The following is a 72,089-nucleotide window of genomic DNA, read 5'->3' as shown; positions in this document are numbered from 1 at the left end:
TAAGTTTGTTTAAAATATTACGAAAGTCAACGTTTGAACCGAATCGGTTTATCCGTTCGATAGTTAAAGTAGGCTCCAGCCAGACAGACAGTCGGACGGACATTGCTCAATCGACTCCAAATTGTCTGAAACACATTTCGTCCAAACATACTTGGGGTCTAAAACCATTATTTCGATGAGGCACAGTTTGCCCGTATAAAAGTGTATATACCCTCGTTAACATAAATGCTGAGAAATTGTTTTCGGGGCCCCTACAATACAAGTTTTTTCAGAGAAAATGGCCCGAAAGCTGTAAGCAACACCTAGGGCCATTATGTGTAGTGGCTGGTGGGCACGACAACTTTCGAACCAGATACTGCGTTGGGCCAAACATTGTTTATGGCAGATGGTGATTTTCGGTATACTCCTTCTGGTATTTCCCCCCACAATTCAAGAATTGTAACTACAGTGGTATGTGCGATTTTTCTTAAACGGAGCAACAGATTTTTTCCAAACTTTGGTTTTAGTAATATTTTGTCCAAACTTAGTTTTAGCTGGAAAATGGGTACATCCCAACAAACCTTCAAAATAGATGTTTAATGCAGTTTAAGGTCGGTATTCTTTGTGTGTGTATATTTTTTTCTTGAAAAAAAAACTGGAAATTATACTGTGACGCACTGAAATGACTTGTGGGCGCAATATCTTTTAAAAGGAATGACTCCCAAAATAAGATATACTTTCAAAATGAACTATGTCGGTCCGGTAAATTTGATCAGTTACCTCCTCCGTAACATTTGTGATCACTGATAAAATCCATATTTTGTTGGTGAGTTCATACGTCCGAAAATGGCTACACAATTCTAAAAATCACCTAATACATAGCTTTGGGTTAAAGGATTTTGGTTGTGTAGCCGCTATTCTGTCCATAGATTAAAGTTTCAGTTCACACAGGCTCAGGGTATATTCCTATCCTAAATTCCTAAATTTGAAATAATATGCAATAAATAAAATATAAACATTGACCTCAATCTCAATAATCTTGATTTTAATAACATTCGAAAGATGGAACAAAACATAAAAATGCGACAGAAAAATCCTTTTTTGTACAATAGACATTTACTAATTTGTAAAAGTATTGGGAGTAATATGCTACAAACGTTCAATAAATACAAGAAACGTATTGTTCTGAACTCAGTAACACTTACAGTCACCCCAAAATTACGATTAAACGCTTAAACAACACCTTAAAACTTAACAACAACTATGCAGAAAATTGCTCAAAAAGTCTGAAGTGTTCATTATTTTTATACTTTCAAATATTTTGGACAATAAGTATAGCATATGTAGTTAAAAAATTCTCTGTAATACTTCCTCTAAATACTTTACATATTTCTTGAAAAATTTAAAACAGTTTAAATTTTTACTCAAAAATTAAAAAAATGTGTAACATAAGCTAATATCCTATGGGAATGAAAATAATTTCGGGGGGGCCGGGCCCCCCCCCCTGGCTACGTCGGTGCCCTACGTCGACATAGCAATACATTTATAAGTCTCCCTCTTCATTAAAATCTAAATTTCAATTTTCTGACCACTGTGCATGTTTGATTGTTGAGGGTGTATTTATTAAACACAAGGCAAACGTAATGTATGATAACAAAAAAAAAAAAAAAAACGAAACAAATAAATAATAATAATTCTATGCCTTACTCAATAAAGCCGTAATACAGTGCATTAAAATTCTCGGCATGCTCCATACCAGTCAGTATAGGTTGCTTGAATTTGGATGATAAAAACGGTGATTATATAAATTTTACCTTAGCCGAAATTAAAGCGAAATTAAAAAGAAAACGATGCTATGAAAAATTTGCATAGCTCGCTACGGTACCTAAATGTTTCTTCTCAAACATTGATGGTAATACAAAATGAAAACTTTTGTGAAAAAGATAACGAATGTTTCGGAAATTTTACAATTCAGATTAGAATGGATACAAAGAATATTATTAATCTTAAATAAGTTCTTGTCAAAATATTACAGCAATATAAAATCAAGAGCATTCTCACCTCATATTCCCGCAATCTTAAATAGTTTCACGCCTAAATATTACCTTTTCAATGATATGCCTATTTGCGAACACAAACATTAAAATAGGCTCGGCCGCTGTATTTTTATTATAATTTGTTGTTATTATTTTTATTATTATTTATGAAAAACTGCGCAATTGATTAAATAACCACACAAGAGTACTAACAGAGATAAAGTTTGCGGTCTCTGTGGTTTAAACTTAATTATATATGCAACAGAAACATCAACGACAACACCAACTGTCGCAACTGAACATTGACAAAGACAAAAACAACAACAACGCTAGAATAGCATTTAATATATTTGTGCATGTTCTTTATGATCTTAATTAATTGTAATCTTCTTCTTCTTTGAACGAAATTGTTTATTTTTAATTTTTCAAAAACAATTATTCCAGGTAATTTTGCAGAAAACTGTGATAAAATCTTATGAAGTACAGAAAAATGAGTTTATACTAAAAGCTATTCCTTTTGAATATTTGGCTAACAGCTGCCGAAATTAATCGAGATATCATATCATATAAGAAGTATACCAAATCATGGACCTATACTGACGCGGGGAGGTTTATTATGCAATAAGAACTCCTGGTACCGCATTACAGCAAATTCTGTTGAACAATGTATTGATAACTGTAATATACTTCAAGTCAGAATGATTCTTTACATGGGAACCCGACGAAATGTTTTACCTAGGATTGCAAAAGTTTTGTTAGAGTATTTCTGGGCCACCAGGACCCATTGATAAAAAATACAGTTCGATGTATTACTTAGTATTAGTATTTTAGTCACACCTTTCCATGTAAGTGCCACCAATATGCAGCCCTATCCCTATTTAGTATCATCTAGTGCTTTTCTTACACATAAGCGTAGTTCTAGTTCCACATGTTGTTAGCGTAATCCTCTGTAATCTTAATCCAAATCCACTCCAACTATAATCTTAATTTCCAATTTCCGGATTCCAGATCTATGCGCTCACCCAACTACAAAATTTAGTACTCGTTTGTACACAAAGGCACGATTCCGAAATTACCTCCATATCTCAACCCTTCACTCCCAGCAAAATTTGAAGGAAGGGGTTCCATGCGCATTTCATGCATATTGTACCCTCAACCCTTAGGCTAACAATAAAAATGTACCTCATCGAAATAATGGTCTTACACTTCACATATCGCTCATGTACTCAAAGAGTGGCATAACTCAAAAAATTTGATTGAGTTAGCAATTTCTACGACTTGTTCTTTATATTGTGTCAAATTTTCATGCTGATATCCCTAAAACTCAACGAGTTACAGGTATTTACTACGAGCTTCGCATAATTCAACACAACAGTTTTTGAGCTTATGAAACACTAAAACAATTCAAATCATGTTTGATCTTGCACAGAAATTTAGCACTGATATCTGGCTAGCTGTTTGCATAATATGGTTCAAGAAGTTATTTTAGTTATTGTGTAATAATCTTTCTAAGTTGGGAAGTCCAATTCCAATAGCGAACTTAAAACGCGTTTTTCTCGAAACTTCCTTTTTTGAAATTTGTCACTCTTTGAGTAAATGAGCGATATGTTTTGACTAAATCTGCTTCGAACAATTTGGAGTCGATTTAGCCCTTCTGGCTCGAGTGCATGATAACTTTCGAACAATCGTACACAAAATGTTTAACCTTCATGATTTTTCGTCAAGGTGGTCAGGGCGGATTGACGGAAGGCCACTCCTCCACCATATGGAGGGTATAATTAAATTTGTCATTCTGTTTGTAACATATCGAAATATTCGTTGGAGACCCTATAAAGTATATATATTATTGATAAGCATACAATTCTATGTCGATTTGACCATGTCCGTCTGTCCGTCCGTCCGTCCGTCCGTCTGACCGTCCGTCTGTCTGTTGAAATCAAGATACAGCTCGCAATTTTAAAGATAGAGAGTCAAAATTTGGTACAGAAGTTTTTATTACTTGCAGGATGGTTGGTATTGAAAATAGGATATATCGGTCCACGTTTTGATATAGCCCCCATAGAACGGTACTTCCCGATTTTCGGTATTTTGAAGGTTTTAGCTTCATTATCCTACCAAAATTGCTGAAATTTGGTACGTAGTCTTCTTTAGGGGTATAAAACTTTCCCCTAGGATTTTGTCGGTATCGGTCCACACCTTCATATAGCCCCCATAGAACGGTACCTCCCGATTTTCGGTATTTTGAAGGTTTTAGCTTCATTATCACACCGAAATGGCTGAAATTTGGTACTTATTCTACGTTGGTGGTATAAAACTTTCCCCCAGAACTTGGTATCGGTCCATGCCTTCATATAGCCCCTATAGAACGGTACCTCCCGATTTTCGGTATTTTGAACGTTGTGGTCTCAATATTCCACCGAAATGGCTGAAATTTGGTATTTAGACTTCGTCGTGGGTACTCAAATAGCCCCCATGGAAAGGTACCTCCCGATTTTTCGTATTTTGAAGGTTGTGTCTTCAATATTCCACCAAAATGGCTGAAATTTGGTATTTAGTCTTCAATGTGATATAAAACTGTTCGCCAGAAATATGTCTGTACAGGTCCACGCTTTCATATTGCCTCATTTCTGACTAGAATTCGTCTTTATAGGTCCACGTTTCGATATAGCCCCCATTCCGTCTGAAATTTGTCGGTATAGATCGACGTTTTGAAATAGCCCCCATAGAATGGTGCCTCACATTGTTTTACCGAAATTGCTGAAATTTAGTATTAAGTCTTCTTCATACACGAAAGGAAACTAATTATTCCATTTTACTTCAATACAACTTGTGGTGGAGGGTATAATAAGTTCGGCCCGGCCGAACTTAACACCGTTCTTACTTGTTTTTCTTTTTGTTACTAAAGTACCAATACCACTATTTTAAGTGGAGAAGTATTTTAACCACTGAGAAGCCCAAACACTTAATAATTTAGAAAGCTAAAAACTTGAAACTTCCTGATATCGTGCGGTACCGTTATATGGTGACCATAGCAGAACTTGGGCCTATAATAACAATTTTTTGATGGAGAAGTTCTTAACTACTAGGAACTACATTTAAATACCAAATGACATCCAATTTTGCCCGAAAATGTAGATAAAGCTTAAAAAAGAAATCAGTGGTGCCGTTACATGGGGTCATACAGAAACGTGGACATGTGTCCGTGATTAATGGTGAAAACGTTTTTTAACCACTTTGAACCCAAATGACATCCAAATATTTTAAATCGGCCGGTACTCTTTATTGGGATCTATTCCAAAACGTGGACCTGTGCCCACAACTTTTGGCGGTGACGATCACTAAGAAACCAAAATACTAAATTACAGTCAATTTAAACCGAAAATCTATATAAAAACTTAAAATAACTGAAACCGGGCGGTACCGGTATATGGAGGCTGTGCCAATATGGGGACCTATGACCACAGAAATCGGGTGGAAGCGTTACATGGGGCTATTCCAAAACATGTACCTATGTCCGCAATTTTTGGTAGATACGTTTTTGATCACTATGAAACCAACCTAGCCAACTCTCTCTGAAAACGTCAAAATATCAGAAATAAGGCTGTAACGTTATATGGGGGCTATTCCAAAACAAGGACCGATGTAGTCCATCTTTAAAATTAAAATTCCTGCAAACAAAAATGCTTCTTTCAAAATAAATTAGTGTCATATCTAAATTGTTGTTGGATACTAGAGGGATTACCATAGACGGACTGACAGACGTGCATAGATTGACTAATAATTGTACCCTGATGAAGAATATATTTACTTTCTCTCTATGCGTTACAAACGGAAAAACAAACAAAATATACCTTCCATACTATGTGGGAGGATATATTTTATTAAAAAATAATGTTGTTAAATTTAGCATTTTTAATTTTAATGTTTTTAGCTTAAAATACCGCCCTACATCTATGCACTATGTGTAGTATATTGACTTGATTCATCACAAGAGCGGTTGGAGTATTTCCTTGTCCTTAAATTTTGCATGTAATACAATATTTTATAACAAATATTTTTTACCATTATTACGCATAAAATAAACACTGACAAAAATGATTAACTTTTTATTTTCAGTTTTGTACCCCCTTTGGTCATTTTTAGGTAAGGAACACAAAATAAAAACAAGTGAGCAAAGGCTATAGTCGGGATGGGGCCGACCATGTGATACCCTACACCACTACCCCTTTGCATAAGCTTTTCACTGCAAAACATTTCTTTTAGGGAATATAATCCGACTACCACCAAAAATAATATGCCTCTTTCTCTCTGGGACCCCCATAAGCAACCAAAATTTCGTGACTATCCGATCAAAATTACGACCTGTAGCTTGAATGCAAAAATGGAAGAATTCGATGCATTATCGACTATTGTGGTATCTCCCTTGTTTGATCACCTTCGCCAACCTGCTTTACACCAATGTAAAGGTAATATTTTCTTCTTCCATTTACAGGCTTTGCCGTTGGAATACCACTACTAGAAGCCGATATATTCACAAAGAATAAAACTTTGAATTTGTCTCCAAATGAGTTTATCCCCATTCCGACCCCTAAATATTATCCGACTATCACCAAAATCAATAGGCTTCTTCCTCTGTGGGGCCCCCATCTACCCCCAAAATTTCGTCACCATCCGATCAAAATTCCAACTTGTAGGCTGATTACAAAAAATGGAAAAATTGGGTTTATTACTGAATTTTGCAATATCTCGGTTTGCTCACTTACGCCAACATAATTTGCATCAATATAAACGAGATCTTTTCTTCTTCCATTGACGGGTATTCCTGTTGGAATAATCCAACCAGAAGCGGAGATATTCGCATAAGAAAAAAACGTTGTCTTTCCTGCACATAAGCTTTTCGCTTATTCCGACTCCTGAATATTATCCGACCATCACCAAACTAAATAGGCTTCTTCCTCTGTGGGACCCGCATCCACTCTCAAAAAAGTCGTGACGATCCGATAAAAATTGCGACCTGTAGCGTGACTACAAGCAAATCAGAAAATGGGATGCATTACCGACTATTGCGATATCTCTGTTGTTTGAGCAGCTATGACAACCTACTTTACATCGTTGTAAAGGTGATAATTTCTACTTTCCTTGCCAGGTTTTGCTTTTGATATACCTCTTAAAAAACAGATATATTGGATTTGAAATAAAACGTAGACCTTTTCTCTAAATAAGTTTTTGCCCATTCCGACCCCTGAATATTATCCGACCATCATTAAATTCAGTAGGCTTCTTCCTCTGTGGGACTCCCATTAACCCCCAAAATTTCGTAACGATCCGATTAAAATTGCGACCTGTAGCGTGATTACAAAAAAATCGGAAAATGGGATGCATTATCGACTATTGCCATATCTGTGCTATTTGACTACCTACGACAACCTACTTTACATCGTTGTAAAGGTGATATTTTCTACTTTCCTTGCTAGGTTTTGCTTTAGATATACCTCTAAAAGAAACAGAGATATTGGTTTTGAAATAAAATGTTGACCTTTCTCCAAATAAGTGTTTGCCCATTCCGACCCCTAAATATTATCCGATCATCACCAAAATCAATAGGCTTCTTCATCTGTGAGACCCCCATTAACCCTCAAATTTTCGTGACGATCCGATCAAAATTGCGACCTGTAGCGTGATTTCCAAAAAAATAGAAAAATGGGATGTATTACCGACTATTGCGATATCTCCGTTAGTTGGTCACCTACGCCGACCTAGTTTGCATCATTGTAAAGACGGGATCTTCTACTTTCATAGTCAGGCTTTGCTTTTGGAAAACTTTCAACCAAAGCTGTGATATTTGTCAATATAATTAAAATCGCAAAAATGAAAATTGGGGTTTTATTTGTTACTATTGTGATATCTTCGTTGTTTGATCACCTACGAGCACCTACTTTACATTATTAGAAAGGTGATATTTTCTACTTTAATTGTCAGGTTTTGCTCTTGGTATACCCCATATAGAAGCTGAGATATTCGCTTTGGAAAAAACGTTGTCTTTTTATCTACCTAAGTTTTTTGCCCTTTCCGACCCCTAAAGATTATCCGACCATCACCAAAATCAATAGGCTTCTTCCCCTCCGGGACCCCCATCAACATGCAAAATTTCGTGACGATCCGATCAAAATTGCGACTTGTGGCGTGATTACAAGGTTTAGATGGACAGACGGACAGACGGACGGACGGACACACATAGCCAGATCGACTCAGCTCGTCGAGACATTCATTTTGGTATATATAAGTATGGGTCTACGACCATTATTTCGATGCGTTACAAACTTTTTGGCCAAAACCAACTTATAATACCCTCCCCACATAGTGGTGTAGGGTATAATAAATCCAATTTTTATAATCTCCAGCAATGAGCATACAAGACACCTGTGTGGAAAACTTGTTTGAGATGTTGTTTAATTCAATGCTGTTCTAATGTGATATTATCAGAATCAAATTTTAAAGAAAAAAGGTCACGGCATTTAAATTTCAATTTTTGTAAAATACCTAAAAAGACAAAACAAAACAACTGTGATAGAAACCCGTATACAATTCCAACATAAAAAATATCTGAAAGGTAAAACAATTAAATTCGAAACCTTCCTTCAATAACTGAAGGAATACATTTTTCTTTTAAAAATCGTAAATAAAGGGAAAAACAAAAACGGGCAACCCAATTTACCTATTTTGTAATTCTTTGTTTTACTGGCGGCTACACATCCAATATCCTTGTTGTTATTGCCTTTTTTTTGGTAATAACAAAAACCCGACCTTCATCATCTATGAAAGACGATTTTGTCGACAGGATTCAACCAACACACATATTTATGGTATCTTTTATTTTGTAGTGTAAGGTGCACGTAAATTTGTGTGCCTATGTAATGTTGTACATGTTTGTGTTTGCCTTGGTTTTTTTCCATGTTGCATTGTTACACGTGTGCTGAGTGCGTGTCTGACTAAACGCACGTAAGCCATTTACGGAGATTTCCACCAGGATTGGAAATCTACTTTAGCCAGTATATCAGCCTACATGACCTGACAAATGTTGAGGTATTGAGCAAACAAATGACTCAAAGAATACAGCATCTGGAAAATAAGTTAAGACAGCAAAATTTAAAATATAGAAAAAACTTTAAAACTAGAAAGGTAAAAAATAGCTAAACTAATTTAATAGTACACAAGAAGACGATATTCTCCATCTATGTACTTAGAGTGGTCCGTAGATTTTTTGCAGTATCGTTGCCTAGCCTACATTCTTAAGTACTAATGCTTCTAATTCATATAATTACTTTTATAATGTGTAGGTGATACCTAGGATTGAGCATACTACTTACATATATAATTAATTTGCATTCTACAAACATTTGTACTATAAACCAAAATAAGGAAATGTTTCCGTCCCTCTCTGTTTGTTGCTTTACTTTCCCAATTCAGAACATCGTTTTTTCGATCTCGAATTGCACTTGTTTACTAGAACTAGACCATCTACTTCTGCGTGCATCGACAATGCTATCGTTGTATATCGATACGTTTAACTATACGTTGTATAGCCGATACAGTTCGTGGTTCCGTAAATCTTTCGACATTTTTTCCCTCAAACACATCAAGCACCGCCTTATCTGCTTGCGAAAGTACCCAGGATTTGGAATCATACATTAACACGAGTGACGATGGTCTTGAAGCAACATTAAATGAAAGAAGCTTACACCGGAAAGTTTTTGCAGATTCTGAAAGTACAATGTTGATAGATGAGAAAAAATTAAAAAACAAAAACATCTCGACCAAAGTTCACATTTTTAGGGTTTTTTAGGTTTTTACGATTTTGATTGGAAACCGAAAATCCTATCGAAATAGGATTAGAGAAAGTATTGTAGATATGAAAATTTTCTACAATATTGACATTTATGATATTTTTGTAGGTTTTACCATATTTGAGATTTAGAAGTTCAAGTTGGGACAATGCGCTGACTGTATCGCTCCTTATAAAACAATGTTATGTACGGTGCGCCATAACTAACTTAAACAAGTAAAAAAGCGTTAAGTTTGGCCGGGCCGAACTTTTCATACCCTCCACCATAAAATATTCTGAACTAAAATGGAATAATTAGTTTTCATTCCTGTCCCCAACTTTAAGTGGGTACGTTAAAATGTCAGATAATGTACATAAAATGCTTCATTCGGGAGGCCCTTTTTTATTATGCCTATATCTAACTATGTATTTTGACAATTTTTGGTGGGCTAGAAATTGGGAGGTACCGTTATATAGGGGTTATAATAAAACATGGACCTATGTTGACAGTTTTTGATGGGAGCCTTTAATGTCAAATAACTCCTAATTCGGTTAAAAATTGTAGCTAGAATCCTCAAAATACCGATAATCGGTACATAACGTGGGAACTTTAAATGTCATTAACAGCTAGTTCGGAGGTATGTGGGCTATACGAAAATATGAACTTAAATGACCAATTTTTGTTGGCTTTTAAATTTCAAATTACGGAAAGTTCGTCCAAAAAATACAGCTAAGGCACGGAAAATCGGTAGGTTTGTTTTGGGGCTATACCAAAACATGGACCTACGTTCGAATATATTTTTTTTGGTCACTAAGAACCCTAAATATCAAATTATAGCTAATTCGGTCTAGAAATGTCAATTTAAACGTAAAAATATCTGAAATCTGGCGGGACTTTCATCATCATCTTTTTATTTACAACTTACGCTATTTGCTGTGTTTGTGGCGGTGCCGAGCTAGACGCAACTTTTAACAGTTGGTTCGAGATCTGTGGACACATTTCCCCTCGATACCATAAACTTTCTTGTCGTCGTTTATTGCCAGACCCCCTTTAGCAGATTCTCTTTCGATTCTTTTAATGGTACTGATCTACAATCTTTTTAAAGGTTACTGATTGACCCATGATGTCAATGTCGTCGGCATAAGCAATAACGGGCGACTTTTGGTGTTTACTGTGATTTTTTTAACGCTTGCATCTCGTATAACATTTTCCAGCAGAATGTTGAATAGGTCACACAAAATGCTGTCTCGTTGTCCGAAACCTCTTGTGGTACTAAACTATTCAGAGAGTTTATTTCATATTTCATCTGAGGACCGGGTTAATGTCGTCTTACCAAGCCGAATGAGTATTAGGGGCTGTCGATTGCTGCTTTTAATCGAAAAAAATTTGGTAAGTGTCGATCTTCACTTCTTGAGTCTTTTCCAGGATTTGCGGCAAGGTAAATATTTGGTCAATTGTGGATTTGTCAGGTTTAAAGTCGCGTTGGTATGACCCATTTAATTCGTTGACCATAGGCCTTAGTTTAAACATAGTCTTTAGGAATTTATATTAAAAATCTTAAAAATTGCTTTGATTTTGAAACGGATTAGCAATTATTGCACCAGCATTAGTGGTTATTAGGGCGTACATAAAAAGAGGCCCCACTAAATAACACCCAAAATTTAAATTGGAAATAGGCCCAAACTTTTGGGGCCTCTTTTGGGACCTTTTTTAATTCAGCTGTTGGGGCCAGTTTGTCTTTACAACAAGTAAATCGAACATTTGAAAATTAAATTGGGGTGTAAATAATATTGGGGTCTATTGCATTTTTCATTGAGGCCCTTTTGCACTTGTTTTGGCCCCAAATGCAATCCAGTGTTTAACAGAAAATATAAATTGGGGTGACTTTTCAAAAGTTATTATGAAGAAAACGAACCAAAATTAGGTTGTAATTTCATAAATTTTATTAAGAACAAAGAAACGGTTCCCAGACATAACTACCAAAATTCGTTGGCAGTTATGTCCGTTAAAAAACAAGAACATAACTCACAACGATTTTTTTAATGTCAAAGTTATTTTTTTTTTTGCTTTTCAAATTTTTCATTATTTTCTATTGATTAGTTAGAATATAAGCGGTATTGTACATTTGGGAAGGCTAAGTTTCAAACAATACCGAAGTCTCCACAATATCTTCCAAATTTCATAAAAGTATTTAAAAATGAAATTATATCTGAATTTATCAGTAGCAGTTCGGAGAAATTTTACTAGACTACGGTATTCGATGAAGACATCTAATATATAAAAGGCAATGTGTGTATGTTAGTATGTTTGTTTGTTTGTATGTTTGTATGTTTGTATGTTTGTATGTTCCGAATAGACTCAAAAACGGCTGAATAGATTTTCTTGAAAATTTCAGATAATGTACTGGGAACACCGGTGGTGAAAATAGGCTATATATTTTTTGAATGGTCGTCGCGGAAATGAAATATCGCGGTCATCCCAAATTATTCAAAAATGTATTATTTCAGATAATATACCTAATTTTAGTAAGCGTGACTACAAAACCGCTATAACACTGGCTTCAATATGTGGGATAACGCGGTCAACGCCATAGTTTGGAATAAATCCCGATAACATGAGATGTCACTATATAGAAATTCCGAAAAATCGATTGGGAAATCTTATGAAATTTTGTATGTGGAGTTTTTAGGTCTGAGAATAGGTCGTAATCTATTTTTTTATCCCGCTAAGTGTAGTGACCGGTGGTCCTCCCCACAAATTGTTTGAGAAAACCGCGAAATTCAAGATACTTTTTAATATATTGTTTACAAATTGTTTGCATTGCTATGGTAATTACTGTCTTGACCCTGAATGGTCGTTGTGGAAGTGAAATATTGCGTTCATCCCAAAATTTTCAAAAATGTATTATTTCAATTAATTAGAACGGTCGTAAGCTGTTTTTTACTGCTAAGAATAGTGACCGGTGGTCCTCCACACAATATTTTTAAGAAAATCAGAAATCTTTGATATTTTTGAACGTATTGTTTACAGATTGTTTTCCCTGAATGATCGCGGTCATCACAAAGTTTTCAAAAATGTATTATTTCAATTAATATACATAATTTTAGTAAGCGTGACACAAAAATGATATGAACACTAGCTTAAACAAGTGGGATAGCGCGGTCGTGAGCTATTTTAATATGGCTAAAAGTAGTGACCGGAGGTTTTCCTTCAATTTTTTTTAAAGTCCATGATATTTTTGAACGTATTGTTTACAGATTGTTTGCAATACTACTGTAATTACCGTCTTGACCATGAATGGTCTTCGCGGAAGTGAAATATCGCGGTCATCACAAAATGTTCAAACATTTATTATTTCAGATAATATACATAATTTTGCGTACCTAAAAAATGCTATAAACGCTGAACACTAAACAATAAGTGGGATAGCGCGATCAACTCCACATTTTGGAATACAGTAAAATCCCGATAACTTGAGATGTCACTATCCAGAGGTTAAATCCACCAAAAATAGCGAAAATCAGGCGCCACCCTTCTATGGGAGCTATATCAAAACGAGGACGTATACTGAAAATTCTCTGCAAGACTGTTTACGACCCCCAAAAGTGACTATATCTCCAAACTATCGAAAATCGGGAGGTACTGCTTTATGGGAGCTATATCAAAACGTGATCCTATAACTGTTGCATACCGAGCGCAAATAAAAAGGCGTGTCTTTCGGTCGATACGAATATTTATGCTCTCCTCTTAAAATTACATTAAAACCAAATTTTAGCCATTTCTGTGTGATAATGATGTTAAATCCTCAAAAATAGCGAAAATCAGCCGGTACCGTTCTATGGGAGCTATATCAAAACGTGGACCTATACTGACAATTCTCTGCAGTAATAATTACGACCCCAACCGAGACCAACAATCCAATATATAGCAATGTTAACTGACGTGCACCGATCATTATATGTGGGTCACAAAGTACTTTAAACTTACAATTTATGGTGAAGGGTATAATAAAAGAGATTTTATATCTTAAATTTGGGGGATACCATTATATGGAATTTATGTCAGAACATTGATTTATATTATGAAGTTTCTAGAGGGATGCCTAATTATGGCTGTATCAATGCTGGATAGATAACTAAAGTTAACACGGAGAACCCAAACAACGGGCCAGCAACGCGGACCGGGTCAGCTAGTTTCGTATATAGAGTACATTAATTATATAAATTGAAATTTCGGGAAATTTTTATGTTATGTTTTCGGTTTCATAAAATCATTTGCAATTTTTTAGAAAAACTTTGAATTTAGTATAATTATGAAAATATTTTTGTTTACTATTTGTAGGTAAGTCAAGCTCAGTCAAGTCAAGTATGATTGGACGAAATGTGTTTCAGACAATTTGGAGTTGATTTAGCCATGTCCGTCCATCTGTCTGGCTGGAGCGCACGATAACTCTCGAACGGATCAACCGATTCGGTCCAAAATTTGGCTTTCGTAATATCTTGTCCAAACTTAGTTTAAGTTCGAAGATGGGTTATATCGGTCCACTTCTTCCGGTACCTCCCCCACAAAAGTTCGGAAAAGTTGTGCGCACGATAACTCTTGAAAGAAATTAACCGATTTAGTCCATAATTTGCACATCGTGAAATTTTTACCAGACTTAGGTGATGTTCCAATATGGACTCAATCTGTCCACTCCTTCGCGTACCTCCCACACAAATTTTGGGAAAAGTTCAGTTTAGGACCTGTCCTCGAATCCCTTTGATTTTTATTGTAGTCTTGTAGTCACTGCCCCCCACACGACGGTATAAGTTTCATCTAGGGTAAGTTCATACTTCCTGAGAAAATGGCTTGAAAAGTACAAAAAAAACCCCTTTGACATCGTGTTTAGTGGTTGGAACGCAAGATATCTCTCGAACGGATCTGCCGATTCGGTCTAAAATGTGGTCTTCATAATATTTTATGCAAACTTAGTTTAAGTTCGAAGATAAGCCATATCGGTCCACTCCTTCAGGTACCTCCCCCAAACAAAAGATCAAAAATATTCGGAAAAATTGTGCGCACGATAACTCTTGGTCCATACTTGACACATCCTAATATATCTATCAGATATGTTTAGGTATAGCCTCCATCTAATGGTACCTCCCAATTTTATGTATTTTGAGGGTTTTATCTGATTTTTTCTACCTTTGAATTTCCCAGTGGTCACAAAACTTCTCCACCAAAAAATTTGAAAATGGGTCCCCACTTTGATGTAGCTCCCATGTAATGGAACCGCAAAATTGAAGACATTTTTACTTACAATACCTGGTCTAATTTAGGCATTTGGGGTATCCTCCACCTAAAATTATTGACGGGAAAGGAAACTAATTGTTCCACTTTAGTTCAGAATATTTGATGGTGCTTATGGTGGAACTTAAACATTTTTTACTTTTTATCCTTCAGTCGGTTTACTGCTGTCTTCACCTCATCTTGGGCGGAGGGGAAATAAATAATACCATCTTCTAGGATTTTATGTGTGGTATCTTCGCTAATATTGGATACTAACGGTTTGGAAAGACGATACAATATATGTATCTGTCACCAGTTTGCTTTGTTCGTCTCTACAGGGGGAGGTGCCTGTCCCAAAGCCATCAGCTTGATGTTTCACTCATTGATCGAATTTTCGGACTTCATTCTGGCTCCTGTACATCTGTTTTCTTCACATTCACTCTTTTCCATTTATTTCAATTTCATTTATTTCCAGCGGAAAAAGCATTTCTCCTCTCTTCCGATACCCCTCTCGTGCACTTTATGTACCCCTATATGCCCCATTTTTCTTTCCCCTGGTTTCCCTTCGTTTAGGGCTCTGATGTAGGTCTCTGGCAATGCCACTTGCAATTGCTACAGTATTGATATGATATCGGGACGAGGAGTGCTTTGATTAGCCAGTTGGGCCACTTGATTGTGGCTATCTGTTGTGATTAGATGTCCCACTTCCGTTTTGTGTTTGTTCGTGCTTTTTTGCTACGTTTAATCGGATATGTACCTTTGCTTCAACAAGGTGGTGGTCCGAGTCTATGTTTGCTTCTCGGAACGATAACACTGCTCAACAAAATTGAAAAAGTTGAATGTTTCAGTTGCAGTTGCAGTTGTTTCTAGATGAAATCGGCGAGTTATTTTCAAATCCGGTCCCGGGTTTTCTGCATCAGCTCTTGTTTTTGAGATATAGCTCAAAATCGGTTTTTACGAGTTTTACCCAGACTTTCGTCATTTTCGGATACAAACAAATATTTTTTTATGGGTTTTTCGACATATATATATTAAGGAGATGTTGTACGCTCGATACAAATCGTTTTTGAAATAATTATGGTGAGTATATATCAAAAAATATAGAAAATATACGACGGACCTTGTAAAAATTGCATTTTTTGAGTACTTTAAGCTGTAATTACGTCATCAGGGGAAGTCATAGGATCTTCATATGGTACTCCGGATATGCTTAGGGAGTTTACTATATAATCCAGTATTCACATGTATAATATAAAGTTCATAGCGCCCATGATTCCGCCATAACCTAAAAACCATCATGAAGAATGCCATTGAAAAGTAAATGGCTTATGCGGTAATGATATCACTGGTAAATGATTTCCCTTTAGCAGTCTTCATGGCGATTTTTGGGTTATGGCCAAATCATGGGAGCTATGAACTTTATATTATATATTTGAATACTGGACTATATAGTAGACACCCTAAGCATATCCGCATTGCCATATGAAGATCCTATGACTTCCCCCGATGACGTAATTACAGCTTAAAGTACTCAAAATATGCAATTTTTACAAGTTCCGTCGTATATTATCTATATTTTTTGACATATACTCACCATAACTATTTCAAAAACGATTTGTATCGAGCGTACAACATGCCCTTAATATATTAATGTCGAAAAACCCACAAAAAATATTTGTTTGTATCCGAAAATAACGAAAGTCTGGGTTAAACTCGTAAAAACCGATTTTGAGCTATATCTCAAAAACAAGAGCTGATGGAGAAAAACTGGGACCGGATTTGAAAATAACTCGCCGATTTCATCTAGAAACAACCCCAACTTCGGTTGAAACAAAAATCGTGTTGACCAGTGTAATACATCCAACACGCTTGATGAATGTCTTCCATCTACCACAATGTGATCAATGTAAGTTCTTGTTTTTTTTTTTTTTTGGTGTTTGATAGCATGTCCCTGTGAATGTCGGAATGCTTAAATCTGGTACTGCTATTTACGATGTTTTTCTTTTAAATGTGCGAAGTCTATCAGCCTCATTCCACTGTCAGATATTTCACTGTGAAGACTGAACGGTCATGTGTTTCTTCTACGCGCTCTTGAAATATATCTTTGGTCTGCTCGTCCTTGCCTTCAGTAGGGGCAAGAGTTCAAATAAAACTGTTGTTGAAAATTTTGCTTTTATCCGAATTGAATCAAGTTTTTTATTCTGGAGACCAGACGTTTTAACATCCGACTAACTATAAATCCGCAACTGAACTCATGTTTTGTGTCACATCAGCTATAATACAGCGCGTCACCCTTACGTGTTGTTGTGACGCCTTTCCCAATCCAATGTATGTCCTGTATGACAGTTATATCGGCCTTATACTTTTCAAGTTCATCTGCCAATGCGTAAACTGCACCTTATGTAAAGAGTGTGAACAATCCAGGTGCAGATTCGCAGATTATGGTCTTTAAAACGTTTGCGGGGGTCGTCAAATAGTATGTTGCTTTTTGAAGGGATGGGTTACTAGCCCAACCTAAGTTTTAACCTTCTTTTGGATAAACGCGCGGAACATATTAGCTCACTTACCTTTAAGAGATGTTAAAGGCAGCTCCCCAGGTCACACCTTGGGGAGGTAAGTGTCCACTTAAGTTGAAAGAGGGAACAAAATGAGTCCTGAGCTTTGCATGTTAAAGCCGGTCAGGGTCATTGCTTTGCATTTTTCATCTTCTACGTCACTGTTTTTGATGTACGTTTAGAAAAAATTGCGATGTGCTGGCAACATTATATCAAAAAGTATGGACTTGCCACCACAACAAATTGTACCATCGTGAAAGGTACCGCGAGCACAACCTGCTAAAAATTTCATACCGATTGGACACTTGTAACTAAACTGCATTTGTGCCAAAAATTGTGTGGGAGGTACTTGAAGGGGAGAACCGATATAATCCATATACGATTCTGATATATGGCTGTAGGAAATATATATTGCGCATCTTTCAGCGAAAAAATGTAAACCTTTGTGGCGAAGGTACCCGAAGGAGTGGACCGATATGAATCATCATTGAACATAAGCTATGTTTAGACAAAATATTACTAGAATCAAATTTTCGACCAAATCGGTTGACAGACAGATAGAAGGATGGACAAGACTAAATCGACTCCAAACTGTCTGAATCGGATTCCATCCAAGCATATTTAGGGCCAAAAACCATTATTTCTCGTATCAAAGTGTATATACCCTCTTTAGCCCAAAGGCTGAGAGTGTAAAAATGGTTTAACTTATCTCTATAGCCTACCCATGGCTGTTCTATAATACCTGCTGCATATTTGATGATTATTCTAGAATAACTTCTTGTTTTGAGCTCTCTTCCCTCAACAAACATATTTTACACATTTAGAGCACGAGAAAAATAAGGTAGGTAAGGATTATGAGCCCGTTTTACCTTTTCCATTTATTTGCTGCTTTTATTCTTTAAGAAACGTATCTAAAGAATAGCGCTCACAAATTACTTCATCCAAATTGGAAAATTTGAAGTTGTTGTCGGTTTTGTGAATGAAATGTAAACGTGCATTGTTCTTTTCGTGATGGATTTTCTGCACATGTTCTGCACAATGCTGCTTAACGACTCATTATTCTTCGTCTGTGTCATTGTTGTTTGGCACACACAGGCACATCGAACGAGACAGGATAAAGCAATGGTTAGCGTCAATAGGCACCATCAATTTTATACACGGTTGTAAAGCATCTGTTTTCGTTTCCAAAAAATTCCATACATTTATCGTGGGAATGGTTCCCACGCTCATAACCAAAAATAGCATGAGCCTGTTTTTCCCTCCTTTTCAAATTTCCATTTATTTATATGAACCCTTAGCATCGCGCCAAATTGCGCTCGGTGTGCATTTCCACCTGTGCCATTGCATTTCATGGTACGTATGTACATACATACATACATACATACTAAATACGTGCATATGTATAGACGCACACTACAATGGCCACCGATTGGGAATGCCTGTCTATCTCCCTAGCGGGTGCATTATCAAATATTTTTGTTTTACAGCATTGTGGTCTTCGAAGTGCCCAGCCAGCCCTTAATGATAAATGCACCCCTACTGCGGTGCGCTTTATTTTCATTTGGCACTTTAGATGGATTTGAGAAATTAGTAGGATTTTCCCTAAGGGATTTTCCAGCAATCGTTGAGGCGCTTAGTAATTTTTCATTTGTCCTGTTAGTGTTGTGTGTTGGCTTAGAATTGCAGGTTGGTGTTTTTAACACCATCATGTAGGGCACAGTAAAAGGCGCAAATTCCCTTGGGAAAGACCACAACATTTTTCATTGAAGCATTTGCGAGGGCACTCAATTAAAAATCAAAATTAAATGCCTTCACAACATTTAAATGCCTTTTTAACGTTGACAATTGGTCGAAATTCACACACACACACACACATATATATATATATATATACACATTGTTAATATTTACACGAGCCACCCACTCAAAAAATCCTAATCTATCAAACACCTGATTGATGCATATTGATTGATGGATTGAAGTAGATTTGACAAAAAACGATATTTTCACGATGGAATCATTAGATACGGTTTTAATGGACAAACATCCAACCCCCATCAATCAAATTTTACCAAGTTACACAAAAACGTTTAAAAACGTTTAAGTGAAAATATTTCGATAAATTGTTTCAACTGAATAATTGTCTTTGTCTTAAATAATAATGATGTAATGTCTAACATTCCTAATACGTTTTTAAATATCTGGAAATATTCCAAATATTTTTTTAAGCGATAAGACTTGTTTACTTCAGTGAATACCAAACCAACATTCCAACACGATTAGCAAAAATATTTATTTAAAAATAACTTTTAAAATAATAAAAGGCTTTCCCATTAAAAGAAAGAAAACAATTGTCGTGTTAAGAAAAATTTGTAAGTAAATATATTGGAAATTCTATAATGATAATAAAACATTTTAAAGTATTTCTGTGTGTGTCAAAGAAAACTGTTTAGGTTGAAATTTGAATTTTCAGGTGATAAAAAAATAGTTTAAAAAAAATTAAGTTTCAGTGTTTTATTTAGAAATGCACTTAAAACTAAAAAATAATTTGTCGCTTAGCCTCAATAAATATATTCTTTCTCATGATAGAATCTCTCAAATAAAACGGTTGCATTTAAATTATGAATGGTGGCAAAATTAAACGGCAAGCGTTTTATTTGAGAGATTCTATCATGAGAAAAAATATATATATTGAGGCTAAGCGACAAATTATTTTTTAGTTTTAAGTGCATTTCTAAATAAAACACTGAAATTTAATTTTTTTTAAATTATTTTTTATTTTTAACTTTTTAGTAAATACCTTTTTTGACCACTGAGATCCCCAAATGCCGAAATTCAGTCCATTTGAGCAGAAAATGTAGATTAAAATGCTTGAAATTGGGTGGTACAGTTATATAGATGCTATATTAAACCTTGACCTACGTCCACATTTTTTAGTGGGGAAGTTCCTGGACTATTGAGAACTCCAAATGCCAAGTTACAGCAAGTTCGGGCTAAAAATTAAGACAAAGTCCTCAAAATACCAGAAGTCGGGTGTTACCGTTATATGGAGGCTATAGGAAAAAATGGACCCATATTGGTTTTGGTTTCATATTCATGTATTGTCATCTAAATCTGAAAAATGTGCAAAGTGTTAGTTGGATTGGTCAACTGCAACCGTGCTAAAAATCAGTTACCAGATTTTAAAAGGGGGTCAAGTTAGACACCGTAATAACACTGTAAGAATGGACCAATATTAGTTTTGATTTCATATTCATGTATTGTCATCCAAATCTGAAAAGTGTGCAAAGTTTAAGTACAATTGGTCACCTGTAACTGCGTGAAAAACGAGTTACCAGATTTGAAAAGCAAAATACCGGAAATCGGGTGGTACCGTTATATGGGGGCTATAGGAAACAATGGACCCATATTTGTTTTGGTTTCATATTCATGTATTGTCATCTAAATCTGAAAAGTGTGCAAAGTTTTAGTTCGATTAGTCAACTGCAACCGTGTTAAAGATCAGTAACCAGATTTGAAAAGGGGGTCAAGTTAGACACCGTAAAAACACTGTAAGAATGGACCAATATTAGTTTTGATTTCATATTCATGTATTGTCATCCAAATCTAAAAAGTGTGCAAATCTTAAGTTCGATTGGTAGACTGCAACTATGTGGAAAATGAGTTACCAGATTTGAAAAGCAAATTAGATGAAACACTGTAAAACTGCACCAATATTGGTTTTGATTTCATATTCGTGTATTGTCATCCAAATCTGAGAAGTGTGCAAAGTTTTAGTTCGATTGGTCAACTTCAACCGTGTTAAAAATGAGTTACCAGATTTGAACTAAACACACACCAAGGCAAGTTAAATAAAACACTGTAAAAATAAAATTACTGGTTATTTTTGGAATATCTGCTAAATTTTTGTTGATTTTTGTAGGTTTGAGGCGGCTCAGAACGTGCAAAATGAGCTGATTGAGGATACCCTGCAATGTTCTTATGACGTAAGTGCCTTAAGCACTAAAAAACACTTACCACCTGCTGCCCTTCCATTGCTTCTCAATGAGGGTTTTCTGTATGATAATGAAGATAAACTAGTATTTTACCATAGAAGGTACAATACAATGAACACCAGCAACACTGTGTACATCACAACACAGTGATTGCTTATAAATCTGTAAATATCTGTAAATAGTAGTCTAAGTTCTCCTTTTTAATTTTAATTTCGTTTCTAATAATTAACTTCCTTTCTCATCATTATTCTTATTTGTAGTACTTAATTTAATTTTAACTCTTGCATAAAATACAGAATATTGCCCTTTTTTAAATTGAATTTTTTGGGCTAAACTATTTAAATTATTATATAATAAATTTTGTTCGATATTTTGCTAGTGGCCAATCCACAGCATAAATTTATATGATATCAGAAGGTAGCGCAAAGCCACATCTTTATTTATATAAGATAAGACTAGCAATAAGTCATTTTGTATAGGTTTAAGATTTTCTCAATAAATAATGGCTCTAGCCAAAAATGGTAAATGGTAAATGATTTTTGTAGTTTCGGTTCAATTGTATGACTGATACACTTCCTTAACAATGTCTAAATTTGTCAAAAAAATTGTGAAATTTCAAAGTATTGCAAAATATTGGTCCTTGACCCACCTATGTACAGCAATAGGTGGGTCATAGACCTTCATATATCCACGATATAAAACGATTTAATAATATGTGTGCCTGTCCGTTTGAGGCCGCAATGTTGGACCTATAATTACGAAATTTATAATGTAGTTCGGGTTTGAACCAGAATAGGGAGTAAAATGTAACAAAAATAAATTTTAGTCCGATTTTGCCGATTTTGATTTTTTAGAAGAGGTTTGAACTTGGGACAACCCAGCAAAAAAAGTCATTACCAAATAATGACTTTATTCAGTAAATTTTGGCAGTTGTAACTACCTACTAAATGACCGTAAAAGTCATTATTTTTACATGGGGATGTCATAGGAGGGAAGTACTTCCTTAAATGTGTACACATAGTACATATTTAACCACTTACCGGTAGTCGAAAAGGATGCTAAAAGCATATGTTCTATTTTTAGATCAATTGAGGTGAAAATATATTCAAATTCAACACTGCACACTTTCTGGTTTTTGTTTTTTCTTTTTCTTTTACTTCGGTTCCTTCTAGTTTCGAACACACGAACTTCTGATTTGTAGCCAAACACACTACACACTAGGCCACTCGTACAAATAGTAAGGGTTGTTTAAAAACATCCATGTACATCAACATTTCTTCGTAATTTTGTCAACAAAAAACTCCCATGCTGACGGTGAGCTTTGAACACACAAACCTAGGATTTGTAGTCAGACACACTAGCCCTGTGCCACCATACTTATTCCTTTGTAAGAAAGTAGTAAGTAAGGATGTAACTAGTTATATGTTAACTGTTATATATGTACTGTCTGATAATGCGGAGGGTAATGAGTACTCATTACCTGGTAATGCAGAAAGTAATGACATGTGCCTACCAAATTTTTGCTGGGAATAGATGTGTCATTCTCCTTCTGGACGCGTCTTCCCGAGTGGTGAATGGGAAGGGGGGTTTGAGACATGTTGAATAAGATATGACTAAGGGCAGCCTCCGACAGAGCTGACTCAACATGTCTCTTTAACCATGGGGATGTCTTGGACCCTAAGTATGCTGGAGTTAGAGAAGTGTCATCTAACTGAGAGTGATCTCTAAACATTGTTTGCTCTTTTTCCTCTGTATACTGCGGATCCGGATCCTAAAGTAAACAACTACGATATGAAAGTAAAATAAAAGCAATAAAGTAACGGCGTAACGTCGGTATTGAGTTACGCCGTTACTTACTTGCAAGTGGTGAGACCACAAATCAAGAGATTGTGATCCGGCTGTTTTGGATGGATGCCTTGGCTTTTACAGCTGTACCTTATACAAGTGCACAAACTATTAATGAGTGGAATGATGAACTGGCGATTTCTAAGGACAACGATATTGATGAAAACCGGTCTATGTCTGACTTCCGGCGTGTGTGCGGGGGCCAGCGTTGCCCACAGTTTTTGATCGAAAATCCTCAAATCGTCAATAAAATTTAGAAAATCGTCAACATGTTACAGAACTATGTTTGGTTACCGTTTAATGAGATTTTTCGCTGATATTTATGTCAATAAGACTGAATATATAAAAAATCTGAATACAGCAATAAATCTAAACCAATCTCATATATACCGCTATAAAACAACTTACACAAGATTGGAGTTTTCGCTATGGTTATCGAGTTTGCAGTAATCCCGCAAGGTAACCCTGCTTTACACATTAGGGTTATGGCTTTTTAAAACTTTTGAAAATTTTTTGAAGTCACTGTAAGCAGATATTTAACTGAAAACAAAATATAGGGGCACACGACATAACCAAAATGACATGACCGCTTGTTTCTCACTAATTTTATCATCGTATTATAACATATACAGTGGTGGCCAATACAGTGCCCGAAATAAACATAGGTTCACATGTAAATTTGTAATATTTTCATAATTCAAACGACTTTTATAGGATTTTATAATTTTGTATGATGGAGTTGGGCATTCCCCACGATGTCAATATATTAATTATTTGGTTTTGCGACAAAATAAAAATTTAAAAAAAAAATTTCCTTATTTTTGGTGCGAAATAATGATAGGTTCAGGGCAATTATTGGAGATTTACACGTATAAATTTGGGGAAAACTTTTTACAAATCGTTGTTTTTTTAGATCGCCGATGTCCAACGAGTAATTTAGTTTAGAAGTTGTCCCCGAATTATTTTCAAAATGCAGATTTTTTCAAAACTTTACAGCAATTTTCAAGAAATAAATTTTTAACGTGGGAGAGGAGGTGAATCTTTGGTTGTCAGAGGCAAGGATCATTTCAATTTACATGAAAAGAGTAACAATCAAAAAACTAAATCCAGTTTTTTAAAAAGTTTCATAAATTGGGCGCAAATATGAACGTCAAAAAAGTATGGAGGGTTCTCCAACACCACTTTGACGGCAAGAATCGCTTATTTTTTCTATTTATTGGAGTTTAAATAATTTTGCATCTCAAAACAACTGTCAACTTGATCTTCAGGTATCGAAAATGCGATGTAAACAAACGTTAGTAAGCTCGAATCGTCCTAGAAAGAATACAAAAATTGTCAAGTAAAACTGCAACCGAGCCCAAAAAAGAAAACCGCCAGATTTCGACTAAAAATTCTGTGAACTATCATGCAAAATGGCTAGGATGGATTTTTTCTATTACTCAAACAATTTCCCATCCATTTTTCATAAACATTTTTACCTAAACCTACGTCTGTTCTTCTTCAGGCTCGATTGCTGTTTTACTTGACAATTTTTGTATTCTTCCTAGGACGATTCGAGCTTACTAACGTTTGTTTACATCGCATTTTCGATACCTGAAGATCAAGTTGACAGTTGTTTTGAGATGCAAAATTATTTAAACTCCAATAAATGGAAAAAATAAGCGATACTTGCCGTCAAAGTGGTGTTGGAGAACCCTCCATACTTTTTTGACGTTCATATTTGCGCCCAATTTATGAAACTTTTTAAAAAACTGGATTTAGTTTTTTGATTGGTACTCTTTTCATGTAAATTGAAATGATCCTTGCCTCTGACAACCACAGATTCACCTCCTCTCCCACGTTAAAAATTTATTTCTTGAAAATTGCTGTAAAGTTTTGAAAAAATCTGCATTTTGAAAATAATTCGGGGACAACTTCTAAACTAAATTACTCGTTGGACATTGGCGATCTAAAAAAGCAACGATTTGTAAAAAGTTGTCCCCAAATTTATACGTGTAAATCCCCAATAGTTGCCCTGAACCTATAATTATTTCGCACCAAAAATAAGGGGAAAGAATTTAAAAATTTAAACATTTTTATTTTGTCGCAAAATCAAATAATTGATATATTGATATCATGGGGAGTGCCTAACTCCATAATACAAAATTATAAAATCCTATAAAATTCATCTGCATTATGAAAAAATTAGAAATTTACATGTGAACCTATGTTTATTTCGGGCACTGTACATTGGCAACAAAATTGCACGTTTTAAAACATTTTCTGTAAAATATTTTTTTTAAAGCAAAATTAGGTATTTTGCAATTATTTATAGTTCAATATGTCAAGTATAAGAAAATAAAAAGTTTTGGCACGATATCCAACAAAAGTTATGAAAAAATTTGATAATACATAAAACGCTTTAATATTAAAGGGTCAAATCATATACAACTGAACCAAATCGCATGCAAAAATCTTCAATATTTTGTAAAATATCGTTTCTAATCTGATTCAAAGTATTTCTTTTTTGTTTTGGGAAGTTCAAAAGTGCGTAAAATTTTAAAACTGATATCAGACATACGTACTTCATGGGGGAGTGGCGGGACTAGGGGTGGGGCTTGAGCATGGGTGCCAGAGTCTAAAATTTAGGTAATAATTGACATTTATTGACATTTAAGTTTTGGATTTAATAAAATTCAGAGTCCAGAGAGAAGTTATATTGTTTATTAGCAAAAGTCAGAAGTCTGGGTCTCGAAAAATATATTAACGTAGGGATCGGACCCGTATCAGAGTGAGTAATACTGATCTATTGACGTTATGTCGGGCAATATCATTGGAAATTCGGGATGCTATAAAAGCAAAAAGTTTTAGAAAGCCCCTCAGATGATGATTTACCGCACACATTTTGTGTATAGACATTTCCGGGAAGAGTACAAGCTAAAAGAAAATTTTCAGCTGATATAATTCGAAGGTGAGACAAAAACCATCAAAACAATTTTATGCTAGATATCTACCTAAATACAGCCAATCTGGCTACTAAAAAAATTAAAAAAGCTTATAAAATCGAGTTTGCAGCATTGTTTCCTTAATGTCTTTCGTACAATTTTTGTTAAAATATAGTTATCATGTTTTATTAAATTTTTCAATTTTGGGCCAAAAAATCGTCAAAGTAACGATAAACCTTCAAATTCGGCAACATTGGCTGGGAATCTTAAGAATATCGAAGATAGCTTAGGGCGGCAATGTAGAGAACTCCTAGACCAACAGAAAATACTTGTTCCAGAAGAGGGGAACCAGAACACACCCCCGGAGATGCTACTCAATATAACCTTCAAAGACAAGCTAGACACCACGGTGATCCCTACTTAGGAAGAAGGGCGTATGGACTCATAGGCTCAACTGTCAGCAAACCCAGTTCAAGCTGGTCAAATATCGGCACATGGTGGTAATGAACTTCAAAGGCAGGAGACTCCGATATCAGTCAATGACTCTAAGGACATGTATGTCAGGGAAATTAAAGATACAAACTTGCTGTGATGTGTCTTTGCCAATTAATGGGACGAGATCCGTATTTGCACTCTGAGAATGAGATCTATTTTATCAGAAACAACCTCAGGTACATGAGAAAATTCATGTAACCCGACCCGAACATTAGTTGAACAAGATCTTCCAGACCCTGTAGTTGTTCCGCAAGGAACAAATGAAGTCAATCTATGTTCAGAAGCTGAACCAAACCTAGAAGGGAATGAAGGTGGAGATCGATTGGCGTAGGGTTCTGGATCTAAGCCTGACTCAAACCCATATGCAAGGGTAAAACGGAGGGACAATAGCGTTTAGGAACAGCCACAGGCTGCAAAGAAGTCAAGGTAGTTAAACGGACTTAAAAACTAACAAAGGGTTTGTCCGTCGCATTCAACGCATCGAACTCCTAGGCAGCTGTCCTTGCCCAGGAAGCCAAGGAGATTAAGCGCAGTACAAGGCGTAATAAACCTTATGCCAGATCGGCTCAAGGATGCCCTTTGAGAACTTCAAATGACAATCACCTACAGTGATGACCCTGAGAATTAGTGAAGTCACTGGTTGCTAATCGCAATCTGTATTCGGTGTGTCATTGTTTCTGTGATTTAAAATAAGGGTGACCGTCAATTCGGCAGCGCCTTCCTTCGCGATTTCTTGTTCATGTTGTTAATGACCTTGGTGAACTTTGGAAAGGGGCTAATATTCCTAATCTTGGAGCTCATATTAAAAATGTTGGAGCTTTAAAATTCAGAACTACTTACATCTGGCTGGGCTATTTCTAGTCTAACCTTGTAGAAGGGGAGTGGATGGATAGATTTTAGAGTGGTTGTGGAGTCTATAGTAGAGGGGTTGGTTTCTCAAGAAATTGAGTAAAGGGATGGAGGAGCACACGCTTCGCATCGTGCAGGTCAATCTGCACACGTTGCTTTAGTTCAGGAGCCATGTATGCATCTACATGTAATTTTCTGGAGTAGGCAATGCCAACTTTGACGTCTTCGCTTCGTCCGAGCGGGACAAAGGGAGGACTTCTAAAAACATAAATATGATCATTGTATAACGACTTGGTAGAGTTCAAAACAAACTCATAACTTCCAAAGACAGAGCAAAAAGCGTTTGTCATGGAAGAGTTGCAAATTGAGACAGAAAAATCCTCGCCGCTGCAAACAACACATTGAATTTGAAAAATCAAAGTTCGATGGCTAGCTTGTCATTTAAATACAATATCCGTAGTTACAATATTGCAATAACTTCGACATAGGTATAAGATTCAAAACATCGCCAAGAGAAGCCACTATCTACAGTCACCAATACACCTGACTAACTAAAAGCGAATTTGGTGATGGTGGTAGAATCCCTTCGGCTTTCCTTTTTCAATTGCAAAAAAATCTTCGATCATTCAACAAGAAATTAATAAAAACTTAAATTTAATCTTTCTATCTAATTACAGTAATGGATACATGTTCCCGTCTAGAACCGGTACACACTCCGATCCTCAGTCTACATGTCTTTTGAGGACCCGATTCTATTTAGTGATATAATTTGCGAATATGTAATAAGGGTAATGATCCAACTTTTAAAATTAGGGATAGGGGGGAGGTAGTTGGTTGGAGAGAGCTATCCAATCTAGATGACTCTGTCACCAGAAACTGGAAGGTATCTGACAGATGTTCCTTTTTGGACTATATGAAAATACTTTTAAAATCTCTTTTGACGGAGCTTACCAAACCCAAGAAGAACAAAGAGGGATAGGTTCATAGAAGTAACTATAGGAAACAAATTGGCTGTAATTTGCATTCGGAGTTTTCAAGGTCCACCAAAAAATTTGGCCACATGTCCACTTTTGGTATCCCGATAAGCGTACCGTTCAATTTGTAATTGAGTAGAGAAGCTAGGTTAAGCACTAGTAACCCATTTATACCCTTTCTCCATTAAATTAACAGTTATTCATTAAAATTAATTAAAGTCCAGTAAGCTCTGTAGGCCTGGCTGAACTCAACTTTATTTTCAACTTGACTATTATACATATGTTTGTGTTTTAATTAATTTTGATGGTTTCATTATTTAGTGTACCACAATAAACATTTAAAGCACTTATATTGTTGTAAAAGTTTATTCTTCTAAATTTTCTTTCATTCATAATTTTGTTTATGTTTACGATACCCTTCATCCGTTTTCGTAACACAATCAAGAAATATGTCGTTATAAAGGACAATCAAGAAAGCTCAAGGGATAACTAAACAAATCACCCGCATGTTAAATTTTTCACACAAGTTGTTGGTTGTAACATTTTGGGGGTGAGGAAGGGTAATTCTGACTGTCCAGCAAAGTAAAAGTGAAGGATACGCATATTTCATTTGTACAATTTGAATGGCTTTTTCTTGTCAACCTTTTTCTTCTTTTGTTTCGTTGCGTTCTGTTGCCAAGTAAATTTTGTATAACCACAAATGCTACTGTCGTTCAACTTTTTAGGGCCAACATAAAATGTCAAGAGAAATAGCCAATAAATTATTTACTTTTTTGAAGTTTGACGAGTTGTTAAATAACAAAACTAACATTATTTATGTATTCGTTTGATGAATGAACTTTTGCAAAGAATTTTGACCAATGTCAAGTTAATATTTTATAAATATTAAATGGTATTTTTCTGTAATGTTTATTTATGGGGTTGAAGACATGAGTTATCATTTTCGTTTGTTGATAACTTAGTGAAGAGGCGCAATACGTCCAACTATTGAAGTTTAAACTAGAAGTTCGAGGAGTTAATGGCTTTATCTTCCTCGACATCGAGTTAGCCTTAAATTAGTTCAGATATTCTGCAATCGCTCAAATGGAAAAATAATACGAAAATTCAGTTTCGGACAGGCTTTCAATCGCCTAGGTCTGCTGTCTCTTCAAGAAACCCTACTTGAGCCTTACCTCGAAGTTTTTGCCCTACACTTTTGCGTGATCCGTTAGCAGATACGAATTCAAATAGCTTTTGAAGTCGACCTCATTGTCTATTTTCATAACAAGATCAGACAGCGTTTAAGGAAAGTAGGGCTTTTTGGCAAAATTTTCCAAATAAATTTTGGCGTAAGGTTGTCTTTGTATATCAAACAACAAGACAAAACTAGTCCACATAGTTTAGTATAACTCCTCGTACAATGGAACGTTCTCAACTAAATCCGCTGTAATTTTGTATTTAGTGGCTTCAGTGGAAGGAAAACCTTCGTAGAAGCATGTGTGGTTGGAACTCGAATGTAAAATGTGCCTAAATTTAATAAAACAATAAAAACAGGTGGTAATCACAGATGGTCCACAGACATTTTTGCGACATTAATCTCTTCAGGGGTTAGCTTCCTAAGAAGACTATACAACCAGACGACCACCGACGCACAATGGTTCAGGAATCGATTTTCCTGGCCAAAAATCGAAATTTTGTTTTGTCAAAGATATTTAATTTCTATATGGGATTCGATAGTAAATATATTGAAACTAAGGAAACCAAAAAATTAGGTCAAAATATTGGAAGGTGTGGGCGTGGTGTGCCCCTAAAGACGAGCATTTTCTCCATTTTTGGGAAATACGTAATTTTTACAAATTTCTGGAGAAAGACGTAGCTATTTCTCGGAAACTATAACAGATATTGTGTTCATTGTTTTTTTTTTGTAAGGTTGGTAGAATTATGGCCTTTAAAAATAGTTTTAGTAAATTACCGTAGCGTTTACACAACATGAGCTATTTTATTTTTCCTCAGGTACTAAATTTTATGAAATTCCAAATTTAGTGGATTAGAACTTTTGTGGACCAACATGGAACAATGTTCCGTTTTCACTGAAAGATGCCCGAGAGTCACCTCTTTGAGCCCATATATACTTTTGTACCCGCCCCGTTCCGTACGTTCAACACTTTTTTCGATTTATTTAACGTTTCCCATATGAATTACAGTTTTTTGACACAAATTAACATTTTTTGAGTATATGACTTTTTATCAAGTTATATAAGTTTTATGAAAACCCAGGGAGCATTTTTATACCCTATACCACAATGTGGAAAAGGGTATTATAAGTTTGTTTTGGTAAAAATTCATGTAACACCGCGAAATATTCGTCGGAGACCCCCAATGTGGTATACCAATCTTCATATCTCGACGAGATAAAGCGATTTTGAGATGTGTGTCCGTCCGTCCCTCCGTCCGTCCGTCCGTCTGTCCATTATAAATTGTAAACACGCTTCAGGCCGCAATTATGGACCGATCGTCACGAAATTTTGTATGGAGGTCGGGTTCAGGCCAGAATAGATCCCTATTCTTATTGGTGATGATCGAGAAATATTTAGCGGGTGAAATGGACCAAAAACATAATTTTTGTCCAATTTTGTAGCGGCTCTGTAGGTCGCAATAACAGTCCGATCAACCCGAAATTTTAAATATGGTAAGAGTATATGACAAAGAAGTAGCTTGCAATTTGAGATGCCGATCAGATAATATTTAGATGGTTAAATGGACCAGAACTTTTGTGTGAAAATTGTCAAAAATTTGAATATACAGCTTATATCTTTGTTCCTTAAAGACACATACTTCCCTTTTGAGTTATATTTGGAAGACGATCTCTTGACCTTTGCACTGATGTCGATTACGTTGATGTAAGTGATCAGATAACAGAGATACAGCCTAATATATCCAGTTTTTTGTTTGTAGTGTAGTAAATTACACTGTAGAGGTCGCAATTATAGCTCAATAGTCACGAAATTTTGCACGAGGTAAGAGTTTAGGTAGAAGAAAATGTCTATAAGTTTGCATGATGATCTGATATTATTTAGGGGGTGACATAGACCATTACTTTTGTATGAAAAATATACAAATTTTATTTTTGGTCCATATTTTAATTCCTGGAGGGCATATACCGGCAATGTAGCCTACATATGGAATAATAACTACCGGCCTTTCCCCTGATGCAAATTGCAATAATATGTCTGCTAGATAACGGGCTTACTACCTAATATATAATGGGTTTTGTGTAGAGAACAACAATTTTCTCCCATGCTACAAATTTTCTCTATCATAACACAGCAATTTTCAGTTCAGTTGTCAAATTGGATTTTTTATACAAATATTGCAACATGGGGTTGCCTCGCCACCTATTTTTTACCTCAGGATTTAGGGTAAAGGGGATACAAACACTATACGACCAAAGATGTGTCTCATCGAAATATTGGTTTTAGACCCCAGGCATGTTTGGACGGAATTCGTTTCAGACAATTTGGAGTCTATTTAAACCTGTCCGTTCATCTGTCTCTCTAAATGTCTAGCTGGCTGGTGCGCACTATAACCCTCAAACGGATCTACCGATTAGAACCAAATGTTGTACATCGTAATATTTTGCCCAAACTTTGTTTAAGTTCGAATATAGGCTATGTCGGTCCACACCTCCCCCAAAAAAGTTCAAAATTATGTGAACGATAACTGGTGAAGTGAGCAATCGACTTGCTCCAAACTTTCCATATATTATTATTCCTTTTAGATATAGATCTGCTAAGACTATGCCGGTCTACATCTTCACACAAAATTCGGAAAAGGGAAATTTAAGAGTCCTCTCGAATAGTTTTGAATTTTCTTCAGCAGATTGGTCGAAACTTTACACATCGTGTTATTTAATCCAATCATGTGTCAGGTTGGAATATGGACTATATTGGTCCGTCCTTCGAGTACCTCCCACACAAAAAAGTGCAGTTTGAGGACCCGTATCGGATCTATTTGATTGTGTTTTTTTTTTTGAAGAAGGTTCTTTTCTCGGTCCCTATTGTGGTCCCTTTTCAGGGGTAAGTCATACTTCCTGAGATAATAGTCCAGAAGTTCCAAAAACCCCTGCCGGCTTCAACAAAAATTACAAATCTAAAAAAAATAATTCTCAAACTTTTTCAAAACTAAAAACTAAAATTGATTTTGTATAGCCCCATATTACGATACCTACAGATTCCACGTATTTTGAAGCAAACTCGTGTTAGCACAGCTGAATTATACTATCTTCTTTGCTGTGTAATTGAGTGTGAATAATTTTGGGATTAATAAATTTGTTTGCATGCAAAATTTAATTTCTATTTTCGAAGCATATGTGAGGTACAAGTGCACAATTTTGGACCATAGATTCAATAAACTCGCAATTTTCCCAATTATCAAATAGACCAAACTGCATGGTATATATATTTATTTATTTTAGGTGTATTCAAAAAAGGAACTTGATATTCGAAGACAATTTGAACATGTAGCAGGAGGGGCTAATCAATATGTATTTTCCAATGTTGGAATATTTTTTTAGAAATGTATAATTTATATATTTTTCCACAAACATCCCAGTAAAGACAATGGTGGCTTCTCTTATATCAATGGATTCATATTATGTTATTGATATGTGACCTAGTTTTTATCGCCGAGTCCGAACGGCGTGTCCTAAGTTATCACTTGTAGAGACGTTTCTCATGGCTGAAATATTCAGGAAATATCGCCAACAATACTAAGGGGTATTTTGCCACCGTTGACAATTTGATGGGAATCGAACTCGGACATTCAGCGTGCAAGGCGGTTGCACATAGCTAATTCCTACAGGTTGTGGTGTAGGGTATCACATGGTCGGCCCCGTCCGACTATAGCCTTTGCTTACTTGTTTTAATTTAAAAAATAAATTAATTTTTTTTCAAAATTTTTTTTTTCGATTTTTTTATTTTTATTTTTGCAATTTTATAGTTTATTTGTTGGTGTTTGGCCATCTTTAATACATTGGAAGTTATAACAACCACAAAAACACTCATATTTTGATGAAAAATAGTTAAAAAAACACAAAAGTTTAATTTTGATCTGTAATTTCTCTGCAACTACCATACCGAATTTGACAGCTTATAATTCATCTGAAAGCTTCATCTGTTGTCTGTCTAACTAAACAAGAATTATAAAAATATCTCAATCCGTTCAAAAGTTACAGAATTTTGACCAGGAAAAAACGAGTCTGAACCACAGTGCGACGCAGCCTTCAATTTATCGATTGTCTCGGGCCTCAATGACAATTATTATCGGCGTATTATATAAAAGGATGCAACCCATCAACAGGTTTGTTCGGCATTGTTTCAGATCTTAGGCTTTTGACCGCGATCTGTAATCACAAAAAATTGTTGATCGGATTTGAGGTATGTTTCTCACTGCAATATCTTTTTACGATTTTTATTTAAATTAAGTCTCACCATACACGAATATACAGTAATTCTCTCTGTGTTCATCTCTGCTTCACAATTCCCCATTCACCATTTTAAAAAGATACACCAGGCTAGCATTCTGAAAACAAATAAGGATGGAAAAGGAATTATGGATTATGTTTTTGTGGACACATAAACTATATATAGTAGTCCTTGCTATCAATAAAGAATTAAAATGCATTAAGGTCCACCGGGCCGAACTTTTTATACCCTCCACCACGAAATATTCTAAATTAGAATGGAGTAATTAGTTTTCTTTCTGTTACGAAACTACCAATGCACAGTGGTGGCACTTACATGGGAAGGTGTGACAAAAATACTGCTAGATGATATATGGTAATATTCAAAAAAGTTTTGCAATCGTTGAAGTTGAGGTTTACCATTTAATAAATCGCGAACTATAATTATATTTAATACAATATAAATATATTTATGTTGATTGAAGTGTTTTAGCCACGATCTGATAATATGGGCCATAACAAATAATTTACGTGGAAGCTGTGTTGGTGGCAATACAAATAAATGGGTAAAAATGTGTTGAAGTTAGCAAGTCTTTTGGTGTTTTTTCTTGATTTCTGGTCAAACCAGGGAAAACTCAGACCTGAGCTCAAAGAAATAATTGAAGAATACCCCTTGGGCAATATGGTTCTAATATATGACTTCTCGATATATACAGTGCATCCCCCTTAAATCGATGCTGACATTTTGAAGTTTTGAAACCGGGGTTTTTTGAATTTTTCTTATAATTGGAGGGCGCAACCAGATAATGACCTAAACTATTTATTGGATTGTAGAACTCGTGATTCCTCGTCGTTTGATGTATATCTCATGAGTGTGCTCCGTACAGCTCCCTAGTAATAGGAGTCCAAAGTCGAATTTTTGGTGCGTACATTTTCTTTAAAACCCTATTTTTTGGCTTCAAAATTTACAACTGTGACACAGGTACCTTTTAACCCCGCGTGATTTTAGTTTTTTTCCGCGCCGGATTTAATGAGCCCTACCGCGATCGAATCCATCCACTAAAACCGCTGATATAGATACCCTGAAAATAGGAAAATAAGTTAAATTTTATTTTGACTAATCAGCATACTAAACCGCGATTTACCTTAAAAATTTTTACATAAATGGAATCCTTTATACGCGATTATAACATTTGTTAAAAACGTGTGTTATAAATTACAGAGATTCGGGAGTAGCATTCGTATTTAACCAAAAATAGAATCAGGTAGCACATCCGCGGTTCTTGACGAATCTGTATAAAATTTTTCTTATTGACGTATTTTTAACAGGGGGTCACTGAAATCGGATGCGCCTTATAATCAGATGCACATCGCGATATTTTTACCCACTTGAAGGTTTTTTGAATGTTAAGATGCAACTGACGGCACACTTTGGCGGCTAAATAAAACATGGATAAAATCATACATATTGGTAGAGACGCATTCGCTGTAACCGAAAAGTGCCTGCGCCTCAACTGATTTTAAAGAATTCGCGAATTACACGCTTTTTAACTTTTGTGTTTTTGCTTTGGTTGTTATTTCAATATCACTCTTTATTTCCTAATTATATTGCTTATCACACTAAGCAAATATACTTTCACGATGATAAACTATTTTCCTTGAAGAGGTTTTAGCAAAATAATTCAGGTTTTGTTTGGAAATTTAGCGAAATAGTAGAATAACTCCCAAAAAATGTTCTCACATTTTTCGTATTAAACCAAAAAATATATTCTTGAAATAATGTTCCAACAATAAACTTTTGTCTTTTGTTGTAGCTGCAATATGAAATTTAAAATCCTAATCTATAAAATTTTGGTCTCACATTTTTCTAGACATTGTCTAGATTCTGTACGTATTTTTAATTTATTTTTTTAGAGATTTTTATGGACTCTCAGTTAGAATAAATAAAATTTACTCGAAGATTCCTTCATAATTTTTTGATTTTCCGCGAAAATGAAAATAACTTTAGCAAATATTTAGGCGTCTACGGATAGATATTAAATGTTGTTACCGATTTATACATACATTTTGGTATTACAATATAAAGGGAATTTTTAAATATTTTTTCTTTATAAGGGAATAAAACCCCCCATAACTTTTGGGCGCAGCATCCAATTTTGTGAACGCGAACAGATTTGAAACCACGATTTTTTTCTTAACCCATGTACCAAAAATCGTGAATGTGCTATCAAAAATTTTTTTTAATTTTTTTTCGATGGAATTGTAAAGGATATTTGAAATTTACCATATCGAACTGAAATTTTTATCACTAAAAAGTGGTTTTCATTTTTATCAATTGGCACACACTTTCAAAAACATTGGAGTCCTAGGTCCAAAATTTCGCGTGGTTCCCATGTAGCGAGCCATTGAATTGAAGTATTTTACTGTTGCCAACGTATTGTTTAACCGAATTCGCTATAATCCGCTACTAGGAGTTGTTATTGCATAGTAAACCTCCCCGCAAGAAACTGATTTCTATCTCGATTTAATGTATTTTACAGATATTTAACAAATTCTAAACGGATTAGGCTTAAATAGTGAACTCAGAGTTTAGAACAGGATTTTATAAATAAATGTGACATTGGTCCACTTTTGGTCACAGCCTCCATAGGGTTACCATATATTTTTCTGTACTTTATAAGATTTAATCACCTTTTCTCTGCAGAATTACCTGTAATAAAGTATTTTTGGTTCTCAGTGCGGGGAAAATTTCCACGTTTTGATGTGTTGCAACATTAGGGTGTCCCAAACAAGAAAAAATATTTATTAAAGTATATACCCCAAACATGTTATTTTTCAATCCATATTATTTCAATCCATACCATATTAAAAGAAACCACTTATAGCTCAAAAACATTATATTGAACATAAATGTAAAAAAGGATAATAAAAATAATTTTAAAAATTCAAAAAAAAAACCGGCAACTAGAACTGCAGTTAAACTTTTGGTCATAACTGCCAAAATCGCAAATTTCCGCAAAAAGTCTATAAAGTTTTGAAATCTACAGGCGCTAGGCTTCAATTTGGTACTAGTGGCCATTCCTGCGTATTTTTTGGAAAGTGGCAAAAACTTTAAGGGAATCCATACATCTATATTAAATAATTTAATTTTACCAATAATATAACCAAAATGTTTGGCAACCCTTGCAAATTAGACGAATTTTGAAAACTAGAAAAATGAAGCTTAGGCAATTTACTAAATAATTCAACTTAAGATAAACACATTTTTTTTCTTCAAAATAATTATGTTTGTGAGGCTTTTTCTCCTTAAGAACCACGAAAAATGGAAAAAATAAGATGAGATTCGAAAAATTTGGAACATTTTGAAGCGATTTGCATCTTTAAATTTTTAAAAAGACGACATGATTTTTTTGATTTTTTGTCGTTGCACGCATCCACTGTGCAATGCTCACAACTTTAGGTGGAGAATTTTTTGACCACTTCGACCAAAATGTGGATCTACATATGTCCACAATTTGTGGTGATGAAATCTCTCGACCACTGGGAAGACTAAATGAAAATTTGCACTTAAATTGGGAAGAAAATCTCCATGAAACCTTCAAAATTTCTTAAGTTTAACGATACTCTACAATACAGTTTATGCTTCATCGATTAGATAACACTGTGCAACATTTTTAAGGTGATCTTGTGCAAACAATTCGAACTGAAGATTTTTTGAAAGTACAGACCCAAACGCCGAGAAACCCTAGTTGGGTTTTGTTGTGTCAGATCCAGCTCTGATTTTATGGCCCCATCTCAACATGGTTAAATATTGAGTTTTTAAAGAAATTCGGGGCTATATCTCTGAAACCAATGCGAATCTTCTTCTGACCTCTGAAGCAAATTTGTAGACAAGGACAAGAAAACAATATTTGGAGAAATAATGAACTCGAAAAACTACATTTATTGCCTCAAATTTGAAAATATATGCAAAAATACCACAATTTTTATACATTTCGCACCGTATCTCCAAAACCGTTAATTTTTTCTGAATATTTTCTTTTGGAAAAATATTCCCTGGAATGTAATACACAACTCTTCAGAACATGTCATTGTTGTAGAATGCCTCTGTCCCGTTGTTTCCAGTACATTTCTCAACGACGATTTAATAAAAATGTCAATAATGTAGTGAAATCCAAAATGCGAGAATAAACTGTTGGTGTGAACTGTGTTTAAAATACTTGTTGTAAAAGATATGATGCAAAATACCACTGAAACAACATGAAGTAAGCATTTTAGAGTTTCAAAACGTTCTAAGGAATTGTTGAGAACTTTATTTTGAAGATTTTTGCAAAAGGTTACTTGGTTCAACTCCCAATAGTTTAGCAGATACTGACCAGAATTTCAGCAATTATGTAAAATTTTCTATATTTTATAGATTTTGATGCCCTAGATGGATTTTTTCTTATGTGGTTTCTTCAAAAGATAAGTTCTACTAGCTTATGGCTACAGGGACGTAGCCAAGATTTCATTTCGGGGGGGCCCACCTGACCAAAATTTTGAAGGTTCATGTTAGCGAAAATGTCTTATTTAGCAAAGATGTAAACCTAATAATAATAATAAGCTAATAATAAAATAATAATAAGCCTAACATTATTCTACTGATGAAATAATTTTCAATGCTATTTTTTAGTTCATATGGCGCAAGATTTCTTGCAGTGAATGTTATGAAATTCAGTGATTGAATTTCAGCGTCCAATTGTCGGACTTCACTTATAGAAATTCTGGATCTTCTCATAAATTTATCAGGAACAAGGGAATCTCTGGAATCCAGTCTTAACTTCGTTTAAAATGAAATTATGTCGCCCAATCCAAGGTCTATACATGTATACATTCTTTTAGCAAAAATCCATAAACACAAATTTTCCAATCTACATTTTTTATACTCTCAGCCTTTATCCAAAATGGGCCTCATCGAAATAATGGCTTTAGGGCCAAAGTGTGTTTGGAAGAAATCTGTTTCAGAAAACTTGGAGACGACTTATCAATGTCCGTTCGTCTCAAACAGATCAAACGATTCGGTCCAAAATTTGGCCTTCGTGATATTTTGATCTATCAACTCTTTCGGCAAACTTCCGCAGAGTATTTCAAAAATGTTCAGCGAAGTGCAGTTTAAGACCTCTCTGGATAAGCTATGTAAGCTTAAGACCTCAATGGTCATGGCTTCACTTCCTTTATGCTAATAATTAGTTATAAGTAAAAATATGAAATAAATAAATTAATACATAATTTTTTTCGGCCTACTTTCGGCCCCCCCCCCCAAATTTCAAGAATTTTACCTAAAGTGGTACGCGCGAGTTTTCAACAGATTTGGTCCAAACTTTGGATTGAGTAATATTTTTTCCAAACTTAGTTTTTGCTCGAAAATGGGCCATACTGGGGTACCTCCCTCACAAACCTTCAAAATAGTTGTTTAAGTGCAGTTTAGAGCGGTATTAAGTTTTTCGTGGGCAAGTCCATATTTCCTGACATAAGAGTCAATAGGTGAAAATTATACTGTGGCAAACTGAAATGACTGGTGGGCGCAATATCTTTTAGAAGGAATGACTCCCAAAGTAAGACCTACTTCCAAAATGAACTATGTGGGTCCGGTCCATTTCTTCAAACACCTCCTCCGCAACACTTATGATCAATGATAAAATCCGTCCGTTTGTTGTCAAGTTCATACGTCCGAAAATGGCTACAAATTTCTGAAAATCTCCCAATGCTTAGTTTTTGGTTTCAAGGATTTTGGCTGTGTAGCCGCTATTCTATCTTCTATAGATGAAAGTTTCAATTCACACAGGCTCAGGGTATATTCCTTTTCGCAAAGCCGTACTTGCTGAGATTTTGACGAAGAAAAACCTGTTTCCCATCAGTTTTTAGATTTCGTTTGTCGTCACAAGGTCCTTTACCGAAGCAGGAAAAATTAACATTTCTAGAAATGTGCATCCAAATCAATATATATATATATATATATATATATATATATATATATATATATATATATATATATATATATATATATATATATACATATATAATCGACAGAAAAATCTCTGAAGATGAAATTCATTGTAATTTTGAAATATTGGAAATAATATCTAATAAATCAATATATATATATATATATATATATATATATATATATATATATATATAAAGTAGAAAAAATATCGCAAAAATGTTGTTTCTGGATGTTGTTTATAAGCCAAAGTATTGGACCTAATATGTTACAAACGTTCAATAAATACAAATAAACGTATTGTTCTGAACTCAGTAACACAGTCAGCCTAAAATTCCGATTAAACGCTTAAACAACACCTTAAAACTTAACAAGAACTATGCATACCCGTCGGTGTATGGCTACAATATTGCTAAAGACAGCAAGGTCAAATTCCTATTCGTTTCTGAGATAAAGGCCTGATAAATGCGAAAAAGAGTAGATTTAGCCCGGTTTAGATGAGGCCATAAAATCCGAACTGGATCTGACAGGTCAAAACCCAACTAGGGTTTTTGTAGTCTAAATATGTACTTTCAAAAAATTAATACTAGAAATTGTTTGCATTTTCAGTGTTGCATAGTGTAATACTATGGAAGGAAAGATCGTTCAGGGATAACTTCAGCCGGACCTTTTTCTATTAAAAAAAGAACAAAAAATCAAAAGACATTTAGAAATAGCTTTTGGGCGATTTTTATCGACCAATAAATAAACGACCAATATTTCGAGGTATTACATTACTTCATACCATAGTTAGCAAGACCCCGTACGGCGTTGTAATCTGCATCAACATAAAAAACTTGGAATTTCTCTTTCAAGATTTGAAAATTCTTCTATCTTGATTCGGGCATTTTGTAGCATGGAAGGTAAATGTAGTTCTTTAGGAACATAACAAATCGATAAAGCAACCCACTTATATGTGAGACAGTAGTTTCGTATTCGAACCGCTACATTGTTTCCGTTATCTGTCGGATTTAAAATGTGGACCAAATTATTAAATTTTGGATGTTTTTCCTACTTAAATTATTGTCAATTTCGACCGCTAAATACACCCGATCATTATCCAAAAATATCTGCAGTTTCCTTGACCAAAACTCGTACCTCGTGACTACCTACAATTAAAACTCTGGAATCCTTGTATATGCTACTCTTTTATCGGATCATCTGATCACATACATCAACATAATTGATACCAATGGAAAAGTCAAAGGTTCCTCTTCTAAATATCACTCACGTGTGTTTTCCAGAAATGAAAATATATGATACAAATTAAACATTTTACCAATTTTCACACAAAAGTTTTGGTTTATTTAACCGGCTAAATATTGTCCGATCATCATGTTTAATTGCAACCTCCTTCTTTGTCATAAACTCAAACATTACTCAATATTTCGATCCGATCGGACTGTAATTGCGACCTACAGAGCCATTACTAAATCGTGTAAAATTTTTGTTCTTGCTCCATTCGACCCTCTAAATATTTTACGATCATCACTAATAACTATAGGGATCTATTCTGGTCCGATCCTGACCTCCATGCAATATTTCAATCTCGTTCACGGAACAGATCGATCTTTTTCATTCTTTACATTATTAGTCATTGTCACATTTCAGTGTATTATTTTCTTGTCAACATCGTTCATGCTTCCAATTTTCCAAAATGATTTTGGGCGTTATGTCCGTTTTGCTTTGTAAACATAACTTAGAGCCGGCTTAATACAGACTTCGCCCAAAGTTCCATCATCGGTTGGATAATATCCGGAGGTTGTGTTTTTTCTTTTTCTTTCAACGGTAAGCAACACTTGTACCAAACCCGCAGACGACAAAACGTCTCTGAATAAAATAAGCCGCTTATTTTCAAAACTTTACAAGAACGTCTTTTAAAGTGTCTAGCTCAACCGTCATTTCAAACTGAGGGAGTTTGCCACCGTTAAAATAACTGACCGCTACAGTCCACTTTGGGTGATTCTATCAGACTTGAACATGGTCATTCGATCCGCATATGAACCAGCGACCTATGCAGCAACACTAAGCCACACTTGGTACCAATAAACTGAACTACATTTACTGCCGCAAATCCCTTTCTGTGTTTTTATTCTTCTTTTTCATATCTGCCACTTACAGTCCACTTTCTTATCCGCAGTTTGTTAGTCCAATTGTACAACGTATACGCAGTTTTTTCTACAAACGATGTAGACGGTTGGAATTGCGTAGTGAACTTGATCGTTCAATTGAACTAGATTGTCACTACTCTAGTCTGTATACAGTCCAAGTGTTATAATATAATCATAATTATCCTTTTATGTTATTATATAATATATATGTCATTATATAATAGTAATATTATTACACTAAAACCAAATTTTATGTGTCACTTGCAAATGTTTTGTCCAATACTGTAGCTCCCATATATAACAAACAAGTCTGTCCAATGTTTATTAAATTGGGAATGTATGTCGGAACTAAAGATATGTTAGCAAAATTTTTACTGAAATCGGTTCTGAGTTAAATATAGCTCCTATGTATATTTCCGATTTCATGTTATTGACGCTCCAAACACGCTATGTTTGTAAATTTTTATTATGAAATTCGGACAGATAGAGATCTACAGCAATACTGACTTACTAAAATTAGTTAAGATTAGTAAGATATGAATCCGTCCGATTTCAAGTGTATGTACATCTTCTTTCATAAGCCGTACTATGTGCCGGAAACATGAAAGGCAGCCAATATACCCACTGTTTTATTCCTCCCAAGAATAAGACATAACGAGACTGTGGAGCTAAATACTTTCTTTATTGAAGAGAATCTATATAATTATTTCATGTTTTATACATATTCGTCTCCGCCTGACTTGGATATTTTCTGAAGATTTGAGAAATTTGTTAACATAAATATCGACCTTTATGTACGATGCTCTCCAATATTTCAATTTTTCATTTTTTTTTTCATATAACCACAACCTACGTTTTGAATTGGAAAAAATATAATTGACGAGATGAATAAGATACAAATTATATTCGACATAAGTGATATTAAGTTCAGAATAAATTTGATAATCCACCAAACACTTTATGCTTGGCAATTAATAGCAGATATGTATGCCCTTAAATTGGCCTATCCTTCATAATAAGCTTATTTATATACTCATCAGGAAATTAATGAGACACTTAATTGGTTTTAATCTAACAGAAATAGTTTTGGATTAAGTTTCTCACATTTGTCAATTTTATCAACATATTCTCTAGGCAATCATCATACATACATGTACATATGTATGTACATTCATATGTAGGTAATATATTCATCAATAGCGTTTCATATCGGCCGAAACCTTTGGCATTTAAGTTCCATTATTAATTTCTCTGCTTAGACCAATAGTCAAGATAATTATCTCAATTTGGTTAAAGTAACGAATTCATAATGAGTCCTTTTTGTGCAGTTACCTAGAAACGTATCGCTTCCCCTTCTTTCAACCATATAACCGGCAGCACCACACCAGCAAGTCCATACATACTACAAACGTATACGTATGTATGTATGTGCATATGTTACAGTGTTAAAGGAATATACCTTCTCCTTCCATAAAAGCCTTAACTAAGGCCAATAGAAGGGAAACCAATATAAATTGTCCACATTGCTAAAATGGAATGAAATAACGTTGCAAAATAAAAAGGATTTCCCTTTCATGTTCATCCTTTTTCCTTTTGGGCAGCAACAACAGCAGCAATAGCTATAGAACGGAAGAAATGGAAACGGTTTCCGGCAAACAATGACCAACCATTGCTGCTTCTGCCATCGTTGCTGTTATTTATTATAATATTTGTGAACTTTGTGTATGGACACGTATTAATTTGCCGATTTTCCTTTTTCCTCCATTTCCTTGGTTGAGGTTTTATTTTGTTGTGGGTTCAGACAATGACTGACCACCATCAAAGGCTGGTTCTCTGCGCCAGTGCGTGTGTGTCAGGGTGTATGGTCTGTTCAAGATAATGTCAAGGGATTAAATTTTATTTTGATTTTGTTGTGCATATCTCTGCTTTTGGTCTTTGTGGCAAAAACGTCCTTTAAACATGTCTAAAAAAGGGTTTTTACAAATTAATATCAATTTCTGGAGTTTATGATTATATGTTGACCTTCTGGGCTTGCAAAACTATTGTGTTTACAATAAGTTATTAAAGACATTATTAATGGCCAGCATTGGCAACAATTCTCCACTGAAATGAATACTAATTCTGCTGATAACGAAAGACCCCTTGAACAATTTTGTTGTTGGAAAAAATCTAAAAATTTTATATTGCCATCTATCCCTTTGTGAAACACCAAACATTGAAATGGAAATTGTTTACACAAAATTTACATAAAATTCTAATATATTCGAACCCTTATTCTCAGAAACATGAAGAGAAATTCCAAAATACTTGGGTTATACACCAATATACACATATTTGTTTTTGTCACAGAGAATCATCAAACTAACCAACTCTGAATAAAATTGCGAAATTGGAATTTTATGACAATGTAATGACATAATTTATAAGGACATGTATACTCCTTTTTTTTAACAAACAGTTAGGGTAAATTACTAAATTATCTCCATGGACGTGTCATATTTATGAAAATGTTATTACAACTTTGCAGTTAATAAAATAATACAAAAATGTTTTATATTAGAAAGGGTCGTGAGGGCGTAATTTTGTATTTTGTATGTATCGTTTTTAAGTGTCATGTGGTAATACTTAACGGATTTAAACATTGACTAAAGTCATAACTATATTTAAGCAACGGTTAAGTCCTCGGTGCATAAGCAGCATGGGATTCTTGCTAAGTAATTTTTGTTTAGGAATCACCGATTAGTATGTCAAGAAAGCCAGCCGCTTCTGTACCGAAGCCTTTAGAAATTGTCGACTTTGAAATATGTCAAAAACTTGTATGTCTGAACTGGATCTGTGGTCCTGTTCATGGACATTATGCGTTATTTCTTATTCTGGCCAGATGGACAGATTTGGCTATAAATCTTAATATATAAGAGAGCTTAGTGATGAGTGAGTGACTGACAGATCATCGCCCAGACGAAACTGCTGAAGTTAGAAACTTGAGTGTGGGTTGTTGTTGGTGTGTAGGGGTGAGACATGTTGTTGTAACAGTGTTTATTATTATGTTTGTATGTTCCTTCTTCTGATCAATCTGGCTCTAGGTCTATCTCCAGTTCCAGGAAGGTGGCTGCTTCGATGGGATGTAACCACAGATCCACTGGAGTTAGATGAGTAGGTTTGGCTGGGCAATTGAAAAGGTGTTTTGTGTCGTACGGGCCCATGCCACATACTGGGCAGATGTCTTGCACGGCGCGGTCGATTTCCGCCCAATAAGAATTTAGGCGACTGCAATATCCCGATCGTAGTTGAGCCGAAACTACTCTAGTTTGTCGTGGCAGCTGACGCTCCTCAGCTGCAATAGATGGGGGATGTATTTCGAGGACTTTATTCACACTATATTTGCTTATGGCCTTAGCAACTGCATCCGTGTGAATACTATTTAAACCTGCTTGATATACCTGTTGATCTATGGGTTCTCTCCTATATTGTTGGACCTCCGTCTCTAGAGCAAGAATATTTTGGCAGGTTTGAATCTTTTTCCAATTCATATTACATAATTCCGGGGACCAAACTGGCGCCGCATAGCTTACCACAGACCGACCTATGCCGTTATATGTGGTCAACAACGTTTCTTTATCTGCACCCAAAGTGCTGCCGGCTAGGGACTTGAGGACCTTGTTCCTACTTTTCAGTTTGTCGCAGATAGCTGTGGCTTGCGCGCACGACGTGAAAGTAGTGTCAAATGTGACCCTTAAAATTTTGGGGCAGTTTATGGTCGGAATTCTGCTACCGTCGACCACAACATTCAATTCTATTCCAAACTGCGCTGTCCATGTGGTAAACATAGTGACTGTTGATTTTGTGGCGGAAATCTGCATATTCCTCATATGGAAAAAGGTGGTAAGTTCGGTTAAATAGTTGTTCAGACTCTCACAGATGTCATCAGGTTAGGTACCTGACGCCAGGATCGGGCAATCATCCGCACACGTTACGATCTCGATGCCGTCTAGAGGGGGCAGAATACAGGAGAGGTAGAGGTTAAACAGTTGTCCGCTCAATGTCCGCAAACAGCGTGGAGTGCCTGACTGTATCAAAGGCTTTTGATAAGTCAAGCGCCACCATCACTGTTCTATCGCACGGCCGTCTCTGGTTGAGTCCTCGACAAATTATCAAATTATCAAAGTACTAAACTCTTGGTTCACGTGAAGCCTTATGCCTATGAGAAGTGGGATACGCTGACTGAAGAGTCTTTCTTTTAAACAAGGTTTAATTTGAGTGAGACTTCAATGTTTTCTACCCATTAAAAATGTCAAATGCCACGTAACCGTCATTCCATTTTAACGATGTTTTTACAATTAGGCAGTACCTCTATATTGGGTATATACCAAAATATTAACCTATGCTGAGGAGGTTTTCTACCCATTGAGAGAAATTACAGCCACATATCATCCAATATGAGAACCCGCTGAACGAAATTACAGCAGCATCGGTCCGGGGGAACCGTTATATCGGGCTTATACCAATATATGGACCGATATATATCTAAAATTGAAGGCAAAGTCCTCAAAGTAGCTAAACTCATGAAGCACCTGGATTTGGTGTTAATATAAAAATGTGTATACTCGTATATAGAGCCAATTTTTCGTAGAGAAATATATATGACATTCGGTGTGATAATGAAGCTAAATATCGGGAGGTTCCTTCCTATGGGGATTATATCAAAATGTGAATTCCATAAGAAGACTAAATAGTAAATTACAGCCATTTTTTGGGGATAATGGGGCTCAAAAACTGAAAAATACCAAATATCGAAAGGTACCGTTCCATGAAGGTTATATCAAAACCTGAACCTTTATTGGCAAATTTCGTTGGAAAACTTCTGTAGCCCCACAGAAAACATAATACTAAATTTTAGCCATTTCGATGTGATAATGATGCTAAAGCCATGCAAATACCGAAATTCAGGCGGTACCATTATGTTTGGGCTATATCAAAACGTAGACCTGTACTGAACAATTTCTGAGTAAATTTTTTGTAGCCCCGCAGACCCTTAATACCAAATTTCAGCCAGGTTCCGTTCTATGAAGGTTATATCAGTACGTGGACTTGTATTGACAAATTTCGTGGAAAAGGTTTTGTGTCCACAAAGAAGTCTAAATACCATTTTTCACACATTTTGGTGTTATAATGAAGTTAAAACATTTAAAATACCGAAAATCGGGAGGTACCCTTCTCGGGTACCTGAACCTGTAGTGACAAATTTCGGGCAAAAGGTTTTGTAGCCCCTAAGAAGACTGAATACAAATTTTCGTTCATTTAGGTGTGATAATGAGACTAAAAACTTTGCCCTCTATCGGGGTAGTGACAAAACGAGGACCTGTATTTAAAAAATTTCGACGGAAAAAGGTTTTTAGACCCAAAAAAGTTTTAATGCCAGTGTTCAGCCATTTCGGTGTTATATTCAGGCAAAATCTTGAAAGAAAAACGAAAATCGGGCGGTACCATTCAATGGGGGCTACATGAAAAATTGAAATGTAAAATATTTGCCTTTTACAATTTATCACTTGACATTTACTTCTTCTGTAAAGCTGGGTACACATTGTCAGTTTTGAATGTCGATATTTCGCCATTATCGATAACTGTCAAACCGTCCAGCAACCACAAAACATTTTGTGGTTGCATGATGAATGACAAAAATGAACGGCCACACTAGCAAGCAACAGCAAAGCTGTCATTCAAAACTGACAATGTGTACCCAGCTTAAAAGTTTCGATTTTACATTTTCATACAACAAGAATTGTGCCCTTGTACTGGAAAATTTCTGAGAAAAAGTTTTGTAGCTCAACAGAAGACTAAATACCAAATTTCAGCCAATTTGGCCATGAAGATAAAACGTTGACAAAGTCGAAAATCGGACATTGTCATTCTATAAGGGTTATATCAAAACGTGGAGAGAAAAGCGGCAAGGCAAATGTCTACTCTTGTTTAATCTTATATCAATGTATCTATATAATAGATACACCCTCTAATTCATATCCTACATTATGCTTAAAGCACATAAGGCGATTATCTTTCTTAGATAATTTTTGTTTGTTTATTATAAGGATAACTTGTTCTTAAAAACAAAAAGCATAATTTTAATTTTATTTCAGTAACTTCAACTTGCAACCGTAACGAATGGGTGTTTTACTAGTTTCAACGTTAACTGGGTTTTAAATTTATTACCAACAGTTATCCTTTTAAAACGTCTGTTGTTGTTAACGGTAAAGTAACGCCTTTACTGCACAGCTCTTTAAAAAGGGCAGCCATAAAAATTTTGACAATTTTTAGCACTTTTATTATTGTGTTGGGCAAATAGTGTAGGTTAGGTTAAGTTGCCCCCACGAATAAAAAGCTCAACTTTGGATCGTAAAATTGCTTAATTTACACCCTTATCACCACCACCGCCAACAACCAAACACCTCCAACCCACTAAATAAACCATCATCAAAAAGCAAAGGGCCGAGTATAAAATAATGCCAGAATGAAATGAGTGACTGAATGAATGAATGGTTCCTTGTTAATCAACTTGACTTTTGATGGACAGACAAAACAGTAACAAGGTAAACAAAAACTCATGTAGTGTGATGGGGGGATGATGTATTTACAAATTGTACGGGTTGTGTCATAAAACAAACATTTATACGAGCATTGTTTGTTTTTGTTTTTTCTTTTTTTAAATTAACACAAATTCAGTTGGTTTGAGAGGATGGTGATGTCCAGTTCCGGTTTTACACACCAAACTGACCCTCACACGCAAACACCGCCAACTCACATGAAGGCTAATATCAAGGTAATTTTAAATACAGAAGTTTCCTACTCGCAGTCTAGGAAGGTGGTGTCTGTCATGCATGACGCAGGTTGATTTGGTTATTCGGTTCATTGCTGTTTATTGTTTATTCCGGATTGTTTTTAATGATTTCTATCTGCTGGTAGTAAACGTTTTTTTATTTTATTTAAATCGCTCGTTTTCGCTTTCCATAACATATTGGTGCTTGCACAGTAGGACACCTAAAAATGTAATATTGTTTCAAGGTTTTTAAATAAAATTATGTTTTGTCATATCCTTTCGGTAGATATCACGCCCACTAGTATTTCAGTGAGTCATCGTATAACTTTTGAACCAGTATGCCAGAAAGCATGGACTTGTCAAAGGAAAACATAATACCGCTGTAAACAGGACCACAACGAACAGCATCTATATACATTTCAAAGGATCTTCGAACAGACCCCAAACTGCACTTAGACACAAATGTTCAACTTTTGTGGGGAAGGTACCCTAAGGAGAGGACCGATATGGGTCATTTTAGAAGGTAAACTAAATTTGGACAAAGTTTGGATCAAATAAATATTGGGGGGAAGTACCGGAAGTTGTGGGCCGGTATTGCCCATCTTCGAACTGAAACTAAGATTGGACAAAATATGACGAAGGCAAGGTTTGCACCAAATCGGTTGATCAGTTCGAGAGTTATCGTGCCCTCCAGCCAATACATATGGTGATATAGGGTTTTTACGCCTTTCGGGCTGTTTTCTCAAGAAAACAACAAAGTGATTCTAGAGCAGGTCTTAAAGTAAACTTATTCTTATACCAGAAGGAGTGGACAAATATAGTTCATATTCGGATCTGACCTTTATGTGATAGATATATTAATATGTGTAAAGTGTAGACCAAATCGGCCACTCCCTTATCGTGCGCACAATTTTTCCGAAGTATTTTCTTGCCCCTGATGAAACTTGCACCGTTATATGGGGGGCAGTGATAAAAAGTTGTCAAGAGTTATCGTACATACAAATTTTCTGAACATTTTCAAGCTTTTTGGGGAAGGTACAGAAGGAGTTGACCGATACAATCCATCTTCGAACTTATTTTAAGTTTGGACAAAATATTACGAAAGCCAAATTTTGGACCGAATCGCTTGATCCGTTCGAGAGTTATCGTGCGCTCCAGCCAGACAGACGGACGGACATGGCTAAACCAATTCCAAATTGTCTGAAGCGGATTTCGTCCAAACAAACTTGGGGTCTAAAGCCATTATTTCGATGAGGCATATTTTGCCCGTATGAAAGTGTATTTCGTCACCTGAAATGCCCAAAGACGTAACCCTCAACGTAACCCTTTGAGGGTTATAAAACTATCATTTATAACTGACTGACCGCTTGAAAAGGGCAGTAGTAGGAACTTAAGAAAGCTGGACTCCAAAATTTTCTTCATAACGATATAGATATAATTCTTATTTTATCTAGAACATTTTTCAAGGAAGATTTTCATCTATTAACAATCCTTAACGAAAAATATCAGCTGATATAATTCGAAGGTGATGCAAAAAATATGAAAATATCTGTATATAGCCAATCTGCCTGGAAATTCTTCCGTGAAATGTTGGTCAAAATGTAGTTATCGTCTTTTATTTTATGCAATTTTAGCTTACGTGAAAAATCATTTTCTTTTTGGACCATAAAATCGTCAAATATACTTTTTTCAATTTTGGGCCAAAAAATCGTCAAAATTACCATAAATCGTCAAATTCGGCAACACTACACATGGGCCTACCAAACCTTCTCTTTTAACTCCAGCGGATTTGTGGTTACAACCCATCGAAAATACCAATGTCCACAATTTTAGGTGAATAGTTCTTTAACCACTGGGAATCACAAATTCCTGATATATGGGGGATATAGCAAAACGAGGACCAATATATTCCATCTCCGATCTTGACCTGTCTGCGAACGAAATACGCATTTTCCAAAATTTCAGAGTCGTATGTCGATATTTGTGGATGCTAGAGTGATTACCACAGACGGACATGCATAGATCGACTCGGCAAATAATTATTTCAATGAATTACAAATGGAAAGTCAGGCTTAATAATAATAATTGAAATAATTATTGCATATAAAAATGAACTTACAAACATACATGTGCTGTTGCAACAAATTGAAAATATTTGTATACCCTACACAAAGGGTATTATGTCATATGTTACATATATAAGGAATCGAGGTAGGCCTACTGTTCCTTTTAGGTATATATATAGAATCACTTTCTGAGACGATTTATACATGTCAAGCCGACTGTCCCTCTATCCATGTATTTTTGTATTCACATTACAGGTCACAGAATGTTTAATTTTTGTCCAAAGGGCGAAAGATTTTTTTTTTTTTTGTTTTTCTGTTTCGTTTTATATTGTCCTGCAATTAGGCGAACAATGTTAAGGGCGTTTTTGTTGTATGCATGTTAACAAGTCTAGTTTGGCGTTTTCATTTTGTATTTAGTTCGTTGTGTTAATATCATTTATGTATCTGAAATATACATATGTAAATAACGTACGCTTTGATGATGAAATTTATTTGGAATTTCATTGTTTGCTGTTGATGGTAATGGACGTTAATTAAATGTTTGTCAATGCGAACACGAAAAGGTGTAATTTATTAATTTTGGGGAATTGGATTTATGTATCTGACCTGATTATAACATATATTATTTTTCCATAATTACATACTTTTTAATATGTAATTAATTTTGTGTTTGCGATAAAATTACTTTTTCTGATTTAGTATATTCACTTTAATTGCACGTAATCAGTGTATAAATATATTGATAAATTTTAAAAGTATTATTCGGCTGTCAGATTCATCATCGACCTGCTCTTTACCTAACAAAAAATCCAAGGGAATACTCAAGATCGATATTTAACATAATTTTGTTGACTAAAAAGCAGTTTAATAAGCCTTACGCCATCAATTTGATATCCATGGAAAGTTCATATGGATTGGCATCAGACATTGACAGAACGTGATCCACAGCTAAAATAGAAAATAAGAAAACGGTGTGTTTTATAACACAACATCCTGCTGGAGAAAGTTATGCGTGAATTGATATTTATTTCATTACATTCTCATGTAATAGTTTAGTGCCAACCTAATAAAACTGTCAGTAATAAATCTCTTTTGATTCATTGATATTTTTATCAATTTTTCAACTACTTTGATTTTTATTTCGTTTTCACATAAGAAATCTATTCATAAAAGATTTTGAAATAGATTTTATGAAAACAATTCCCATTTGCTATAATTAAAACATTTGGGTATTTTCTTTTGAAGACCTCCCCATTGCTGGAGCTCCTAGCGCTTCAAACAAAATTTGGTGTCAATCTCATTCACAACAATCACAACTTTCTTTTGCAATTTTATTCCACAGCCATATAAGTTCGTTTGATTGAAGAAACCAAAAGCCATAAAATGTGATTATTTTTTGGTTTCTTTGCATACAGCCCCTTTGTGTCCATCCTGGCAGCAGCAGTAGAAAAACTGCAAAACAATGCCATTAAAAAGGAACATAAATTTATCCGAACGAGTGCATTCACACCGTCATGAGAAAACATGGCACTGGAGTTGCATACGTGTGCATGTGTGTGTGGACCTTCACCGTCATCTTTTCTTATTTGTTCTGGTTTCATTCTCCACCTCTAGAAATTCAACTGATAGCTCTGAAGACTGAAGTGAATTGAAGATTTATGTCCCATTGATTTACAACTCTGGTAACAAATACTCCAGTGTCAGTTGCAACAGTAGTAGCAATGGATGGCTTGCAGCAGTAGTAGCATAAAACGCAACAATCATCAACAATACGGGGGATGGGATGCAGGACAGTGCTGCCTGAAACCTGAATTCGACGAAATGAACAGAATTGTAATGCTTCACTATATCAAAGTAATAAATCGTTTATGAAAAGTAATAAAAAAGAAAAAGTTGCAAAAAGTAACTTAAATGGAAATGTGTACTCGTTGTTTTGCTTCATTCACTCTTTGATTCAGCAATCACTTTACATACTCGTAATAATTATTGGCATACATTTATAAGAAAGAAGCAAAGAAAATGTCTTCTTATTGGGAAATGTTTTAATGATGTGAATCAATTTACGAGTACGTAAAAAAACATATTTTCCTACAGAATTCTTATAAAAAATACTTTTAATGGAAATGTGTGTAAGGACATTTGCTTGGATGAATTAATTTAAAGTAATTTGTAACAAAATGAAAGAAGATGTAACACGTAACAAACGACATATACAATAATCTGCACTTAATAATACATCCCAGGTACTATAGCCTAGCCCAGCAAAAATTCGGATCCGTTAGTCAGTATTTAACCCATTACAAAGTAATGAATTGTCGAGACTGGAAAACGTTTTGATATAGCCCCCATAGCACGGTACCACCCGATTTTGGTAATTTTGAAGTTTTTAGCCAAATTATCCAACTGAAGTAGCTGAAATTTGGCATTTAGTCTTCGTTGGGGTTATAAAATATTCCGAAAAGTACCGCCCGATACATTCTTTTACGTACTTTTTCCATTTCCCAGGAACCGTAGGACGGATATTTTTAATTGTGATCAATTTCAAGTGATATCTGATATGTTAGATCAAACATTTTCCGGGAATCGTAATTTTATTTGGACTAAACTTAAAAAGGTTTCTGCGCCAAATTGGCATTTTTCGTTAAAAAAAGGCAAACAATTCAAAATCGCAAAAAGTTGTAGGAAATAATTTCAGAAGTTATTCTAGACAAGTTATATAAAAAATTAAAACAGAAATGAAAGCTAAACTCGACTAATTTCCATACTAAAGCCCTATTTCAATTTCAGAAATGGAATAAAATAGAAGTTATATATAATTAGCCCGTAACATCTAAATTAACATAATTTATGGCTTATAAAACTATTTAACTAAATTAAATGCTCTTACGATAATCCAAGAATACAAAAGATTCGACAATAATGTATTCACAGTCTGCCCACGTCTATCGCAATATTACAACTAAAAACCTCATCGTCAACATTGCAAAAATATCTATGTTAAAGGTACCGTTATTCCGTTCTGACCAAGTAATTCCAATAGTTATATACGCCGTTAAGTACAGTCAACACTCTAGTTTAATACTGTACAAAAGTTTCATGTCTTCTTTCAAGTTCATTTTTTGATTTTCCGCACGCTAGATCGGTATTTTTCTCACTGCGCGTTGGCACGCTAGCTTAGTGTTCGTACGCGTGGCCAAGTGTGTTCGGCTACAAATCAGAAGTTTGCATGATCAAACCCAGCAGAGAGCGAAATAAAAATATGAAGTGTGTTGAAATTCAAAACAAATTCCACATCAACTGTTCTACAAAAATATATTTTTTGCTTATTTTTCAATTTATTTGGCCACAGAATAACTAGTTTTTCTAGTGCTCATAGAATAACTAGTGATTAAGTGTGACCTGCCATTGTTAATATAATGGGTTAGTAGGGGGTTGTGTTAGTTGCGAATACCAGAAAGTACTATAAAAACCCGTTATTTAGTGACGATTTTTTTGTTGGGAGGGACTCAAGTTGAGTTGTATAGTTCATGATTGAACTAGTGGAATTGAACGATTTATTGAAAAGAGCGTATGAACTAGATCAGTCGATATAGTTCATTATAGTTCAATAGATCATTGAGCGCCGACTGAACGATCCACGAAGAAGATCAACGAACGAATGATTCACAATCTAGTTCAGTATGTCATTCACATATTAATAAAGTGACGCCGTCTTCTGTGCTAAGTGATGCCTTTGTAATGTAATGAGTTTTGTTTATGTTTTGGATAAATGTGAAGTGTCAACCGCTATTGTAATAAAAGTAATTTCTAAATAAAGTACATTTTTGACATACCATATCTCAATATATCGAATCCATTACCTATTCAATGTGCCTTGGTTTGGATAGAAAAAAGGGGAAAAAATAAAAACAAACATACATATAAAAAACTTTTTTTGCAGTGATATTTTCTACAAACAAAATATACGATTTTTTGACATCCACCTAAAAGAACAATTTTTTCCGAAGGACGTTTTTTCTTCTAAACTTAATGCAAACTTAATCTTTCTATATGAAAGGAATAAAAATATCTAAATGTAATATTTTTGCAGTTTTATTATACTATTCTAATGTTTGTTTGTTTCTATTTGGTGTATGTATGTATGTGTTTTCATAAAGCGAACGATTCAGAGACCGTGAACGATTCTGATCCGAATGATTGAACTGGAAAGTGAACTATGAACTAGATTACTGAACTAGTTTAGTTAAAAGAGCTGAGTTATTGAACTAGATCTTTTAAATGAACTAGATTATACAACTCTAGACTCAACACCATATATTTGAATATATGGCCTGTTTCACTAAGTCGATTCGAACACAATCCAAACCAAACTTCTGTTTTTTGAAAAATATTGGAATTGTTTTTATTTTCAATCAAACAAACCTTTCCTACTACACAGGAGTTTGATAGTAATTCAAACGAATTTGAATTCGATTCGTCTTAGTGAAACATGGCAATAATCTTTATGATAGTCTCAACATCACCAAAAATGTCCAAAATTATGATTTGCAGCGTAACTTCCAAGAGATAGACGACGGGACTTATGTAGTATAGCAAGCGGAGTTGTATAATTTTATAGTCAGATTCTAAGTCGAGAAAAAAATCGACCACGGTAAAAATTAAATCTGTTTACATAAAATGTGTTTTATTTCCTTACATGACATGAATAACAAATGTTGGTGAGACGAATATTATTTTAGATAAATAAATATGACTATTATCGGACAGGGCCGATTCTGATTGTTGTACACCACTAGACTTACATAAAAAGGAATATATTGAAATAAACAAGTAAAAACGGCCTTAAGTTTGGCCTCCATCGCGAACTATATTGAAGAAAATATGAACAATTAATTTCCTTTTGGTTATGAGAGTACAAATCTGTTCCTCTACGTTGGAGCAAAAGAAAACACGTCTTAACTGATGATAATCACTTTTGATTTATAATTTTCTGGAGGATTTCTGTCCGTTGCGATTTCAAAATAGTATCAAAAAATGCATACACTTCAGAAGGAAAATGTAGCCAAATCCTTCAAACAAGCTAACATTAGCCGTTATAGTTGTTATCACCTAAACATGGATCAATTTATTCCGAAGTTAGCGGTTGTATCCTCTGAAATTAAACAATACCACATTACATCAACTTGGTCAGAAAAATTTACAAAAAAACCTCGAAATACATGAAACTGGGCAATACCGGTTCATAGGGGCTGGACTAAAATCAGGATATGCGTATATGGATAGTTTTTTGCGATTAGATTGTCTATCTTCTCAGAACACACAATTCAAATTAATAACCAATTCGGTAGAAAATGCGAATAAAATCGTCAAAAAATGTGGGCTCTACCAAAACGTGAACCTATACTGTCGGATTTCTTGCCAGGGATGTTTTGTTCTTTCAAAATACCGAAAATCGGGAGGTACCATCGCTATATCAGAACGTAAACCTATCCTTATAATTCTGTGCTTGAATGTTTTATACCCTATCGGATACCAAACACCAAATATAATGACACCGAAAATCATAGACCGATACAGCCACACAATTCAATTACTTACTTCCTATGAGTAATAGAAACTTGTATGCCAAATTAAAAACCTCTAACTTGAGCTTGATTTCAACAGAATGACGGACGGTTAGACGGACATTCTTATATCGACTCAGAATTTTGTGCTGATTAAAAATATACAATTAGCAAACAAATACATTGCAAAGAACAAAATGTTAAAAAAATCGTATTAATTGTTGGTTTATGGCAACAAATTATGCAAAAACAATTAGGCAAAAGTTATAGTCGGACGGGACCGACCATGTGATACCCTACACCACTACCTCTGGGAATTAGCTTTCAGCAAATCAAAATTCCTTTATGGTACAAATAAATAAACTTACTTTATGAAATAACTTTGTGGATTCTGCCACCTTATCACATCGATCTTAAATAATATAATAATTGTTCTACAAACATCCCAGAAAAGTAAAGGTAGATTTCTCTCATATCAATGAGTTCGCCCCGATTCATAGTGGCTCAATGATATGGGACCTACAGTGTATCGCCGAGTCCGAACGGCGTGTCCTAAGACATCACTTGTAGATAAGTTTTACATGGCTGAAATACTCAGAAAGTGCCACCAACATTACTGAGGGGCTTAAAAATTGATGCTGCCTGACTGAGAAATATTTGTGGAAAAATTATACACTCTGTTTCATGTCAATAGCACATTTCAAATTGCTTTTTGTTACTTCAGTTTAGTCGATATCCGTGGAATAACCTCGGGAAAGTTTATATATCTTGGTTTGTAATTTTATGAAGTATCTTTAAACAGAATGTTTGGGTTCGATAACGTACCGTTATAATTTTTTTTTTTTTAATTTTCTTTCAAAAATCCCAAAAGTTGTACGGGTTAATTTGTTTCATCGGAATAGCACATTTTTTAATAACTTGAGTAAAAATGTAAATTTTGAATGCTACTGTTACGAGTCTTTAAAATTGGAATAAATAAAAGCTATTTCAAGTTTAAATCGCTGAAATTGGTCGAACTATGACTTTAATACCGGGGAAAAAAGACCTTATGAAAGCTGTGGACTTTAATTGTCTATAATACGTTAACAATTTGGCATAAATTTACAGTTTCTTCTTAGTTTTATAAAAAACTAAAGAAAAACGAAGGAATGAAGAGAGATGGTGCAAAATAAACTTGAAATTCTACTGAAAATTGGGTGTTTTTGATCGAGAAACTTCAAATGCCTACGACTACTATTCCATAATACGGGTCAATGATGGCATTATGATAAGTTAATCATTAAAATATCAGTTGATTGTTATTGCTCTGAGTCTGAACCAACATACTATAAAGAAAAAACGAGGTCCTTCCTATACAATACCGTGGATTCTGCCACCATTTCATTTTTGGCTAAAGCCATTTTTATTGAATAATTCTTATTGAATAATTCTTACTGCTAGATTATTTCATGTCGTCATATAGCCCCATTAAAAGCGTACTTTTCGAATTTTGGTATTTTTAAGATTGCGCTCTTAATAATCGAAACTGCTGAAATTTGGTATTTAGTCTTCGTTGGGGTTGTACAACTTTCCCTCTAAAATTTGTCGGTGTTGCTCCACGATTTTCGGTATTTTGAAAGTATAAGCACATCGTTCAACCGAAATGACTGCAATTTGGTATTTAGTCTTCCTTGTTGTTACAAAACTTTCTTTCAGAAATGTCTCGCTAGAAGCTTTCGTAGAACGGTACCCCCTATTTTCGTGATGTTGCAATTATTCTTCCCTAAGGTTACACAAAGTTGCAAAAAATCAGAAAGTATAGGTCCACATTTCGATATAGCCCTCATATATAGTATAGTCCCCATTTCTGTTTTTCTTGAAATTTTAAGTCACAAGTATCTATCGAATTGATTGTTAATTTGAATTTAGTGTTCCCAGAAGATAGAAAACTTACTCACAAAAAACTATCCATATATGTACGTATGTATATCTATGCTTAGGCCTAGCCTCCACGAACCGGTATTGCCCAATCTTATGTTTTCAAGGGTATTTTATTAAAGTTTCGAACCGAATTCCGTCAACGGCCGTTCTTACTTGTTATTAAATCGTTTTGCGGTGCCAACTCAAGATCAAAAACTAACAAACATCAAAGCGGCTACGAGAGTTTTTAGGTGTTTCGGTTGAATTCGCATTTAAACGAATTCATCAGTCACACTTATTCTTGAGCTCGAGTCGTCATAAAATTGGGAAGGGTTCTTTGTTTCAATACAAAGAACTAAGAGAACTGATGAGTCCAAGTGGCCTTGTTCGAAACTAAACTTCTCCACATAGTGGTGCAGGGTAAATCTTTTGTTATTGTTCTTAAAACTATATTCCGACAAAATATACAAAGTTTATTTGCGATTCATAACACATAAAGTCAAGAACGAGAATAAAGAATTTACAAATAGAGAATTGCAGTTGCAACAGCTTTGAAATAAAACCAAACCAATAAAAAACAGTCAGATTGTCGCTCCGAAAACATCGAAATACCTCTGGAAAGTATAGGGGTAAATAGTCCTTAGTATAATATTTTAAAATGACCTACATTAGTAGTGAAAATCTGTAAATCATTTTTTGAGTTACCGACAAAAATCGGTAATATTATAACGCAAAACCATGAATGAAAAGTGTCAATAAAAGCTGACAATACTGTTGCTATCGGTAGGAGTTAGCGACAACTTTATTTTGGTTTGTTAACTGAAGGACAAATTTCGTTAGTTGCCAAAATTATAAGCATTTTAATTTTACCGATTTTTATGCGTAACTCGAGAAATGAGTTAATATTATCCACTACTATCATAATAAATCCCAAAAAGTGTGCCAAAAATAAAAAAATGAAAGTCAAAATTTTGGTACAACATCTGGCAACTTTGACAGCTATGACATGGACCTTTTTAAAAATATATTAGTTTTTGTTTCATTGGAACGCGATCTTCTTAAGAATAGCTTCAAAAGTCGGAACATTTGACTAATATTTTTTGCTGTGAGTACATATATATTAAGTGCAAGTAAATATATTCAAAATATCGCGAAACTAATACGATTGTATAGCAAAATATTATAGTGGATTTTGAAGGCGGAGGTAATAGCTTGATTTTCATTAAAAAATAGTGTTTTAGCGTGTTGTGGAATTCCAGTTAGCTGCATATTTTCTTAGTGTATTTTGTAGTGCTAATTCGGTCATATACTTAAATTTGACCTAAGGTTTCAGTCATGATGACCACCAGTGCCCACCTCGGAAGTATTAAAATAAGCTGCCATCTAGTGCCAGACTATAAATGGTGGGTCGCTGACTAAAGCTGCCCTAGAATAGGGTTTCTATGGATATATAAGCATATAAATCTGACCACGTACATTAACATAATTGGTATCATTGGCAAGATGAAGAAATCTTCTTCCAAATTTGTCTTACGTTGGCGGTACGTGCCTTCCAGGAAGAACGCTATAAGATCTATATTAAAAATTTTACCAATTTTCAGACAAAAATTTTGATTTTTTTAATCCGCTAAATTGGTTGGATTTTATGTTGTTTTGGAGATTGTTTTGTTTCCCCAAGCCTATTTTTGCATCATAAGATAATCGGGACCATTGTTTATTTCATTTTCTATAAACAGCATAAAACAATTCTTACTGTATACCCCCTCCAGGGGGGACAGGGGAGAGAATGTTACGCTCGTTGTTTCCTAAAACACCCTTCACAGTAGCACAAAGCTGTATATAACCTGCGCATTGGCTTGATTTTTACACTCTAAATATTTTTGGCCACTTTCCCCATACAAGTAGATCCACTGTGCCCTACTGGAAAGCTGGAATACTGTATCTTTTGGTATATTCCATGCCAAACAAAATAGTATGCGAAATCAGGTACACAGATATAATAATGATTGGCGAGTCATTAAGTTCAACAACAGTATTCCAAAGGCCATATCATGACATATTAATCTTATTTGTGTAAATTGCTGATGTAATATAACAACATTAAACAGATAAATACTTTGTGGCCGAAATACTTAGAAACAAGATAAGATAAAAGATCAAGATTTACGAAAAATTGGCGAACTAGTACAATTAGAGTGTAACAGACCAATCCTTAATTTTGTGTTACCTAAGCTCAAAATAGATGTCCAAAGTGGATAGACAACTCATTAAGGAATACAACTTTGGTAATAATCTATGAAACCATAGATATTATTACATTATTATTCCAATTCGTTATTTGCCACCCCAAGGTAGTTAATATTTCTTATTTGTTTTTCCGAAAATGCATGTAATGCCGCGAAATATTAGTCGTAGACCCCTATGTGGTATACCAACATTCACATCTCGACGAGATAAAGCGATTTTGAGATGTGTGTCCATCCGTTAAAAATTGTAATGAAACTAGAGGCTGCAACTATGAACCCATCATCACAAAATTTTGTATGGAGGTCGGGTTCAGTACAGGATTGAACCCCTATAGTTTTTGGTGATGATCGAAAAATATTAGGGGGATGAAATTGACCAAAAATAAAATTTTATCCGATTTTTTAACGGCTCTGTAGGTTGCCATAATAGTCTGATCGGCGTAAAATTTCAAGTAATGTTTGAGTTTAGGACAAGGAAGTAGCTTGAAATTTACCACAGTGATCAGATAATTTTTAGAGGGTTAAATAGACAAAAACTTTTGTGTGAAATTTGGTAAAATTGTTAATATAATGACTATATCTTTATTCCAGGAAACCGCATTTGTAGGAGGAGCTCTCGACCTTTCCATTGGTGTCCATCATGTTGATGTACGTTATAATATAACAGAGTTACAGCCTAATATATATATATATAGGGATCCCACAATTTTAATTCTGTGTAATGTAATCATAATCACACAAGAGATCGCACTTATAGTTCAATACTGACAAAATTTTTCATGAGGTAAGATTTTTAAACAAGGCACATTCAAATAAAATTAGATAATGATCGGATAGTGTTAACTGGTGAAATTTACCATAACATTTGTGGAAGAAATTTACAAATTCAATTTTGGATCCATAATTTAAAATCTGTGAGACATATTCCGGCAAATTACAAAAGTCAAGCATGAAAACCAACTCTTGACCTCTACCTTAATGCAAATTACATCAATGTGAAGGTAAGATAATGGAACTACTGTCTAACATATAACCAGGTTCCTTTAGTGTTTTGGTTTGTTTTTAAACAACTATAGTTGTATATGTAATGTATACATTTTGTAATGTATACATTTACCTTCCATGCTACAAAATGTCGCAATCATTACAGTAAAGTTTTAAAATCATGTTAGAGAAATTCCAAGTTTTTAAATTGATGCTAATTAGAATGATGTATAGTGTCTTGATATATTTTTGCTACATTTGGTCAACAGTAATGTTATGGCTCGAAATATTGGTCGTTTTTTCATTGGTTCAGTCGGCCAAAATCAACGAAAGCTATTTCTATGGGAATTTTGAATTTTCTAACGAATCTTCACAAAATTTCTTTGAAATACATGTAGAGGCTGGACATACTTCCCATTGACGATCTCTGAGTAATTTGAGTTTGAACATTAAAAAGGTACCCAGACACCTATTTACAAAACTAAAGATTAATTCAAACTTTATTTTTTTTTTGAAGAAAAATGTATGTATATGTAGCCAAAACAGTAAATTATTAAATAAGGGAAAACGTCTTACGTTTCGAGCAATGACAAAGTATGTACATATGTGCTATATCTCTGTTATGTTATCGTGTTTATCAAACATGTATGTATTGTAGGCGGTAGGAAGATGAATAAGAGATAGAGACAGCCGAACGCCTATTATGTCGCTGTACAAGGCTTATGTGTACAAGATTGCGTACCGCGGGTGAAAACACGATCCAATCTCCAATACCCTTCTGCAAACCGAGCTGACAAGTCTGCTCTTCCTCGCCAAAGGCCTGTGATGGCTCCAGCGGGAAGAAAACATGGCAAATACTCATGCTACGTAAAACCTACATACCTTAATAACTCTAATCTAATTTTTAACCTTTAAAAATACTCTGCCCGTTCACTACGACTATCTTTTCCGTAAATTTTTCTTTTTCAGGACACTACCAGTCTGAACACAATGGTCAATAAGGTCTCTGGGTGGAGTGTATGTCTATTATGACAGCCGCGCTACCTTTAACCTAACCTATCTTTTGTATTTATGACTTGGGCTAAAATATATATGCATCAATCATATAAAAGAAATTTCGTAGAAAACTAGTACACAGAGGTAGTGGTGTGAGGTATCACATGGTCGGCCCTGTCCTACTATAGCCCTCTCTTACCTGTTTTTGACTTTAATTGTTAAAAATAGCAAATAAACTTTGTATATTTTGACGGAATGCTGTTTTGAAAACAAAACCAGTATAGTTTTTACATAGTTTTTGAATAGTTTGATGTCATAAACAAACATTTAATATGATTTTATTTACAATTTTGGTCTTTACAATATATTTTTGTTGCTAAACTTTATATATTATTGTAAGCACTATATTTATGTACATGGAGAATGTAAAAATATATTGATATAGAAGCCTTAGAAATAATTATAATGATATTAGAAAACAATTGAAAAATAAAATATTCATTCTAGTTTGGATTGTTGGAATATAAAGAAGGCTTTTATTGATCTTATAAAGCAGCGGTGGGATCCACAAAAACCAATAAACGGAAAGAAGAAATTTTAAATACCAAGAGAAAATTATATTTATATACATATGTGAAATCCCCTTATATTTGTGACCCTGAAATGGAATATATGGGCAGAAGCTAATCTGGATTAAATTGATTCGTTGAAGGATTTCAATGTCGCTGATTTTAATAAACATTTGAATTTGAGCTAATGCACTGCTATGCCATGAACAAATGAATAGCTTTGCGGAATATCAATATTGTGTTGAAGCCTCACACAGGAAACTCAAATCATGCTGAACGTAGATTGGGTCAACTCAATTGTATCAAGTCAATATGAAATAATTCAAGATGATGATGCAATTGTTTAAACGCACGTATTTGAGAAAAGGATTTTAAAAATGCAAGAATAAGTTCCAGAACACAACGGATGTATTAAAATGGTATGTGTCATATATTTGCAATGGGTATATCAGAAAAAAGAAAATTCAAAGGCAATACGTATGTACGTATGTATGTCATACAAATTGAATGTTGTGGGAAACGAAAAACTAGAAATTTGACTCTTGGTATAACATCGTAGACTTGAGCTGTTATCATTCATACATTGGCTATCGCAGTTGTGTTATGGGTAATATGTTGTGGGTCAGTTGCACCTGGTATTTCCTGATTAATTAGGAATTAGGTGTAGTTTTGGATGCAGCTATAGTCATAATATATGTTAGTGTCTAAGTCAGAAGGCTTCGTAAACAAAGCGTTGAAGGTTAGTGGTATAAATAATGACAAGCCCTTCAAATTATTGTGCTGAAAATGTTTTAAATATTTATGAAATGCCAACATTCATGATATATATTGCTACATTTTGTGGCTTATTTTTGAAAAGAAGGGCTATGTATTTTTTTATATTTGCATGAATAGATTTCGTGATATCTTCTGCTTTGGACACAAAAATCTAATTGATATCAGTAGATAAATATTTTTAATGGTAATGGTATCCCACAGTTGGGGATCATAAATGATTCGAAAATGAAATGTAGGTGGAAATACCAAAGTTGTATAACCTATATCCAATGTTTTTAGAGGGAAGATAAGTTGTTCTCAGAATGGTAAAATAATTTATGAATGGTGGCCTTATTCAAGACTCATCATCCTCGTATTCTAGCCATAATCTTTTAGTCAAAAGAAGGATGGCGAATACAGAATGGCATAGATTTCAGAGATCTGAAAAGGAAAGATATTCCAATGCCGAGATGGGAAGATGAAATTGATAGATAAAAAGGCTAAAGATGTTCACTGGTCCAGTTGCGCAAGTGAATATTACCAAATCTTAGAGAATGACTACTTCTTCCAATGGCGAAATGCGGAAATGAAATTCATAAATTAAGAGGTTGCATAGACATTCACTGGTCCAGTTGCGCAGGTGAATGATATAAATTTTGATCACATCATGACTACTTTTCTAATAAAATTGTTTTATATGTGTTTCTCATGAATCAAAAGTGTTTGACGGAATACCAAGTATAAACCATCGGAAGATTAAAGTACACATATTAGTATTCTTATAATAGCTAATTACCAATTTTTAAGTTAAAAAAAATATAATATTGACCGGCAGTCCCCGTTATAAAGCTTGTTTTTGTGGAAAAATGGTTTTTACTCGTTGAGTGCAGTTTACTGAAATGGACGGGAAGATATGTTCTTCGTAGAGTAGTAAGATGAGTTTTAGAATTCTACCCTGTTCAAGACTCATTAAACTCGTATTCCAGTCATTATCTCCTAGTTAAAAGAAAAATGACGAATCCAGAAAGACATAGATTTCAGAAATTTGAACCAAAAAGTTATTCCATCCCGAGATGGGGAAATTAAATTGATAGATAAAAATATTAATGATTTTCTCTGGTCCATTTGCGCATGTGAATATATACCCAACCATGACGAAGACATAATGTCAGAAGACTGAATTTATTTGGTCATCAGGAATTTTTAAGAATGTCATTGTTTTTGTGGGATTTCGATGGAGATTAATAAACCAGTTAATGAAAATTAAAAACTTAGTATGGTCAGGCCTTGTATAAAAAAATATTCATTTCATTCATTTTTAACAAGCAGGGGAAGGGCATTTTTAAACTGGTGGAGAGGCTTTGATAAATTGGTAGAAGTTATGCTGTAGATGATACTATCGAGAACAGGCCAAAATACATATAGCAAAGAACCAGGGAGGATAATTTTGAATGAGAAACTACAACTGTACAGTTCATTGAACTCGAACTGCTGTACGCATTTCTATTTTCGGCATATGGTAATGGAGAAGTGATATATGTTCAGATTTTTTTTGGAGAATGTAATAAGAAGAAGATTAAAGTTTATAGACCTTGAATTATTCATTAGTTTTTCTTTGCAGGTAGTTTTTGCCAGTGCAAGTAGTTGTTAGGAACTGTGGTTATGTCACTTTAATAATGCATTTTACGAACATTTATAATATCCTTTCATTAAGTTGAAACGAAGAATATAGAAGTACATAGATTTCCATAATCATTTTGTTAAAAGGAAGATTACATGGAATAAAAATATTAAAGCTTTCAGATCAAACGATATACAATGATATGCGATACCGATGTTAGGAATGAATAATAAGTCAAAAATAAAATATTCACTGGTCTTGATTTGCAAGTGAATATAACATCATCGAAGTTGATATCAGTATTTTAAAAAGAACAGGTAGTTCTCAAACTGATTTCTTGAATTGATGCTTAATTTATATTTATACATACATATGCATTTTAATGATGTAGAGTATTATAGAAAACCTGTGCAGATCTCTGTCAAATTAAAACTGGAATTGGAGATGCCCACGAGGACGTGTGCAAAGGAGCGTGGCCGAGCTGTAAGCACTATATTTATGTACATGGAGAATGTAAAAATATATTGATATAGAAGCCTTAGAAATAATTATAATGATATTAGAAAACAATTGAAAAATAAAATATTCATTCTAGTTTGGATTGTTGGAATATAAAGAAGGCTTTTATTGATCTTATATTATATATAGGGTCTCAGAGAAATATTTTAATGTGTCACAAACGGAATGACAAAGTTAGTTGTAAAAAATTACTAGCCGGCTTTGCGTCTCATCATATGTCAACTCATACGGATCGAATACCAGATACATAACCAAAATCCTTTTATCAAAAAATTAAGCAATTAGGGGTTTTTAGACATTTGAACTTGTCGACAAAAATATGGATTTGGATTAAAGTTCAAACGTGTTGTGGAGAATATGCTTAAAGAAATTTACCGACATAGTCCATTTTGCATCTTATAGTAGATCTTAGTTCGGGAGACATTCCTTTCGATACATAAGTGCACGGCAGTCATATCAGTTGATCTCAGTATAATTTAGAACGTTTGGATCATTATATCAGGAAGTATGTATTTGCCATAGTATCACTTTATATACATAGGTTCACAATTATGAATTCTTGTGAGGGAGCTACTCTAAGGTCCATTTGAACTTAAACTACATTGAGACAAAATATTACGAGATCCAAAGTGTGGACGAAATCGGTTGCTTCATTCAAGAGATTTCGCACCATTTTACCGATTTTTTAAACTTTTATGAGGGAAGTACCGGTAGGAGTGGTCCTATAAAATCAAAACGATCGAGACGAGGTCTTAAACTGCGCTGAACTGAAATTTTGTGTGGGAGATATACTAAAGAGTGGACCGATATTCGAACCTGATCTACGTACATATGTCTGACAGAAATATTATGATTTGCAAAGTAAGGACTAAATCGGTTACACCCTGTGGTAGTTATAGTCCGTACCAATTGAGCCAAAATTTTTGAACTTTGTGTTGGAGGTACCCGAAGGAGCGGACCGATACGGCCCATCATCGATCTTTATCTAAGTATGAACAAAATAATACGAGTGCTAAATTTTGGATCCAATCGGTTGATTCGTTCGGGTCTACATATAGCCAGCCAGCAAGACACACAATGTTAAATCGACCAAACCAAATTGTCAGAAATGAATTTCGTCCACAAGGCTTCGGAGTCGAGCCATTTTTCCTTCGACTCCGACTCCAGTTTTTTTCACGACTCCGACTCCGGAGTCGACTCCGAGGGTAATTTCCTATACATACCACTAAAAATTAATAAAATATTCTAAATTTTTCAACTTTTCCTATACTAGGACCCTATATGCTCACTGTTGTTTTCTCTAAGGCAATTTGTAATGCATGGCGATGTAAAGTTGATGTTCCGTATTGAATCTGCTGTATCTTATATCAAAAAGAAACAACAGAAAGAATTTAGAAAGTTTCAGTAGATTTTGCCGAAATATATGTACGAGTATACCCTCAGATTATCAATTTAAAATAAAAACAAGTAGAACTGACGAGTTTGATTAAATTTTTTTTGGACGTTTTATTTTGTGGAAATATGAAGATAGGTATGCCAAAAGGGGGGTCTACATTAATTTGTTACTTACAGACTTTACGAAAGCGAAAATCTTTCGCTGACTCATTTTAAAGTACATGTAGAATAGAATATGTCGATCGGATAAAAATTAGCTGAGATATGAGCGTCAGAAAGAGAAAATTCATTGTGATTTTTATATAACATCGAAGTTTGAAACACGGTTTTCTCAAAATGGCATTTTGGGATTATTATACGTATAAAAAGATTGTACTTAGGCAAGAGACTTTTTAAAAAATTTTTTGACGGATTTATGACGAAAAAACTGTAAATTTTTTAGTTAAAATCGAAATTATGACTTTGATAGTCCACAATTTTTTTTAAATGCATATTTTTTAATTCCGTTTCGCTTAAGTACGAGCTTATTAAGTTCTTAATGATCCCACAAAAACATATGCTGATCGGTTTATTCGTTTTCGCGCTACAGTGGTTACCGCAAACTGCTTTAGTAAAAACAGTGTTTCGTAGGCGGCCATTTGTCAGAAAACTGTGCAATATTTTTCAACAAGAAAAAAAATCTGAAAGTAGCTCAAGGTGATATAAATCAGATGAAAACAATATCTTTTGGAAAAAATTAATAGATTTCTTGTAAAAATTCATAAAAAAGGTTAATTTTTCCATAACCCCTAAATTGTGGACAAAATAAACTTATAATACTTTTTCCACATTATATTGTGAATTATAAATATGTGGGATCTAAAACTAGTATTCCAGAGTGTATATGGTAAATTTCAAATTTCCTTTACAATTCCATCGAAAAAAATTAAAAAAACATTTTTACAAGCACATTCACAATTTTTGGTACATGGGTTAAGAAAAAAAAATCGTGGTTTCAAATCTGTTCCCGTTTACAAAATTGGATGCTGCGCCCAAAAGTTATGGGGGGTTTTATTCCCTTATAAAGAAACAATATTTAAAAATTCCCTTTGTGTTGTAATACCAAAATGTATATATAAATCAGTAACAACATTTAATATCTATCCGTAGACGCCTAAATATTTGCTAAATTTATTTTCATTTTCGCGGAAAATCAAAAAATAATGAAGGAATCTTGGAGTAAATTTTATTTATTCTAACTCAGAGTCCATAAAAATCTCTAAAAAAATTAATTAAAAACACGTACAGAATCTAGACAATGTCCAGAAAAATGTGAGACCAAAATTTTATAGATTAGGATTTTAAATTGCATATTGCAGCTACATCAAAAGACAAAAGTTTATTGTTGGAACATTATTTCAAGAATATATTTTTTGGTTTAATACGAAAAATTTGAGAACATTTTTGGGAGTTATTCTACTATTTCGCTAAATTTCCAAACAAAACCTGAATTATTTTGCTAAAACCTCTTCAAGGAAAATAGTTTATCATCGTGAAAGTATATTTGCTTAGTGTGATAAGCAATAGAATTAGGAAATAAAGAGGTTTTTTGATATTGATACAACAATCAAAGAAAAAACATAAAAGTTAAAAACCGCATAACGCGCGAAGTGGTTAAAATCAGTTGAGGCTCTGTCAATATGTTTGCATTTTTCCATGTTTCATTCAGCGACCAAAGTGTGCCATCAGTTGCATCGTACTACGCCAAAATTCTTCATGTGGGTAAAAATAACGCGATGTTCATGTGATTATAAGGCGCAACCGATTTCAGTTACCCCCTGTTAAAAATATGCCAATAAGACAAATTCTATACAGATTCGTCAAGAACTGCGGATGTGCTACCTGATTCTATTTTTGGTTAAATACGAATACTACTCCGGAATCTCTGTAATTTATGACACACCTTTTTGACAAATATTATAATCGCTTATAAAGGATTCCATTTATGTAAAAAAATTTAAGGGAAATCGCGGTTTAGTATGCGGATTAGTCAAAATAAAATTTTGCTTATTTTCCTATTTTCAGTGTATCTATATCAGCGGTTTTAGTGGATGGATTCGATCGCGGTAGGGCTCATTAAATGTGACGCGGAAAAAAAAAACTAAAATCACGCGGGGTTCAAGGGTAACTGAGTCACAGTTGTAAATTTTGAAGCCAAAAAATAGGTTTTTATAGAAAATTTACGCACCAAAAATTCGACTTTGGACTCCTATTACTAGGGAGCTGTACTGAGCACACTCATGAGATATACATCAAACGACGTGGAATCACGAGTTCTACAATCCAATAAATAGTTTATGTCATTATCTGCTTGCGACCTCCAATTATAAGAAAAAATCAAAAAACCCCGATTTCAGAACTTCAAATTGTCAGCATCGATTTAAGGGGGATGCACTGTATATATCGAGAAGTCATACATTAGAACCATGTTGCGCAAGGGGTATTCTTCAATTCTTTCTTTGAGCTCGGGTCTGAATTTTACCTGGTTTGACCAGAAATCAAGAAAAAACACAAAAAAACTTGCTAACTTCAACACATTTTTACCCATTTTGTTACATTACCACCAACACAGCTTGCACGTAATTTATTTATTATTGTCTATATTATGATACCCCGGCAAAAACTCTTCAATTAATATTAATATATTCATATTATATAAAATATATTGACAGTTCGCGACTTATTAAATGGTGAACCTCAACTTCAACGATTGTAAAACATTTTTGAATATTACCATATAAGTTTTGTCATAAATGTGATGGTATATTAAGAAGATGCAATTATAATTCTATTGTCATGGAACATTACTAAATATAATAAACCCTTTGCTTACAAATTTACTCATAGATTTCCTATAAAATGAATAAAGGATTTATCAAAATTTTATTAAAGTTCATCTCTCTATTATAAAAAAATAAAAACTCTTTTGATAAATGTAGAAAAAAAAAACATTTTGCCCGGAGTCGGAGTCGAGCTTTTTTTCACGACTCCAGACTCCGACTCCGACTCCGACTCCAGCAAAATTTGCTAGACTCCGACTTCAGACTCCGACTTCAGACTCCGACTTCAAAGCCCTGGTCCACAGATATTTATGGTCAAAAATCATTATTTCGATGTGGCACATTTTGGCTGTATGAAAGCGTATGTACCCTCTGCGACAACTTTATTTGGAATTACCTACAAATTTGTTCATAAACATTTTAATTTTACAGGATTTTGTCGGTAACAAAACACGAGTTTGAGAATCCCACTACAGTGAGCCTATTCTCTAACTTTTTAACGACAGTCGATATTGTTATTTTTTTCGAGAAACTAATTTTAACAACATAATTAACAACCTTGGTATTCTGTAAACAAATTTTAAAAATTTTTGTTACAAATGTCGTTATAGAAACAACACCAAAATTGTCGAAGTTTAAAAATCTACAAAAATGTTCAATATTGGATTTGCCTTTGGTTGGTGTGTATGTTTTATTTTGGAATACATTCAAAATTGAAAGATTTTGAAAGTTTAGCGTCAATTTGTCTACATTTTTACAGAATAGCACAATCGTTACTGCAAACAATTTTTAGTGTCGACAACGTTGTCGTTACAGAATAGGCCTACCGGTTTTTCCGAAATTAATTTGAAAGTAAAGCCAAGCAAATTCGCCTTAAAATAATTATTTGTGTGCTTACGTCTTAACTTATGCGAGGATCTACGAATTTTTCCAACGTATTCTCACACCTTCCTTTCTTGTTCTTTTAGTTGAGTAACATTCCTTCTTTATTTTCCAAAATCTCTGAAATACAAATATAATCACTCTCATCCTATTTCATACTCACCTCTATCAACCTTATCATAGGGGAAAATCTTTAGAAAAATCAATCCAAAATGGTGATATAAAGAATCAGTAAATCTTCTACTTTTTTGTGATTTCATTTTTTAACAGTTTATGTGACCATAAAATAGTTATGCCCGTAACTATAGAATTTTATGGCATACTTAGATATTAAGGAGAATCCGTAAACCATAACGAATAGTAAATGGATGGATAGATTGATGAATTGTATCAATTGTGACAAAATGGAACAGTATCACCACACTCACGTTCTACTTTCATTTATTTATGACTTGTCCTATTGTGGCCATCAACTTTGGGCAAAACGTACATACAGAAGAAGCATTAAGACTGACTGGACTCTATGGCGGGTTTATATTGCCTGAGATTCTATTGTAATGTGACTGTGGCTGGCAATAAACATTCACAATTGCACAAAGAAAAGTTGTAAAGTTTACGATGGTACCATTCCCAAATATCACATAAC

This window comes from Musca autumnalis, unplaced genomic scaffold (assembly GCF_047663935.1).
Source record: "Musca autumnalis isolate F117 unplaced genomic scaffold, ASM4766393v1 scaffold_4, whole genome shotgun sequence".
NCBI classification, from domain to species: Eukaryota; Metazoa; Arthropoda; class Insecta; order Diptera; family Muscidae; genus Musca; species Musca autumnalis.
The sequence above is the reverse complement of the archived record's forward strand: the minus strand, read 5'-3'. Positions refer to the sequence as shown.